This window comes from Camellia sinensis, chromosome 2 (assembly GCF_055761805.1).
Source record: "Camellia sinensis isolate YWXY chromosome 2, ASM5576180v1, whole genome shotgun sequence".
NCBI lineage: Eukaryota > Viridiplantae > Streptophyta > Magnoliopsida > Ericales > Theaceae > Camellia > Camellia sinensis.
The window spans coordinates 136,441,971-136,514,059 of NC_138962.1; positions in this window are offsets into that span (position 1 = coordinate 136,441,971).

The window sequence follows — 72,089 nt, forward strand, 5'->3', positions numbered from 1 at the left end:
GATGTATGTTTTCTGTATATTATTTAGCTAATGTAATGTTTGAGATCTTGGCATAATAGTGGTAGCTCAATGGAATGGAATAAATTTTGTTGTCAGGTGCTTCCGTTCAGGCCCCATATGTTGTATGTGTCGTATTATCAATCTGTTCCTGAAGTAGTCATATCCAACCTTTTAGGGGCGGGTTTGGGGCGTGACACGACCACTGTGCATTTGCTTTTGTAGATATTTTTATGCCAGCTGTGCTAGCTGGCATACACCTTGCACCCCCTCCATACACGTGTATGGAGGGATTTCACTCTTGCTTAGCTTGTTTTGTAAGCTTTGCAAGAGTGATCGTCTATAAGAGGAGGGCTTCTCCTCCCTCCTCAAAGGTTAGAAAAAAAAGCTGGAGAGAGCTCTGAGATTAGGGTTCGAGTCTTGTGTCTATCCTATATCTATTTCTCTCTCTCTTTAGTCTTAAGGTGTTTTGTGCTTAGTTTTGTACATAAACAACTAGAGTTACACTTTCCTTTGGCTACTAAGGTGCTAAGGGGTGATTTTCAGAGTTCTTGAGCTGGTTTTGGTCTAAGCAAAGCAGCTGGAACTCCATCCTTGAAGGGGTCAACAAGGGTAAGAACTTTACCTTTTAATTCCCCATTTTTGCATAGTCTTTTAGCCATCCTTTCTTGCTGTTTTAAGCTTAGTATATAACATATAAAAGTTTGGATTTTGCTTGCTTAAAATAGTTGTTTAAGGTTGCTTTTAAGCTTTGGGGTTGTTTGACCCCTCTTAGGCCTTGTTTGGCTCCCATTTTGTGCATTTTTGGTGAGCTACGGGATCACCTTGTTTAGGCCTCCTCACCACTAAAATCTTGAGGGATTTCAGTGGTGAGGATGGTGTCTTAAGGTCATAAGAATGAGAGGGCCATCCCCTCTCCTTGTTGCCTTCAAAAACTGCCATTTTAGCCTTATGTGTGAGCACAATTTTTAATCTCATGTTGGCTATGTCTTAAGTGTTATTTGTGCTCATTTTGCCATGATATAGCACTATTTTTACTTGGTATAGACACACCATGCATGCCTTGCATACTTGTCTTGTAATACCATATTTTGACTTAACATGCTTTAGGCTTTGACCCTTGTTCTAGCATGATTTTGGCCAAGCTTTGTGAAGCTTTTGTGTACGTTTTGGCGTGCTTTGGCTCTATTTTTTGTTGCTTTGGCCATGCTTGACATGCTTTGTACATCCACCTTGCATTTTGGCTTGTTAGCCTTAGGTGTGTGGACTTTGCTTGCATACTTTGCTTGCTTTAATTAGTTGGTTTGGCACCTCTATTTCATCCAATTTCAGAGTTTGGTATGCTTGCCAAGTGTCCATGATTATCTCCTTTTAAGTGTGCTTAAAAGTTGCCTTTTGATGCTTAGGAATTGGATCATGTATGCATGCATGCTTGTATGTGCCTTTGGCCCCATTTCCATAGCCTTTGGCCACTGTTTGGGCTTAGTCGAGAGCTGTCCATCTTGGTATGAGTCCATTGTTCGTGTGTTGTTGCATGCTCGCCTTGTGTGTTGTTGAATACTTGGCCTACCGCATGTGTTGCATGCTTGAATCATAGTGCATTTGGCATGCATTCTCATCTTTGTTTTGATTGCTTAACATGCCATATGTTTTGCATATTTACATGTTAGCATTGCATCTTGCATGCTCAATTAGCTTGCATACTTGTTATATGCTTTGCATGCTTGCCACATGCTCATGTTGCCTACTTAGTTTCCATGCCTAGGGTGCATTGCATTGGACATGCATGCCTTGCCTCTTGAAATCAAGTGATAGAGGTTGGGCCTTTATGTGCTTATTTGGTTTGCATTTCATTTGACATGAAAATGCACAACTTGGTTTCTTGGGCCATCACGCATTGAAATGCGCGATTGGTGGTCCGAGAATCGGGTACCATCCCCCTTTGAGTCATAAACGTGATAAGGGGTGTATTGGTGCACACATTTGCTTGAAATGCATTGCCATGCCTTGTTTTGCCCTCTACTGCTGTCAAAATAGGTTCTGCAGGAAGCTTTGGCCGGTCGACTACATCAAGTGCCGATCGACCAATTATGGATTGCCGATAGCTCCATAGATGGTCGATGACCACTTCCCTTTGGCCGGTGGCATTCCCTAGTGTTCATAAGGTGTACCTTGGGAATTGTGCCATTTTCAGAGGAGCAGAGCAGGGAAAACAGAGGCAGCTTGTGCATGGCATTGGATTTCTGGGCGAAGCCAATCCGAGCACACGTGCATCCCTCTTCCCGAGGCCTTTTAATGCTTTCCTTAGCTTAATTGATTTGTTAATTAATTAGGTGGTCTGTAAATTATTTAATTAGCTTGTAGGTTAATTAAAGTGTATTATTCTTTTGGTCCTTCCGAGCGAGGGCGAATTTGTAATAAGTGTGGGTGCGTGTGTGCATGTCTTCCAACCCCCACTTCTTTCTCCTTTTTACTTACCAGCTTTGATGGTTAGTATTAGGGCATGTTTAATTTAGCATACCTTATGCTATGCATGCGTGCATCATTCTTCAGTCTTGCATGCACCGGGCTCGGCGCATCATGCTAACCGCATAGTATTTCAATTCCAAATTTGAATACGTGCATCGAGTTGTCGCATTTCACATGTCATCCTTAGATTAGCCGAGCCTATTCTAATGACATTATGTATGCGATGCATTGGCCATTTGTTAACATTGAATTAGGATCACACATGATTACGAACTAGTTCATTGCTTTGGCACGGAGTACGATGTAAGTATTTATGCTTTAGCATCTCGCATGAGTGTGAATGTTAACATGACAGTATGCTTACCATGTGGCTATGTGCTTATGTGATATTATTGCCTAAATGCCTGTGGGTGAAGGTTGGATTGTTTGAGTTGGAACAACTCATTGAAATCTATGTTTTAGCCTACTCGTGAGTAGCAGATTTCAAATCATTTCCAAACAAACGGATATGCGATGCTTTGTTCCAAATTAGGCGATCTAGTCTATACTTTTGTGTTGCGCGCATCACATAGTAAGATTAGTCTAATAATTGGAATAAGAATGCATAACGTTTTCAAAACTAGATATCATGGTTAGTAGAGGCCGATCTTCGGATCGGGCAAGAGGGGGTGCTCATAGCTAACCTTCCCCAATCGTACCCAAGTTCCCGAGCCGAGGCAACTTTGGTGATGACGGACACGTGGCCTTAGGCAACGAGTCAGGGTTTCCTAAATTTTCCAAAATAAAACATTTAGGTGGCGACTCTGTATCTGGCAAAGCAGTCCATGTTTGGCACTTCTTTTCTAAAAATCTATTTTCTCAAAACGATTTGCCGGATTTGGACTCTTTGGTTCAGATTAAGAACCGTGACAAAATCGAGTGTGAACTGTGGCAGCATAGGCCCTCAGGGCGCGTCCACAGTTTCTGGCGACTCTGCTGGGGAGTTTAGACTACTTGACTCAAACGCATGATATCCTGTTTTGATCACATTTATGTGTTTCTTTGCATTGCATGTGCATTGGTGCACCTAAGTCACAGTGTTTGCCGTCTACTATTCCTGAACAGTTTGCCGGAGGCACGCTTCAAGAAGCGTGCCACAAGGCTAACCAGTTACGGGCTCTGCCACGATGGGAACACAAACCCCAGTTGTTACCGGGGCACCCTTTTGACCATTTGACCTAGTACATATCGGAATCCATAGTGACTACTCCAAACTAGGACATGTTGCTTACCCGATTTTAGGTTGTTTGAAACCGCTGTGTGCGTAATGATACCCTAGCTCCTGACAAAATAGGACAGGAAAACTTTACCCCAATATAGAGGTGCTTTGGCTCTACTTTACTTGCTATGTGCTTTTAGAGTGTATCTCTACAGGGAACGCACATATCAGTTTGTAAGTTTGAGTACTAGGCCTGGGGGCATTAGTACCAGTGTTTTGGGAATCAGTTATATCTGCGTGTATCAGATTCAATTTTTTGGGGCAGTAATTTGGGGAACAGTGATCAGTAGTAGAGTTCAGTTATTTAGCTACGCTTGTGTCTGTTCTGATTGGGCTGAAATACTGCGTGTTTTCTCTTTCAGGTTCAGAGATTCAGTACAGAATAGCAAGTATTCTCCTTCGCTGAGGCAAGGCAGATATCTGATCCGTCAGTAACCGTTCAGTTCAGCAGACTTATGATGACCCAAACTTCAGAGGAGATTGTGGTTATGACAGCCGCACTAGACCAAGGAATCACCCTGCAAAGTGAGACCGATGTCGATATATCTGATCCGCCCAGATCGCCTGTTGGGCACCCGATCTAGACACCCCAGTTGTATCAAGCTCGTGAGCCCACCACGTTTGTGTTAATGGGAATGATTGGTGACCTTCAGAGGTCTGTGGCTGATCTCGCCTACGGAATGTCAGTTTCGCCACCAGCCATATCATATGCCAAGAATTTTGTACCACAGGAACCCCCGTTACTGGTCGAATTGTGATCAAGCTCAGCCAACCAAAGGTTGCCTCCAGCTATAGCAATGACGTGTCAATAACAATCAGGTTTCGCTCTGGTATAGCAGCCCAAACCCTCGATCAGGCTGAGGCTAGAGGTAAGCACAAAGTGGGAACAGATGCTGATCCTGTTGAACAACTGCTATGGGCAGTCGAGGCTTTGAAAGCCGGGGGAATGAATAAACAGCAGGTATTCGCAGTTGTGGCCATGACTGTGGAAGATGCTTTCCTCACTCCAACCGAGGAGAGTTCCCGCCAGGCGAAAAATTGGGATAGGCCCCGTCATGCCAGAACAGTTCCTTCCACTCAAAACCCTGCACCTAGAGGAGATCAGAAAGCTAAGGTAGTGCCTGCCGACCCTTTCGCTAGTGTGCCTAGCAAGAATCAACAGACTTCAAAATATCTGCCACGAGGGCGCAGACGCTTTCACGCTCTCTACATGCCTTTGTCTAAGGCCCTTCAAATCCTGGCAAAAAAAGGTCATCTCAAACCCCTTGAGTCTAGGCCTCTCCCTAGTCATCTTCCAGCAGGCCATGATGCTACTCAGTACTGCGCGTACCATCAGCAAACCGGTCACCCCATCGAAAATTGCTTCCGCCTTCGCCATGAAGTACAGGACTTGATCGACAATAAGGTCATCCTCTCACCTACCTCAGCAAAGTCTGTCACCACTGAGCTGTTGGACTTCGAGGATACTACAAGTATGTGATCAGGAGTTGGACCACCTGCGGGCGGCGCTCGGTGTATTTTAGATGTGGCGTCTGGCACGCACTTTTTTTTGAGCATCTACGAATGCTAATTTTTGTAATTTCTAGCTTGGGTGTTGAGTCAAGCCTTTGTTTTTGTTTTGAGTTTGTCTCATTGTCTTGAGTCAATCTTTTTGCTTAAGGGTCTGTCTTGTTGTATCGAGTCAGTCCCATTGTATAGAATGTCAGGTGATTCCGGGGTTGTTGCCTCGAACACCATTTTTTTTTGTAATTATCTTTTTGCTTTCCTTTTGAGTCTGTCTCTGCTGTGGAGCCAGTTACAACCAGGAAATCTAAATGAAACAGCTACGGCTATCGTGTTTCCGTGCTTATTGCTACTTTGAGCCAGTTGTGCCAGAGAATTTGAATCAAACGGCGGAGTATCTCACTTACTCTTCCGCACCCCAAACTCATTGTATTGACCTAAGTTTTTCAAAACTTTTTAAACACTACGGTGACGAAAACAAAGAGGAAGGAATTCCTCGAGATTGGCAAAAGTTTGACCAATTAAGGGAAAGAGGGGCGTGCTAAGCTTTTAATGAATGAAATCAGGTTTGTTAACATGAGTACTGAAAAGGACCCTGGCTTGATCCAGATTGGTTCCACACTATCTTCAGTGCGAGCGATTCGTCGCTTTCTTAAAAACTTTCAAAAACAAAATGTTTTGCGTGGTCTTGTGAAGACCTGTGTGGAATCACTCTTGAGATTGTGCAGCTTAGGATCGCTCTCAGCCTCGAGACTTGAGCCCTTGCTTTCAAACCTTGGACCTTGGGTTCAGACTGTTCAACGATCCACCGCGATGTAAGGCCTGTCTGGCCGGATTCGAAGCAGCCCTCGAACAAGAGGCTCCAAAGTCAGATCAAGAAGATCAGACCTCATCAGAAGAAGCCTGCAAAGCTAAATCAGAAGCGCCCCTTGAACTAGGAGCAAAATATGTCCGGTGTGCTCGAAGAGCCGAAGATGGATCCTTCTGTAAATCAAGATAGTAGCCACTCTCCTGAATACGGATGGCTTCAAAACCCTAAAACCATTTGGCATGGACTTGTTACACTTTTACCCTTTGAGAGGCTCGCTGGGCCAAAAACTCGGAAGGGCGACCCAGGCAAAAGTTAGAGCAAGAGAAAAATACAAAAAAAAAAGAAGAGAAAAATACAAAAAAAAAGAAAAGAGAAAAAATATACAAAAGAAAAGAGAAAGACAAGAAAAGAAATGAAAAGAAAAGAAAAACAAAGCTCGCAAGGTTGAAAACCTAGAAGGGCAGCCTTGGCAAAAGTTAGAGTGTAAAAAAAAAATGAGGGTTAATACACAAGTGTACCTTAACCGGAACTACGTAACGCTTGATTCCCATGTCTGGGATACGTAGGCAACTTCATCCTGAAGTCCAGCCACAAACACTTTCAAATCAAGTGTGTCCATGTAATGGTTTTGATCATCCTTGCCTTCTCTGAATTCGATAGTTCGGTTGTGACAACCTGAACTACGTGAGGCTTGATTCCCATGTTTGGGATACGTAGCCAACTTCATCCTGAAGTCCAGCCACAAGCACTTTCAAAGTGACTGTGTCCATATATTAGTTTTGACCATCTTCGTCTTCTCCGTATCCGAGAGTTCAGTCGTGATCATCACTGATGAGGACTGTTTATGATATGCTGCGGCGCTATCCAGACAAGGGGCAACTTTCTGTTGCCATGAGTCACCATTCAAACCAGGGGCAACTTTCCATTGTCGTGCAGTGCCATCGAGGCAAGGGTCAATTTTCCATTACCTCCGATCCAAGGTTGTGCATCTCGAGAGCAAGTTCCGTGCTCGTTGAGCAGTGACCGTTTGCAAAAATAGTTTTTGAAAATTTTTACTGAGGTTGACTATTTTCTCGAAAACTATTTCATTTTCCAAAACTGGACCATTTCTTAGATCCAAAAAAGGAAAATTTTCAGTGCTCATAGCCTAACTTGCATGATTTCAAATCAAAAATCGAACAAGTATGTTAATCTAACTCTCATATTGGTCAAATTGTTTTAGTAGAAAACCAAAACAAAAAAAGGTCAAAATGATGAACTAGGGGCACATTTGAGTCAGGCGTCCTGTCTTTTCCCCATCGCCAGCATACTTGCCAGAAGGGCACAACTGGAACTGTCTATAAAGGGCTGAAAGTTCTCTCACCCTTTGAGCAACGAGGTATCAAACCAAGTGCAAAGCACGAATTGGAATGGATCGAGATAGCCCATTCCCTCATCCGGGGCACCGACAAGACGTCACCGGAGGAAATAGCTGCGAGATAACAGTGTTGGGCACGAACCCACAGCTTTCTGTTTATCCATCAATCACCCTGGGGAGGGATGAAAAATGAGAGATTGAAGAATAGAGAGATGTGCGATGAGAGAAAAGTGAGCAAAAGCGTTTTTAGAGAAAAACCGAGCCTGAGGGCCGAGTGATGTGAGAATCACAAATAAGAAAGGGTTGGAATCAATACCCGAAGAAACTGGCTCCTCGTGATCTGAGGTCTCTCGTCTTTGTAACACGTTGTAGACACCCCATTTTTGACCGCCTTTAAGACTCGGACGCGACTGATGGTTTTGGAAGATGTGAAGGGCAAAGGTTCAATTTCCTCAGCAAGGAGAGAGTCAAAGCTCAACTTCATACCCCTTTTTGGACCAAAACAATCTTGATCAAAAGATTTTATCCGTAAAACCCTCTCTTTCAAAACGTTTTTGAAATAAAGTTTTTACGATGTTCCGAGGCTCGCATTTTGTCAAATGTTGCGCTTTTCGGTAAACCGAGCAAGGGCAAAGTGGAAAAGAATGAAAGAGAGATGAAATATTTGAAAAAATCTTTCAAAACACCTTGCTTAGGGGTTTGAAGTTGAAGAAAAGAGGAGAAGAGGGAAGAAATCCAGTTAGGGGAGAAAATGGGCATGAACCGTTAAGAAAGAGTCTAGCAGCCCTCGCCAAATCAGGCCTATTCATTTGCACACTTGGAATCAAGCTATGAGGCCACCACCGTTGGAAATAATACTTCCGGGGCTTCATTTTGCACTCAAGAATCTCCTAAATCCAATTCCGGACGAGGGAGATATAGTTGATTGAAGTAGGGCATCACTCCGGTTGGGACCGAATCTGCGCGGCTTCACGGAAACTGGCATAACTTTTTCCACAGGAGAAATTTTAATGTAAGGTTTGTTCCATTGGAAAGATAACTTCCAGGGCTTCAAGTTGGACACTTGAATGGCCACCATTGGACTTCCCAATCACCCACCGGCCACTTTTCTTTCCGGCAGCCCATTTTTTTGTCCTGAAAGTAGCTGGCCGGCCAGAAAATCTAGCAGGCCGGCCACCTAGCTGGTGAAATGAATTTTTTGCCCTTTTTAGCTATCCGGCCATAACCCCCTCCCCATGTGTGTCCTAGAAGTGAAATTTGTTTTCCTCTAGGCCTTATGTCCGAGGGTTTGGCCTTTTGGGGGGAAACTTGATTCATTTCCCTCCATTTCCCCCCCCCCACCCCTTTTTTTCCCTTCTTTTGTCTATATAACAGCAGCTCCAGCTGCTGGTTTGAGGGTTACAAAATTGCCCTAAGAGCTTTGCATACATACACCTTCTTCTCCCTCTCTTCCAAGCTCAAAACCCTTAAGTCCTACACTCATTTCTTGACCAACCCATAGCCCCACCCTTCCATCCTCCATTCTAGCAGCTGGAGGTTGTTCTTCAAGGCCTAGGAGTGCTGCAACTCAAGCCAAGAGTTGCCAAAGGATTGGTCTTCAAGGGTAAGTTCTATTTCCCTCCTTTTGGTCCATATTTTGCATGCTTTCTTAGCCATACTTGCTTGCTATTTTCGGCTCCGACCCTAACTGGAGTTAGGCTTATTTTGAGATCCTTTTCACTTTTGCTTAAGGGCCTCTCACTGTTTGAGGCCTCTTTATTGCACTTGCTTCATTATCTCCCTTGTGTGCCATTTTCTTGTGTAGTATTTTTGGCCTATGTATAAATTGTTTTGAGGCATGTCATAAACTGTAAAGAGGCTTATTTTGAGCCCTTCTTCAATTTTTTTGAAGGGCTCATCACTGTTTGAGGCCTCTATCTTCCACTTGCCTTTATATCCCTTTTTTGGCTCCATTTTTGCATGATTTATTAGCCTCTTGTTCTTCTGTTTTTGGACTCTGGTCCGAACTCAAAAAATCCTTATTTTGACCCCCTATTCATGTTTCATTAAGGGTCATTTATTGTTTGAGACATCCTTTTTGTACTTTGTGTTATATCTCTCTTTTGGCCATATTTTTGCATGATTTATTAGCCTCTTGTGCTTCTGTTTTTGGACTCTGGTCCGAAGTTTAAACAGCCTTATTTTGACCCCCTCTTCATGTTTAATTTGGGGTCTTTCACTGTTTGAGGCATCCTATATATGCTTTGTGTTATATCTCTCTTTTTGGCCTTGTTTTGCATTGTATTTTGAGCATGCTTGTGAACTGTTTTTGGCTCGGTCATAAACTGTAAAAGGTTATATTTTGGGCCCCTCTTCAACATTGTTGAAGGGCCCTCATCTGTTTGAGGCCAGGAACTGTGACTTGCTTCTTTATCTCACATTTAGGGCCATTTTTGCGCATCGATTTAGCCCTATTTGTCTTTGCTTTTTGGCCTTCCTTAAAACTGTAAACATGCTTGTTTTGGGGCTTCCTTGAATCTGTCTTCACATGTCATGTACAAATAATGCATGCTTGATGTAGCTATAAGTCATTTCATGTGCTTAATCTTACATTTCGGGACCATGTCATGCATCGGGTGCCATGCTTTCATGTTTCGGGACTGTTTTGGGTCATATTTTGGCGCTAAAATTTGCATGCTAGTATGCCATGTTCCATGCCTCGCCATGTCTTGTTAGAGTGGCATTTGGTGCCTTAGGTTCGGTCCTCAGTTTGCGTGCACGTTGCACGCATCTCGGGTGTCTCATTTTCATCTGATGGCCTCTTATGTGAGTGTGGCTGAGGTCCACTTGTGTTAGTGTAAGTCCATTTATGCATTGTGTATGCCATTTCATTTCATAGCATTGCGTATGCTAGGTTGTATGTTAGCGCACTGTGTATGCCATGTTATCTCGTGCATCGTGTATGTCATTTCATAGCATTGTGTATGTTAGGTTGTATCTTAGTTGTATTTCATGCATATGATGCATATTGCATCATGCTTGGGATAGGAGTTAGCCCGAGTACGGGAAACGAGGGACGTTTCGTACTTCGAGTGACGGAACGTGTCTCAATTCTCAGTCTCTAACACTCCGGATTATCCATGATGGAGTCTAGGTTTTGTTGTGTTTTCATGTGCATTCATTCCATATTGAGTTGCACAATTCGACTCCTCGGCCATTATGCATCGATATACGTGATTGGTGGCACGAGGATCGAGGCATGCATACATTTGTGAAAATACATTGCTATGCCCCTTTTCCTGCTCTCTGTTGCAGCAAATCAAGAATCAGCAGCCTTTCGGAGCTTGGCGCGCTTTCCAAGAATAATTGCAAAACAGAGGCGAATTGGGGGCATCCCAGTGGATTTCCGCGCAAGGCAGCCCAGACATACATCATTCATCAGAGTCAAGGCAGTCCCTGGCTTGCATGCCAGTTTATAGCTTTCCAAGATTAATTTGTAAATTAATTAAGATTTTTGTATTCATTCGGGACTGTAATTATTTATTTGGGACTATATATTTATTCGGACCCTCTGTGCGAGGGCATAATTGTAATAAGTGTGCGTGTGTGTGATGCATGTCTTCTAACCCCACGTCTTTCTCCCTTTTATTTACCCGCTTATGATGGTTAGATTACGGCATGTTTCAATTAGGATACAGTATGATAGCATGTTTGCATTCATTCATCTGTTTTGCATGCACCGGGCTCGGCGCATCATACTAACTGCATTGTATTTTCAATTCCAAGTTGAATACATGCTAGCTGTAGCATTTCATATGCCATGTTTAGAACAGCTGAGCCTACTATAGTTTCATTTTTGCATGTGTTGCATTAGGCATTTCTGTATAATTAGGATCATGCATGGATTTCTAATTAGCTTTTGTTTTGGCCTGGAGTACTCGGTAAGTTTTATGCTTTAGCATCCCTGCATGCGTGTGAGTGACTGCCATGATAGCATGCTTACCATGAGGCTAATTGCTTATGTGATATAACTGCCTGAATGCCTGTGAGTGGAGGTTGGGTTATTTGAATTGGAACAATTCATCAAATGTGTGTTTTAAGCCCACTAGATAGTGGCAAAATCATGTTTTCTAAGCCCACCCGAGGGTGGCAAATCCACGTCTTAGCCTACTTGCTAGTAGCACCATCAAACCATTTTCAAACAAACAAACATGAAATGTTTTGTTCCAATTCAGGAGATCCAGTCTATACTTGTATGCTGTGCGCATCACATAGTAAATCTAGGCTAATAACCGGAATAAGAACACACAATGTTTTTCAAAACTTGATATCATGGTTAGTAGAGGCCGATCTTTGATCGGGTGAGCGGGGGTGCTCACGAAGTGACCTTCCCCAATCGTACCCAAGTTCCCGTGCCGAGGCAACTTTGGTGATGACGGACACGTGGCCTTATGCAACGAGTCAGGGTTTCCTAAATTCTCCCAAAATAAAATATTTAGGTGGCGACTCTGTATCTGGCAAAGCAGTCCATGTTTGGCACTTCTTTCAAAAAATCTGTTTTCTCAAAACAATTTGTCGGATTTGGACTCTTTGGTTCAGATTTAGAACCGTGACAATTTGAGAGTCCTGAGCTGTAGTGACCCCAAATGAACAGAACGAAATCACCCTCCCGGGGCGTTCGGGGACGTCTACACACGTTTGTGTGTCGTGCCTTTCATTTTGTCTTGATTCTTGTTTGGATTCATTCCGAGCGTGTCTCGTTGTATTTAGGTTGTTTACATTTTTGTTTTTTGTTGTTGAGTCTTTTTTCGATGTGTTCCTTCGTAGGCTCAATACCCGGTTGAAAACCATTTTCTCAAATCGTTTTGTGCTCAGGGTGCTGTGCCATTCTCCATATTTGTGCGAAACATGATTTGGTTCTTTTGTAAAACTGCGGAGGTTCAACCCAGGTCACTTGGAAATAGTGAACATATGGGTTCTGGATTGCATTTGAGTATGTTTCACCTTCAGCAGCTTCCACCTTTGTACTCCGTCTTTTCAGATTTGACTGTTTGTTCAGGATTTGCTGTGTCCAGAATGAGCTAAGAATACTGTGTTATGGGCTATGAGTTCAGAATGAGGAGTGTTCAGAATAAGCAGTGCGTTGTATGAACTGTATGTATGGGCTGTGTGCCGAGTGAACCAAGTGCTGTGTTATGGGCTGTGTGTTTAGAATGAGCAGTGGGTTGTTTGAGTTGTTTTGTCGATAGCTGGTTTGTTACCTGGTTATTGCAGTACAAGTGTTTGATTTTCAGATAGGAGATCAATCTCATTTACATTGAGATGTAATATGATGCAATGCACAATGTACGAAATGTACCAATGTAACACTTTTTCAGACAAAAAATTTGTTTCATTTCATCATTTTTCAAGTACATAGCTTTGGAGAAAATAAAAACCTGCCCACGGCAGTACCAGGTACTCAAGCTACCAACAAAAAGCAAAGCAAAAACAAAAACAAAAAAAGCAACAAAAGTCTGGATCAGCATCGATCATCTCAGGCCTATGGGTTTGTCCTCGTCCTCTTCCTGGACAAAGGTCCAGGAGCATCGTCATCAGCACCGTCATCTGAGCCCGAGCCATCTCCGATCTCCTCCCCGGACGACTCTGCCTCCGTGTCTGCCTCGGCCTCGGACTCAACATCTTCGGGAACTGGTGCCCGTGAGCTACTCCCAACATGAGTGCGCCATGCTTTCATGCGGGGATATACTCTGCCATCTCGGACAGGAATAGAAGGCCCCATTGGAGCAGCGCATGCAGTAGGAATCTGGAATGGAAGCTGAAAAGAACAAATGGTAAACGCATCAGTATGCTACGCAAACCAGGTGTAGACGCACCCGCGTGAGGCCTTCGTGCTATAGTTCGGACTCAATTTGTCACGATCCTTAATCTGAACCAAAGAGTCCAAATTCGGCAAATCGTTTTGAGAAAACAAATTTTGAAAAAGAAGTGCCAAACATGGACTACTTTTCCAGATACAGAGTTGCCACCTAAATATTTTGTATGGGGGAATTTAGGAAACCCTGACTCAGTGCCAAAGGCCACGTGTCTGTCATCACCAAAGTTGCCTCGGCTCGGGAACTTGGGTACGATTGGGGAAGGTCAGCTATGAGCACCCCCTCTCGCCCGATCCGAAGATCGGCCTCTACTAACCGTGATATCCGTTTTTGAAAACGTTATGTGTTCTTATTTCGGTTATTAGCCTAGAATTACTATGTTATGCGCACAACAAACAAGTATAGACCAAATCGCCTAGATTGGAATGAAACATTGCATATCCGTTTGTTCGGAAAACAATTTGAAATTTGCTACTCATAAGTAGGCTAAAAAACACAGATTTCAATGAGTTGTTCCAACTCAAACAATCCAACCTTCACCCACAGGCATTCAAGCAGTAATATCATGTAAACATATAGCCTCATGGCAAGCATATTGTCATGTTAACATTCACACTCATGCGAGATGCTAAAGCATAAATACTTACATCGTACTTCGTGCCAAAACAAAGAACTCGTTAGCAATCAATGCATGATCCAAGTCCATGTTTAAATGCCTAATGTAATGCATACAGGATGTCACTAGAGTAGGCTCGGCTAGTCTATGAATGACACGTGAAAATGCATAGGTAGCATGTATTCAAGTTAGATTTGAAATACTAATACTGTTAGCATGATGCGCCGAGCCCGGTGCATGCAATACTGATGAATGATGCACGCATGCATAGCATAAGGTATGCTAAATTAAACATGACCTATTACTAACCATCAAAACAGGTAAGTAAAAGGGAGAAAGAAGTGGGGGTTGGAAGACATGCACACACTCACCCACACTTATTACAAATTTGCCCTCGGTCGGAGGGACCGAAAGAATAATACAAATTAACTAACTCGCAAGCTATTTAATTATTAAAAATCACCTAATTAATTAACAAATTAACTAAGCTAAGAAAAGCAATAAAAAAAAGGGGCCTCGGGAAGAGGGTCCAATGCATGCATGCTCGGGTCTTGCTCGAAAGTCCAGTGCCATGCACAAGCCGCCTCTGTTTTCCCTGCTCTGCTTCTCTGAAGATTGCCAAAGTCTTAGGATGTGCTCACTGGATGTTGGGGAATGCCACCGACTGAAGGGAATCATCATCGGTTGTGATTTGGTGTCAATCGGCCAAAAATGAATCCATCGGCCACATATGATTGCCGGTCGACACTCTGTGAAGTCGATCGGCAAAAGGTTCCTGCAGAATCTGTTTGACAGCAGGAGAGGACAGAGCTTTGCATGGCAATGCAATTCAAGCAATGTATGCACCAACCATATCCCTTATCATGTTTATGATTCAAAGGGACATGGTCCTTGGTTCTCAGACCATCAATCGCGTATTTCAACACGTGATGGCCCAAGAGACCAAATTATGCAGGTTGATTTCAAATGCAATGCAAACCAACAAACAAAGGCCCAACTCCCATCACTAAATCAAGGAACAAGGCATGCATGCTAGATGGAGTACAACCTAGGCATGTGAACTAGCATGCAACATGGGCATACAATGCATTTATGCAAGTATGCAAGCAAACATGTAAGGTAAGCATGCAAACAAGCAAAGGATGGACTTAAGTTCGTTTGGGCAGCCCTTAAAGAAGCCCAAAACAGTGGCCACCAACCAAGGAAATGAGGCCAAATGCACATGCAAGCATACATGACAACATGGACCAACATTTAAGCACGTAAAGGCAACTTTTAAGCACACTTTAAAAGAGGCATAGCACGGACAATTAACATGCAAATGAAGCTCTGAAAATCATGCTATAGGAGGTGCCAAACCAACTAAACAAAGCAAGCAAAACATGCCGCAATGGCCCAAGTGCTTAAGACAAGCCAAGGAGGCTTAAACCAAGGTCAAGTCCACCAAACCTCACAAGGCTAAGGGGACTTAAAACAAGTCAAATGCTGACTTAAACAAAGCCAAGGGTGCACTTAGATGGCATCTAAGTGGTCTAAAAGTGCAAGCATACTCCGAGGCCTAAACAAGGGGCATAAGGTAACAACCTTTAAACACATTGAAGGAGGATTAAATGCAAGCATATAAGCATGTCATAAGGACTGAGATAACATGTTAAGCGGTTCCAAACCATTGAAATGATACAAACATGGCATGCTACACACTTATATACTTAAGGCCAACAAGCCCAGAATGCAAACGGGGCATGCAATGCAAGCTATGGTCGACCAAAACAGCCAAGGACAGACCTTAAACATGGCAAAATAAACATGAAAGCTTCACAAAGCTAGGCCTAAAGCATGCTTGAACAAGGGTTAAAACCTAGATGCATGTTAAGGCAACGAAATGGCATTACAAGGCATGTATACTAACCAAGCATGGTGTACCAAAACCAACATACAACAATGCTATATTATGATATAATAAGCATAAAAAATAGCCGAGGCATGGTCAACATGAGCCTAAGCTAGGTGTTCCCTCAAGAGGCAAAAAGTGCCCTTTTCAAGGACAACAAGGAGAGGGGGTGGCCCTCTCCTTCTTGGGACCTCAAGGCACCATCCTCACCTCTGAAATCCCTCAAGATTTCAGTGGTGAGGAGGCCCAAACACCAAGGTCTCAGAGCTCACCCAAAATGGCACAAAATAGAGCCTTACAAGGCTTAAGAGCGGTCAAACAACCCCAAAACTTGAAGCAACCTTAAACAACTATTTAGAGGACTTAAAAACGGAACTTTTATGTATTATATGCAAAGCGAAAAAATAGTTGCAAGATAGGTAAAAGTAGTGTGCAAACATGGGGAGATAAAAGGGAAAAGTGATTACCCTTGTAGACCTTCTTCAACAATGGAGCTCCAGCAGCTTCTTGAGGTTGAAATCAACTTCAAAACCCTTAAAACAACCCTCAAGGGCCTCAGCTCCAAGGAAAGGTGTGCTAGTGTGTGTTTGTGTACAAAATTAAGGCTTAAACACACACAATACAAGAGAAGGAGAGATATAGATATAGGATAGATATAAAACCCTAAACCTAGAACCAGAGCTCCTCTAACAATTTTTTCTAACCTAATGCCAAGAGAGGAAGCCTCTTCTTATAGGCAAATCCCTCTTGTAAGGCTTCCAAAAGAAGCCATCCAAGAGGGAAATCGCTCCATACACGTCTATGGAGGGGAACAGAGTGGGTGCCAGCTATCACAGCTGGCACAAAATATCTACTAAAAGTAGATGAACAGTGATCGGCCATCCAAAATTGCCACTTTGACAAAATAAATGGCCGACCGGCAATATATATTGCCGACAGCATAAAATCACTGGCTGGTGGCCTCGAGCCATGGCCGGTATGTGTGAGGATGCCTCACAAGGCATTCCCTGCCCCTTCAAGGCAAAACACAAATGTTTGGTGCAAAACCAGACACAAAACAGTCGAGTCGAGAGGTCCTGAGGCAAGGCGCATAGCCGAGACCTCCGGGAACTCAAGATGAACACGAACATGGATGATCACCGAGTGTTCGAGCGGTGACGTCCAAGTCTTGAGGACGGTCAAAAATGGAGTGTCTACAGCAGGGTATGAATGCCGAATACAGTGTGTGAGTACAGTGTATGACTGCTATGAGCAACGTATCAGTACAGAATGCAGTGTGTGAGTACAGTGTATGAATGCTGTGAACAGTGTGTCGGTACAGAATGTAGTGACTGAGTGCAGTGTATGAATGCCGTGAGTAATGCTGTCAACAGTCTGTGGGCTACAATGTATCAGATGCCGTGAGGGCCGTGTACCGAGTGTTGTGTCGACAGTGCGATGCATCAGATTATGTGAAACAGTTTATGTATGGTCTGAGACTGTGGTCAGAAGAACATACCGAAATACTGTAAATGGCCAGCAGGTCGAGGCTCTGCTGGAGCATCCCCATCACAGAGGCGGTCAGCTCCAGGGACTGACGAGTGTACTCAGAGGGAGCCTGCAAAAGTGTTAGAAGCATCAGTATTTTGCGAAATATCAAATGAAATGGAATGACAATGCAAGATGCAAGTTACAATAGTACATATCGAAGGCAAGTCGTAGAACCCGACTAGCTCGTGATCAGCCAGAGGGGGAGCGAAGGGGATCTGATGGGTCTCCCCACCCTGCCCTCGGCATGTCATCATCGTGGGCAGTGCTGGCCAACTAGCCCCCCGTCCTCTCCGGCCCCACTCCTGCCACAAACCCGAGCCGTCCTCGACGCTCCTGCTCCCGCTCCTGCCCTAGCCGCTGGCGCCGTTGGCCTCTCTTTCTCAACTCGACGGCCACTGCTTAAAGGCCGCATGATGTAGGTCTGGACGTACTCTGTGTAGTCGCCCTCGCCCCTGAAGCCCTCAGCATCCCAGTCGATCGTGTAATCAGCTATCTGCTCGGGAGTGAACCTCTCTTTATCCTTTATGTGGGTAGGAGGTGGATCTGGAACTATCTGCTTTGGTAAACCCAGGGTCCAGCGCAGGAAGCGCTCACCCAGGTACCAAGCCCGACAGACCGGGCCCTCCAGCAAGACCCTGAATCGGGCGGTCTCCTCAGCACCGGCAAATCGCTCCCAAACCGCAGCTGCCAGGGGAGCCTAGGGCTGCCAGGTGATCTGAAAATGATATGCAGTCAGTTATCTACTGTTATTGAAAATACAGTGTAAAGCGAAGCTTGAAATAAACTCTAAAGTTGAACATACCTCTGCGGGGGTAATGGTGTCGAAGTAGCGGCGGAAGAATATGAATGTCTCCCGGGGTCTCCACACGCGTCTCACATCGAAGCGTTAGGAGAATGGAACGCCGAGGGGAGTCTCCTCGTCGGGCACTGGCACAAGCCTTGGGAAGTAGGCGTAGACCCACAACTGCAGAGTAAATACTAGTATGCTTATCAGATAAAGTAGAATGCAGAATAAAGCAGAAATGGCAGAACCGTGTGTTGTGCAGTGTATTGTGCAGAGTGTACAGTGTGTGCAATGTACAGTCAGTGTAAAGCAGATTATGTGTGTGCAGTATACAGTCAACGTGAAGCAAACCACAGTGTGTGTAGTGTACAGAGTACAGATAATGTACAGCAGAAATGTAAGAGAGGAAGAAGATGTACCTACCAAGCTCGCCAGTAGCCCCCGAGCAACTGCCCGCTGCACCGGGATGATGAGCTCATGTATCCATAGAGGGTGGCCAAGGCTGCCCCACCCCAGTCGTAGCGCAGGATCCTGGTCACGTCCACCAGAGCGCTCAGCAAACAGAGGGACACGCTGTTCGCCCGGTCGGTGAAGATGGTCATCCCTAGTAAGAACATGAGGAAGTCGCGTGCATACCGCTCCACCTCCTCCTGAGTCATCAGCGTCTCATCAGTTAAAGCTGGCTGAATCCGAAAGTGGTCCTCGAACCATGAATATCTGACAAACCCTGCCCGAGCGAGACGTGGCAGCTCGCCGAGCAAATATATCTGAGCGGCATCCCACTCATCCATGTCTGTATCAAAGGGGATCGGATCACCCCCTACCCCGATGCTGGTGAGCATCGAGAAGTCGTAGGGAGTCATCGTCATGTCTCCCGTGGCAAAGAAGTGGAAGGAGTCGGTGGTGTCCCACCACCTCTCCACCAGAGCGACGAGAAGATGCCTGCTCGCGGTAAGGCGTGAGAGTCCCCTATAGAAGGCGCCGAAGCCGGCCTGGTCTACGATGTGACGGACCGTGTCCGGTAGCTCCATACACCATCCTCTGGCAGCGACATTCTCATACCCCCGGCAGGTATGGGAATCCCTCTGTATTCAAAAACAACAGTTGCGAAGCAATATTCAATATACAGTTTTGAAGAGCATTCAGAATTGGTAACAATACAACATGTGTGCATGTGTTTAGATTCAAATAGACATCGGGTGCCGGTGTGCTAGCAAAGAACTACAGCATATGATGCGTCAGTGTGTTTGAGTGGTTCAGTATAGATATAGCGTGTGTGCACGTGTTTAGATTCAAATAGACATCGGGTGCCGGTGTGCTAGCAAAGAACTACAGCATATGATGTGTCAGTGTGTTTGAGTGGTTCAGTATAGATATAGTGTGTGTGCACGTGTTCAGATTCAAATAGACATTGGGTGCCGGTGTGCTAGCAAATAACTACAGTGTAATATGTGTCAGGGTGTTTGAGTGGTTCAGGGCAAATACAGTGTGTGTGTGTGCATGTTCCAATTCAAACAGATACCGAATGTAGGTGTGTTCACCGTCAACTACAGCATATAGTATATCGGTGTACCCGAATCAAACAGTTAAAGATAGAATCGAATATGGCAGTTAGGTATTCTACTTTGCAAAAAATGAAACGGGGAAGAATATACCTCGGAAGCGCCGTATGAAAAGTGCGTCTCTGGCTTACGCAGAAGTAGCTCTGATGGCACCCTCCTGTCAAAACTCCTGAAATGGCGAAGACCGTCAGGAGGCAGCTCGTGAATCGCCGGCCTGTAGGTCACCGGATCGAACGGACGGACACTGAGAGGCAAGAGCTCGTCCTCGGGGTCAACATCCATCTTCGGGGGAGCCCCACCACCTGGAATGTCATCCGCCATCTCGAAGAGAGTGTGAAAATGACCGAAAAAGTGAAAACCAGGTGAGAATATGAAGTGTCAACCGAAAAGTCAACCCCCGGAGGGTGAAAAATGGCCGGAAAGGTCGGGGTGCAGAAAAGGCACAGAAATCAAGGTAAACTCGAGGGAAACAAACCCCGAGTGGTGAAAATTGAGAAAGAAACGCCGAAACAAAGTTTTTTTGGGTTCAAAACAAGCGAAACAATGAGGTATTCGCGAATCGAACGTCGAAACGGGCTCTAAAACCAAGGAAAACAGAGGAATGAAGGAAGAAAAATGACCTAGGGAGTGAGGCAAAGAAATTTCGAGCAAGAGGAAGTGAACAAAATAGGGCTAGAGGCCCTATTTTAAAAGACCCGTGCCAAAATGTCCAAACTGCCCCGATTCAAGCAGATTTGGCCGGCCGGCCACACTGTTGGCTGGTCAGCCAAATATTTGGCCGATATACTTTTTTGGTGGCCAATGGATGGCCGGTGACCTCCTCCGATGGCTGGTGAACCTCCTACACCTTTGTTCGGGTCTTTCATGTGATTTGGGTCCTCCATTGTTCAACACAGTGCAAGAGAGTGCATTTCTGAAGCCCAACCGAACTCCGTTTTGACCTCGGACCGTGTTTTCTGTGCGTAGCACTCGAACACGTGCGCGGCGTATCCTTTTTGCATCCTTTTGTCCCCTGAGAGATTCGAAAGTTTCCCCATGTGCATACGTTACAACGCTTTGTCATAAACGCGCGTTGAGTTATATGTCATTCCACTCACATTGTCATGCGCATGCCATACTTGCATTAGTATGCATCTTCTTTATGTCGCATTGTCATGCGCACTTCAAATGCATTGTCATGCATTTCGAGCAACTCGTGTCGTCACACATTCGAGTTCACATGCATTGTCATGCATTTCGAGTGACTCGTGTCGTCACGCATTCAGGTTCACATGCATCATCATGCATTTCAAGAGACGTACGCTGTCGCGCATTCAAGTTCATGCGCATCGTCATGCATATTCAAAACACATGCGTTGTCGCACTCGTTTCATTTGCATTATCATGCACTTTTCATGCATTTCAAAAAAAAAACAAAAGCAAAAAAATACATGCATCATCATGCACATTTCATGCATTTTCAAAAAAAAAAAAAAAAAAAAAACAAAACAAAAAAAAAGCTTTGCATATGTCATGCATCCATTGTATATAGTGCATATGTCATACATTCATTCTAGATAGTGCATATTGCATGCATTCGCTGTAGATAGTGCATATTGCATGCATTCACTGTAAATATTGCATTTACATACATTCCATTGCATATTGTAAATATTGCATTGTAGCTTGCATGCATTCATTGCATCACCTCCATCCATGGCTTGCGCCTTTCCATGTTGAAGCTTGGTTTGGTATGTGCCCATATTTTTCACGTCGAAGCACAGTTATGATATTATGTGTACGCACCTATTCCACTGCTGGTATTGTGGTTTGAGGGTGACGGCACCGTTTCTGTGTTAGACGTGGTTTGTATGTGTCCACGCCTTTCCTAGGCAAGATACGGTTTGGCCGCAGGCCTTTTCCACTGCATCCATTGCATTCTCCCCAGCAGGTTACATTGTAAACAGTGCATATGTCATACATTCATTGTATATAATGCATCGTACACAGTATCCATCCATTGCATATCATATATATTGCATTGTAGCTTGCATGCATTCATTGCATCACCTTCGTTCATAGCTTGCGCCTTTCCATGTTGAGCTTGGACTGGTATGTGCCCGTACTCTTCACGTTGAAACACGGTTATGACATTATGTGTACGCACCTAGTGTTGTAGGTGACGGCACCGTTGCCGTGTTAAACATGGTTTGTACGTGTCCATGCCTTTCCTAGGCAAGACACGGTTGGGCTGCAAGCCTTATCCACTGCATCCATCGCATGCTAGTATGTAGGTCGCATTGTAAATAATACATATATCATGCATTAATTGTATATAGTGCATATTGCATGCATTCACTATAGATATTGCATTTACATGCATTCACTGTAAATATTGCATTTACATACATTCCATTGCATATTGTAAATATTGCATTGTAGCTTGCATGCATTCATTGCATCACCTCCATCCACGGCTTGCGCCTTTCCAGGTTGAAGCTTGGTCTAGTATGTGCCCATATTTTTCATGTCAAAGCACAGTTACGATATTATGTGTACGCGCCTATTCCACTGCTGATATTGTGGTTTGAGGGTGACAGTACCGTTTCTGTGTTAGACGCGGTTTGTATGTGTCCATGCCTTTCTTAGGCAAGATACGGTTTGGCCGTAGGCCTTATCCATTGTATATATTACATTGTAGTGTAATTTGTTGCGTCCAGCATTTAGGATCATCGTCTTTCCTCAGCAGAGCATGCCTCACTTATGTCATTCCACCCAATTACTTGTTCTTGTGTCCGTCGACATTACTCATAGTTCTGCATGTGTACGAGCCTATTCCACTGCTGGTATTGTGGTTTGAGGGTTGCGGCACCTTTTCTTTGGTAGACGGACTTTGTATCTCCATCATCCTTATGACATTTGTGTGGTTTTGAACCGCTTATGGTTTGATTATGTTTCAAATGCATTGCATATCATTTGCATTGTTTTTACATTGTTTTGTAATTTTCCATATCATTTGCATATCATCGCACTGTTTTGTGCACTTTGCTTGTATTTCGCATGCATTTCAATGGTGCTATTTTGCGCATCGCGCTATCTTGCGCACCTCATTCGCACTTGTTAGTGCATTGCGTTGTCACGCAGCTTTCGATTGCATTGTTGTGCATGTTACTAACAATATTGTACCTGTTAAGTTTCTCTCTTTTACAGGCACGATATTGTATGTACGGTTCATTTGAAGCTGGTGCAACCAGACGAACCGGACTGGTATTGTTTTCTCCACGTGAAACGTAGCGAGAATTACATAATTCTCTTACATCCTTTCTGCATTGTAATGTAGTTGGATTTGTGTTTGATTGCTTAAAACTGTCGCATGTATATGCTTCGTTACAGCTTTCTTCGCATGATCATAAGTTATGCTCGGCTTCTTACATTGTCAGTTGCATTTTGCCCCTGCCTTCGGGCGCATATCTTTATTGTCTTGTATGCTTTGTCTATGTCTTCGGCCTTCTCAAAAATGGGTCGTCTCTGGACTTTGACATTCACTCCCGTCATTGTTATGACTTTCGAGTTCTGTCAAAGAGGGGCAACTGTAGACACCCCATTTTTGACCGTCCTCAAGACTTGGACATCACCATTTGAACACTCGGTGATCATCCATGTTTGTGTTCCTCTTGAGTTCCTGGAGGTCTCGGCCACGCGCCTTGCCTCAAGATCTCTCGACTCGACTGTTTTGTGTTTGGTTTTGCACCAAACACATGTGTTTTGATTTTGAGGGGCAGGGAGTGGCTTGTGGGCCACCCCCACACCTTACCGGACATGGCTTGAGGCCACCGGCCATTGTTTTGTTGCCATCGACCATATGTTTGGTCGGTCGGCACCATTTTGTAATTTTTGGTTGGCCGACCACTGTGCATCTGCTTTTGTAGATATTTTTATGCCAGCTGTGCTAGCTGGCATACACCTTGCACCCCCTCCATACACGTATATGGAGGGATTTCACTCTTGCTTAGCTTGTTTTGTAAGCTTTGCAAGAGTGATCCTCTATAAGAGGAGGGCTTCTCCTCCCTCCTCAAAGGTTAGAAAAAAAGCTGGAGAGAGCTCTGAGATTAGGGTTCGAGTCTTGTGTCTATCCTATCTCTATTTCTCCCTCTCTTTAGTGTTAAGGTGTTTTGTGCTTAGTTTTGTACATAAACACTAGAGTTACACTTTCCTTTGGCTACTGAGGTGCTAAGGGGTGATTTTCAGAGTTCTTGAGCTGGTTTTGGTCTAAGGAAAGCAGCTGGAACTCCATCCTTGAAGGGGTCAACAAGGGTAAGAACTTTACCTTTTAATTCCCCATTTTTGCATAGTCTTTTAGCCATCCTTCCTTGTTGTTTTAAGCTTAGTATATAACATATAAAATTTCTGATTTTGCTTGCTTAAAATAGTTGTTTAAGGTTGCTTTAAGCTTTGGGGTTGTTTGACCCCTCTTAGGCCTTGTTTGGCTCCCATTTTGTGCATTTTTGGTGAGCTCCAGGACCACCTTGTTTAGGCCTCCTCACCACTGAAGTCTTGAGGGATTTCAGTGGTGAGGATGGTGTCTTAAGGTCGTAAGAAGGAGAGGGCCATCCCCTCTCCTTGTTGCCTTCAAAAAGTGTCATTTTAGCCTCATGTGTGAGCACCATTTTTAATCTCGTGTTGGCTATGTCTTAAGTGTTATTTGTGCTCATTTTGGCATGATATAGCACTGTTTTAACTTGGTTTAGACACACCATGCATGCCTTGCATACTTGTCTTGCAATGCCATATTTTGCCTTAACATGCTTTAGGCTTTGACCCTTGTTCTAGCATGATTTTGACCAAGCTTTTGTGTATGTTTTAGTGTGCTTTAGCTCTGTTTTTAGTTTCTTTGGCCATGCTTGACATGCTTTGTATAGCCACCTTGCATTTTGGCTTGTTAGCCTTAGGTGTGTGGACTTTGCTTGCATACTTTGCTTGCTTTAATTAGTTGGTTTGACACCACTATTTCATGCAATTTCAGAGTTTGGTATGCTTGCCATGTGTCCATGATTATCTCCCTTTAAGTGTGCTTAAAATTTGCCTTTTGATGCTTAGGAATTGGATCATATATGCATGCATGGTTGTATGTGTATTTGGCCCCATTTCCATAGCCTTTGGCCACTGTTTGGGCTTAGTAGAGAGCTGTCCATCTTGGTATGAGTCCATTGTTCGGGTGTTGTTGCATGCTCGCCTTGTGTGTTGTTGAATACTTGGCCTACCGCATGTGTTGCAGGCTTGAATCATAGTGCATTTGGCATGCATTCTCATCTTTGTTTTGATTGCTTAACATGCCATATGTTTTGCATATTTGCATGTTGGCATTGCATCTTGCATGCTCAATTAGCTTGCATACTTGTTATATGCTTTGCATGCTTGCCACATGTTCATGTTGCCTACTTAGTTTCCATGCCTAGGGTGCATTGCATTGGACATGCATGCCTTGCCTCTTGAAATCAAGTGATAGAGGTTGGGCATTTATGTGCTTACTTGGATTGCATTTCATTTGACATGAAAATGCACAACTTGGTTTCGTGGGCCATCACGCATTGAAATGCGCGATTGGTGGTCCGAGAATCGAGTACCTTCCCCCTTTGAGTCATAAACGTGATAAGGGGTGTATTGGTGCACACATTTGCTTGAAATGCATTGCCATGCCTTGTTTTGCCCTCTGCTGCTGTCAAAATAGGTTATGTAGGAAGCTTTAGCCAGTCAACTACATCAAGTGCCGATCGACCAATTATGGATGGCCGATAGCTCCGCGGATGGTCGATGACCACTTCCCTTTGGCCGGTGACCATTCCTCATGGCCGGTGGCATTCCCTAGTGTTCATAAGGTGTACCTTGGGAATTGTGCCATTTTCAGAAGAGCAGAGCAGGGAAAATAGAGGCAGCTTGTGCATGGCATTGGATTTCCGGACGAAGCCAATCTGAGCACGCATACATCCCTCTTCCCGAGGCCTTTTAATGCTTTCCTTAGCTTAATTGATTTGTTAATTAATTAGGTGGTTTGTAAATTATTTAATTAGCTTGTAGGTTAATTAAAGTGTATTATTCTTTTGGTCCCTCCGAGCGAGGGCGAAAATAAGTGTGGGTGCGTGTGTGCATGTCTTCCAACCCCCACTTCTTTCTCCCTTTTACTTACCTGCTTTGATGGTTAGTATTAGGGCATGTTTAATTTAGCATACCTTATGCTATGCATGCGTGCATCATTCATCAGACTTGCATGCAGCGGGCTCGACACATCATGCTAACCGCATAGTATTTCAATTCCAAACTTGAATACATGCATCGAGTTGTCGCATTTCACATGTCATCCTTAGATTAGCCGAGCCTATTCTAATGACATTTTGTATGCGATGCATTAGCCATTTGTTAACATTGAATTAGGATCATGCATGATTACTAACTAGTTCATTGCTTTGGCACGGAGTACGATGTAAGTATTTATGCTTTAGCATCTCGCATGAGTGTGAATGTTAACATGACAGCATGCTTACCATGTGGCTATGTGCTTGTGTGACATTACTGCCTGAATGCTTGTGGGTGATGGTTGGATTGTTTGAGTTAGAACAACTCATTGAAATCCATGTTTTAGCCTACTCGTCAGTAGCAGATTTCAAATCATTTCCAAACAAACAGATATGCGATGCTTTGTTCCAAATTAGGTGATCTAGTCTATACTTTTGTGTTGTGCGCATCACATAGTAAGATTAGGGTAATAATTGGAATAAGAATGCATAACATTTTCAAAACTAGATATCATGGTTAGTAAAGGCCGATCTTCAGATTGGGCGAGAGGGGGTGCTCATAGCTGACCTTCCCCAATCGTACCCAAGTTCCCGAGCCGAGGTGACTTTGGTGATGATGAACACGTGGCCTTAGGCAATGAGTCAGGGTTTCCTAAATTTCCCAAAATAAAACATTTAGGTGGCGACTCTGTATCTGGAAAAACAGTCCATGTTTGGCACTTCTTTTCTAAAAATCTGTTTTCTTAAAACTATTTGTCGGATTTGGACTCTTTGGTTCAGATTAAGAACCGTGACAAAATCGAGTCCAAACTGTGGCAGCATAGGCCCTTAGGGCGCATCCACACATACCCCTAGCAGACCGTTCCCTTGGGGCATACCACAAATGTCACAGCTTAGGTATATAACTCTGGGTGTGGGCATCCTTGGTAGTTCTTCAATATTTGACCAAGGAGGGTGTAGACACCCCATTTTTGACCGTCCTCAAAACTTGGACGTCACCGTTTGAACACCCGGTGATCATCCATGTTTGTGTTCGTTTGGAGTTCCTGGAGGTCTCGGCTACGCGCCTTGCCTTAGGATCTCCGAACTCGACTCTTTAGTGTCTGGTTTTGCACCAAACACTTGTGTTTTGCCTTGGAGGGGCAGGGAATGCCCTTTGAGGCATCCCCACACATCACCGGCCATGGCCGAATGCCACCGGCTGGTGCTTTGTTGCCGTCGGCAATGTATATTGCCGGTCGGCATTCTTTGTTGCCGGTCGGCAGTCCATTTTGTCAAAATGGCAATTTTGAGCAGCCGACTACTGTTCATCTACTTTTGGTAGATATTTTGTGCCAGCTGTGATAGCTGGCACCCACTCTGTTCCCCTCCATACACGTATATGGAGGGATTTCCCTCTAAGCAAGCTTGTTTGGTAAGCTTTGCAAGGAGGACTTCTATAAGAGGAGAGCTCTCCTCCTTCTTTTAGGTTGGCAATTTTGAAGAGAAAAACCACAGCTTATACATATACATACACACCCTCTCTCTATATTTCCCTCTCTCTCCTCCCCTGTGTGTGTTTTGTGGCCCAAAAGTGCATTTTTAACTTAGTTTTGCACTAACACACACACTACCACACCTTACTTCGACTTTGAGGGACTTTGAGGGTTGTTTGTTGAGGTTTTGGACTAGTTTTGGTCAATAGAGGGTGGCTGGACCAACTGTTCTTCAAAGGTTCTTCAAGGGTAATCACTTTACTTTAGTTTCCCCAATCTTGCATTGGCTTTTGACCTATCTTGCTTTCTGTTTTAGGCTTTGTGTATAACTGAAAAAAGCTTTGTATTTTCATGCTTAAGACATCTCATTGAGGTCGTTTTGGCATTGGGGGTCGAACTCCCCCTCTTAGGCCTCTTTTGGCCTCTTTTGGTGCCTTTTCTTTAAGCCTTGTTGACGTTTGGTGTATTGCTCTCTTCACCACTAAAATCCAGTGGATTTTCAATGGTGAAGAAGATGGTTTGAGGTCTTGCATAGGGGAGGGACACCCCTCTCCCCTTTTGTCTCTGTTTTGTCCTTGTTTTGGCTTAAAGGGCAACATGCATGCTTGATCATTTTTGGTCCCATTTCAGAAGCTTTTTGGGTGTTTTGGGTCATATTATATCTCTGTCCAATGGTGGTTTGTTGGCCCTTAGCATGCATTTTATACTTGCTTTGTAATTCTCCATCTTGCCTAGAAGTGTGCTATGTGTTTAGCCTAGCATATCCTCTTGTTTTGGCTTTGCTTTGTGAGGTTCTTTGCCATATTTTGTCATGCATGAGGTCTGTTGGCCACTGGTTTGGACTTGTTTAGCGTTCTTGGTATAGTTTCTTTGCATTTTGGCTTGTAAGCCTCGAGTGTGTGAGTCTCTAGCATGCTTAGCTTACCTTAATCTCATGACTTGACATCATTGTAGATCATATTTCAGTCCCTAATCCATGCTTGTATGTTTGTCTTCATCATCAATTTCATGCTTTGAGGGGTTGTCCTTTTATGCCTTGGAAATGGCCATTGTGTATGCTACCATGCTTAAGCATTTAGGCTGCCATATCAGTGGGTTTTGAGGCCCCTTTTGCATGCTAGAACTCTGTTTTGCATTGAAAATTCATGCCATGTTTGCTTGGGATACGTATTGAGTGATGCTCCCTTTTGGCGGCCTTGAATGCCCTTGTTTTGGACTCATTCCTTGGCATGTTTTGACCATGATCTACGCATGCTTTAGTCTTGTTTTGGAGTCCCTTGGGACTGTTTTAGGTCATTTTGGTCCTTTAAGGTTTGGTTGACATAGCTTTGGTTTGACCCCCTTTATTGGCTTCAAGTAGTGGTCATTGTTGCATGCCTTACTTGCATGATTTGTTCGATTTGGCATCATCCTTTATTCATTTTTCAGAGCCTAGCATGTTGGTTTAATGCCCTTTTATATTGCCTTTAAGTATGCTTAGAGTTGTCCCCTTTCATGCTTAGGTGATGGACCTTGATGTGTGCATGCTTGCATGCATCATTTGTGCTCTTGTACATCATTTTGGCCACTGTTTATGGCAAGGTTGAGGTCTGCCATTTATGGTTTAAGTCCACCATTGCATGCTTATCATATGCTTGTTGCTTATTTGGTTCATTATATGTTGTCCCATGCTAGCCTTATGGCATATTGGTCCATGTTTGCATCGCATTTGCATCTCATATGACTAGCATTTTGCATACCTAACATGATAGATTGCATCACTTTTGACATGTTTTGCATCTTAGTATCATGTTACATTTTGAGCCATGTTTGCATAACATGCATTACATTGCTTGGTTTGGGGTGTCAAACAAAGTGTGAGGGATGAGGGGCGTTTGTACTTCGAGTGACAAAACACACCTCAACCCTCGGTCACCGAGGCCCTTGACTTTGGCATGATAGGATCTTGGTCCTCATTTGTGTGTTGCATGCATTTTTACATCAAATCGCAACCTTGGCTGCTTAGGCTATCATGCATCAAATGCACTATGGGTAGCCCGAGGGTCAAGGGCCATACTCCCTTGAGTCCGTTACATGTTTGGGAGAGTAGCCATGCATACACTTGCTTGAAATTCCATGCCATACACTGTCTGTCCTTGTTGCTGTCAAACACCAGATTCTGCAAGAACTTTCTGCCGACCGACAGTGTTCAGTGCCGACCGACAACGCTTCCTGGGCCGATATCTTCATTAACAGCCGATGGGTAATTTCAATGGCCGGTGGACATTTCCTTCAACCGATGGTGTTCCACAGTGTTTAGGGGACCTGTCCCAGAACTTTGGCAATTTTCAGAGAAGCAGGGCAGTGTAAACAGAGGCGGCAGTGGTATGGTACGGACTTTCCGAGCGAGACGGGTTCGAGCATGCATCATTCGCGTATCCCGAGGCGGGGGCTGTGGCCACCTTTCTTTTTGCATTCATTCTGTTGATTAATTAGAAATTCTGTAATGATTTATGTGTTTATTATTCGGACTGTAATATTTATTTGGACCCTCCGAGCGAGGGCAATTGTGTAATAAGTGTGCGTGAGTGTGTGTATGTCTTCCAACCCCACGTCTTTCTTCCCTTTTATTTACCCGCTTATGATGGTAAACTAGGGCATATTTAAATTAGCATACTTATGCTATGCATGTGTGCATCCATACATTTGTCTTGCATGCACCGGGCTTAGCGCATCATTCTAACTGCATTTGTATTTCAATTCCAAATTGAGTACGTGATTAGTTATAGCATTTCACATGTCATTATAGATTAGCCGAGCCTATCTTAATTGCATTCTGTATGCGTTGCATTAGCCACTTTAACATGAACTAGGATCACGCATGTTTGCTAACTAGTTTATTGTTTTGGCACGGAGTACATTGTAAGTATTTATGCTTTAGCATACCGCATGCGTGTGAGTGTTGCCATAACAGCATGATTACTATGAGGCTAGCTGCTTACGTGATATAACTGCCTGGATGCCTGTGGATGGAGGTTGAATTACCTAAATTGGAGTAATGCATTAAAACTGTGAGTTTTAAGCCCACTAGATAGTGGCAAAACTTGCGTTTTAGCCTACTTACGAGTAGCAAACCATTTTCAAAACAAACACGCAATGTTTTGTTCCAATTTAGGCGGTTTGGTCTATACTTGTTTGCCGTGCGCATAACATAGTAATGCTAGGCTAATAACTGGAATAAGAACACATAATGCTTTCAAAACGGATATCATGGTTAGTAGAGGCCGATCTTCGGATCGGGCGAGAGGGGGTGCTCATAGCTGACCTTCCCCAATCGTACCCAAGTTCCCGAGCCGAGGCAACTTTGGTGATGACGGACACGTAACCTTTGGCACCGAGTCAGGGTTTCCTAAATTCTCCCATTTTAAAATATTTAGGTGGCGACTCTGTATCTGGCAAAGCAGTCCATGTTTGGTACTTCTTTTCAAAAAATCTGTTTCTCAAAACGATTTGCCAGATTTGGACTCTTTGGTTCAGATTAAGAACCGTGACACAAATCGAGTCCGAACTGTAGCGTGTAGTGAGGGCCCCCCACGCGGGCGCGTCTGCAGAGGGTTTTCAAATTAACTGTTGCCATAGCTTAGTGGTTGGTAGGAAAATCTCTTTGGTGCGATTTTGAGTGTCACCTAAACTATTAGAAATGTTAAAACTATACAGAATGCCCAAATTGGACGACCACATACAGAACGCCCATATAGGACGACTTAATACAAAACATCCTTATTGGATGACTTATACAAAACCCCCACATGGGACAACTTAGTAGAAAACGTCCACATTGGATGAGCTCTTGCAAAACGCTCACTTTGTGCAACTTTATATTCGGAACATTTATAATGGCGGATATCATATAGAACATTTACAATACAATTCATACGAAACCATCAATAAGAATCAACATCATAGAAAATGTTACCATATTCATTGTGTCAAAACGAAGCTCATTCATTCGTAGTCAATTTCGTTTTCGAAAAGCTTATCATAACGTAATCAAATCACATGGTACAACTTAGCATATTGGAAGCACTTATTCAGAGAACTTATTATAGCACGAGCAATCACAAAGTTACTCACCGAGTTTGTCTGGATTGTTCTCTTTGTGCAAGTGACCTACACAATCATCTTCAAGCACATGGTTAGTCAATTCGTACACTTATTCGATTCCGAATTCGTTCGGTTCTCACTTTTCATTCATTCCAATACACTCATGCAATGTATATGCACATTAAAAACAGTTTAAAACCATGCAAACGGAGGCCCGGAAGGGAGAAAAATTTGGCAACATGAAACCGGGGCCTGCCCTAAAACTGCACATGCAGAAGCCCCAAATTGGGGCATTTCATACTCAAAGTTATGAAATGTGCCAAGTTTCCTAGGTCTCCATTGCCGTTGATCATGCACGATAGGGTGATGGTTGTCGAGTCTTATTTGTGCATTAATTAACCTGTACACCTCGGTTCTTTGGCCATCATGCAATGAAATTGTTTGATTGATGGTTTTGGAACCAAGTGTATCACTCCTTTGATATGTTTTGATGAGAAGAAGAGATACACAGTACATACAACCTATGAGAATACTCTCTCTTTGCCCTTTATGCTCTCTGTTGCAGCAACGAAAAGTGGAACATCAGTGGTTGGCCGGCCACTATTACTGGCCAGTAGGCCATCACTGTTGGACGGCAACCCCTCAATGATGGCCGGCCGGCAACCACTTCTGGCCAGCCAGCCACTAATGAATTTTGGTCAGTGTGCTTGGGAAACATGGCTGAGTTGATATGGAGAAGGAAATTGTGCAAGGGTTGTGCAACAGAGACTTTTAGGAACAAACAACGGATGTTCGTTGGGTGAAAACCGAGCATGCATAGGCCTCCCTCACTTCCCGGGACTAGTTGGCTAATTAATTAGTTTCATTAACAATTAATTATTTATCTGTTGTAAGTTAATTAGTTGTAGTTGTGGAGAAGTGGTTTGGAAATACTCTTCCGATCCTGGGAGACGCTAGTGATCCTCAGCCAGTCACCTGAAAAGATACAAACACTCTGGTCGGGGGTGTCGGAATTAGCACTCCGACGGACAAGTCAGTTCAGACACTCAAGATAGCTTGTTTACTAAGTTAAGTGAAGTGATTTTTACATACCTTTCTAAATCTGTGGTTCTTGTATTTATACTTGCTTTTTGGGCCTCGGGGCCTGAGCCTACTTTTATCTCATTCCCCTTTTATTTATTCGGAGCTCTTGATCTCTGGCTATTCGGCCTTCCTAATGTATTCGGCATCCTAGTCACGCAGTATGGAGCTGAATAATACCTAATTTTTGGGGTACGCACCTTCCGACTTTCTATTTATTCAGCTCCCACAATTGCCCCCCAAGCACTTTACCAACGACAGCTGGCTGGAGTGCTTGGTTCCGAATTTCAAAAAGTCAGAGCCAAAATTCGGCGGTTGGCCTCATCCTCATGCAGATATCTAAGCATACCCCTTTCGGTTGTCGTGTCGACTTCCCGCCCCTTCGTACGTGTCTATTTATTGCGATTTAAAATTTTGACGTCCTTTCGAGTATGTATTTTATGGCGCTCGTCGCTGGATTGCCTTTTGAATCATCCTTGCAACTCTCTTCTCCGATATCCTCTTCGTCCTTTGTAAGTTCTCTCCTTCCTTGCTTCGAAGACTCTTTCTGGTTTATTCCTTCCTTGGCATATTCTTATAAATTGTAGGGTATGGCGAAACATTTAAAAGACCTTCTCTCGTCAGATCGAATTGCTAGCTTTAGACACCATTTCCCCATTCCTGATGATGTCCGTCTGTCGTTTGTGGCAGACGACACTCTTGATATGGAGAGGAACGACAAAACCACGATTGTCTTTCCTCTTATGTCAATCGCAGAGGGTGGAGTCCGTTTTTCCCTTCACCCGTTTCATAGGGCTGTGCTTCGCCATTGGGGTTTAATCCCTTCCCAAACCAATGTAAATTTCTTTAGAATTATAATGGCGGTTATAGCGCTCAACCGTCGCCTTACCTTGGCATTCCAGCCATCTGGCGTTGCTATGACTTGGCTAAGTCTTCTGGTCGACACGGGCATTACTTCCTTAGGGCCACGGATATCGACCATCAGCTAATTACTATGCTTTCCAGTTCTAGGAAATGAGTTGATGGTGTCATGGTCGTTGTCCAGGGTAATTGGGAATTTGGCGAAGGGGAGGATCACATCGACCTTATTCCTAGACGGAGGGGCGAGCCAGGTGGCTGATTGCCTTCTCGCTTTTATTATTTGTTCATTTTTTGTTGTAAAGCCTCTTCTTTGAAATGTTACGGCTTGGCTTGTGCAGGGAACGATTTGAAGAAAGTCCTATCCTCAACTGACGACGCCGTTCTTTCGGATATCAAAGTCGCATTCAAGTATTTCAGCCGTCGAAGTCTTCAGAAATAGGAGAGGGTGGCCCACATTCGACTTCGTTACGAGCCGACATATGCGACCTTCTCGGCGGCGGAAAATATCCTGGTTCCGAAGGGTGAAGATTCTCTTATCGCTCTTATTTTGTCCGACTTCAAAAACTTGAGGCAGGTTGGTTTTGAAGGGTCTGATTCGGAGTGGGATGCAGCTAATGTTACCGAATCAGATCAGTCTGAAATCGAGTCTGACGAGGTATTGAATTCGGCCGATCCTCCATCCACTTCGGGCTGAGGGGATCTCTCACTTGACGATGTTTTTTATATCTTAGAGGATCTTCCCGCCGCAGGCCCCGCAAACATAGCCGGGTTAAGCATGACAAAACTTGCCAGGACGGCGAATGCAGAAAGGTTGGCCGCGCGACGAAGAGTGGAGGGCCTTCCGTCCGAAGTACCACCCGCCACCAAATCTTAACTCTCCCTGCCTGTTAACGAATCAGAGTCCTTACGCGTTATTGAGGAGGAGAAGGCAAAAAATCGGAATGCCGAATCTACTTTGATCATGCAGGCCGGCCAAGAAGTTGAGGGAAAGGCAGAGAAACGCCCTGTCGAGTTTGAGGTCGGCTCAGAAGAACAAGGCGGCAAACGTCCTCGATTAGAGGGATCGAATGTGATCATTCCTTTTTTCATTTAGTCGATGATAAAAAACACGCCGATTTTTTCTAATGCTTCGGCGCTTAAAGATCCAGAAGTCGTATTCAGCTTGGCTACGTCCGTGTCGTTGCCATCTGACAGGGAGGCTTTCTGGGTGGAACCAGATCTAAATGCGACAGCACTAGCCACCTGTAACACGTCCGCGAGGGACCCCGCTACAGTTCGGACTCAATTTGTGTCACGGTTCTTAATCTGAACCAAAGAGTCCAAATCTGGCAAATCGTTTTGAGAAACAGATTTTTGAAAAGAAGTGCCAAACATGGACTGCTTTGCCAGATACAGAGTCGCCACCTAAATATTTTATTTTGGGGGAATTTAGGAAACCCTGACTCGGTGCCAAAGGCCACGTGTCCGTTATCACCAAAGTTGCCTCGGCTCGGGAGCTTGGGTACGATTGGGGAAGGTCAGCTATGAGCACCCCCTTTCGCCCAGTCTGAAGACCGGTCTCTACTAACCGTGATATCTGATTTTGAAAACTTTATGTGTTCTTACACCAATTGTTAGCCTAGAATTACTACGTTATGCGCACAGCAAACAAGTATAGACCAAGTCGCCTAAATTGGAATAAAACATAGCATGTTTGTTTTGAAAATGGTTTGCTACTCGTAAGTAGGCTAAAATGCAGGTTTTGCCACCCTCGAGTGGGCTTTTAGAAAAGATGGTTTTGCCACTATCTAGTGGGCTTAAAACTCACAGTTTTAATGTGTTATCCCAATTTAGGTAATTTAACCTCCATCCACGGGCATTCAAGCAGTTATATCACATAAGCCGCTACCCTCATGGTAATCATGCTGTTATGGCAACACTCACACGCATGCGATATGCTAAAGCATAAAAGCTTACCTAGTACTCCGAGCCAAAACAGAAACTAGTTAGTAATCATATGCAAGATCCTAGTTCATGTTAAAAATGGCTAATGCAACACATGCAGAGATGCAATCTAAACAGGCTCGGCTAATCTATAATGACATGTGAAATGCTACAACTAACACGTATTCAATTTAGAATTGAAATACAAATGCAGTTACAATGATGTGCCGAGCCTGGTGCATGTAAGACAAATTTATGGGTGCACACATGCTAAGCATAAAGTATGCTAATTTAAATATGCCCTACTCTACCATCATAAGCAGGTAAATAAAAGGGAGAAAGAAGTGGGGGTTGGAAGACATGCACACACGCACCCACACTTATTACAAGTTTGCCCTCGTTCGGAGGGACCAAAAGAATAATACAGTCCGAATAATAAATTGACTATCCTAGCTAATTAATTATTACAGACCCTTAATTAATTAACAGAATAAATGGAGCAAGAAGATGGCCGCAGCCCTGCCTTGGGATGCGTGAGTGATGCATGCTCGAACCCATCTCGTCCGGAAAGTCCGCACCATAACACTGCCACCTCTGTTTATACTGCCCTGTCTCTCTGAAAATTGCCAAAACTCCAGTACAGGTTCCTTGCATGCTGCAGAGCACCACCGGCTAGGGGAAATTTCCACCGGCAGTTCACACCTTCCATCGGCTGTTTATTGGGTCACCGGCATTTCAAAAAGTGCCGGTCGGCACTAAATTCTGCCGGTCGGCAGAAGCTCCCTACAGAAGACAGTTTTGACAGCAACAGAGAATAGACAGCATATGGCATAGGATTTCAGGCACATGTATGCATGGACACACTCCCTATCATGTAATGGACTCAAGGGAACATGGCCATCGACCCTCGGGCCATCAATTACGCATGATGGCCTAAGGGGCCAAGTTTTGTAATTCAATGTAAAAATGCAATGCACACAAAACATACAAGAGACCCAACCTCAATCATGGTTGGTCAAGAGGCGAGGCAATGCACAACAATGCACATGCGACCTAAGCATGCAAGCAAACATACAAACATGCAATATAACTACATGGCACACACAATGCTAACAACGTAACATGCACAGCGCATTGAAACATGGCATACACAATGCAAGATGGACTTACACCAATGTGAATGGACCTCAGCCGCACTCACATAAGAGGCCATAAGATGAAAATGAGACAACTCGAAGTGCGTTCACGCGTGCACGCAAACCGAGGACCAAACCTACGGCACGGAATGCCACTCTAACAAGACATGGCAAAACATGGAATATGGCATATGATCATGCAATTTTCAGAGGCAAAATGAGATGCAAAACAGCCCCGAATCATGGCAAAATGATACCCGATGCATGGAACGAGTCCCGAAACATGAATTTTGGTGCATGAAATGGCCTATAGCTATGCAATGCATGCATAATTTGAACATGGGATGAAAAGACAGAAGCAAGGCAGCCCCAAAATAAGCATTTTTACAGTTCAAAGCATGGCCAAATAGTAAGCACAAGTGGGACTAAATTATCATACAAAAATGGCTCCGCGAGGGAGGCAATGAAGCAAGTGGTAGGTGCAAAGCCCAAACAGAAAAAGACGCTTCTCCAACACTGAATAAGGACAAAAAATATGACTACTTGCAGTTTATGGAAACCCCCAAAACAATATACAAGTATGCTCAAAATGCCATGCAAGGTAGGGCCCAAAAGAGGTCAAAACACAAAGTGTACAAAACATTCATCACACAGCCAAAGACCCTTAATGAAACATGACAAGGGGGTCAAAATAAGACTTTTTTGAGTTCTGAAAAGAGCCCAAAAATATAAGCATCCGAGGCTAATAAATCATGCAAAAATGAGGCAAAAACATGGATTTCAAAGCAAGTAGCACATGGGGTATCTAAACAGTGTTGAGCCCTTCTTCAATGTTGAAGAAGGGCTTAAAAGAAGCAACTTCACAGTTTATAACATGCCTCAAAACAGATCACACTCAAGCCAAAAATATTATGCAAAATCATGGCATAAAGAGGGCTAATGAAGGAAGTGCTAGCTACTGTCCTCAAATAGCAAGAGGTCCTCAATAAAACATGAAGAGGACCTTAAAATAAGTTGATTTACAGTTTGGGTCGGAGCCCAAAAATGCAAGCAACTATGGCTTAGATATGAAGCAAGAAAAGACTAGAAAAGGGAAGAGGAGGACTCACCCTTGAAGACCAGCAAACCAGCACCTCTTGGACCAAGTTTAGGTGCTCCTAAGCTCTGAGGAACAGCCTCAAGTTGCTGCAATGGAGTAAGGATGCCTTGTGCTATGAGTTGATGAAGAAATGGCCCAAGAACAAGGGTGTTTGATGGTTGAATGGGAGAGATATAGTGAGAGATGAAGGGATATATGTATGTATATATCAGATATATCTATATATCTCTGGTTTTTTGTTCCAAAAATCCAACCAAAACAATGGAGGAGGAGAGGCCCCTTATATAGGCAAGACTAAGCTTCTAAGACATGCTACAAAGGGTCAAAGGAGTCTAAGGGGAGGTCAAGGCTTATTGGAGAAGCTAGGACAGCTGGTAAGCTTCTTAAGGATGCCAAGATAAGAGGTCAAGACTTCCTCAAGAAGCCTTGAGCAAAGGGTGCAAAAAGAGGGGTCAAAGGTGGTCCAAGGTGCAAAATAGCACATATATGCACGGGGAGTAGGGTCTGTGCATCCTAGCTGGCACAGCTGGCATGCACCATGCTTGAGGGATGAAAAAGGGGCATATCGGCCATGAAAGGAGGTCATCGGCAAAATAAATGGCCGCTCAGCACAATATATTGCTGACCTGCAATTTATACTGGCCGATCGGATAAATAGAGTGCCGATGGGTGGCTGATGAGGTCAAAAAGTACCGGTGGATGTCCAGATTGAAGCCCCGAAAGTTAGATTTCCAATGGCACAAACCTTGCATTACAATTCCTCCTGTGGAAAAAGTTATGCCCATTTTGGTGAGGCCGCGCAGATTCGATCCAACCGGGATGATGCCGAACTTTAGCTGCTCATATCTCCCCCTCCCGGATTTGGCTTTAAGAGATTCTTGAGTGCAAAATGAAGCCCCGGAAGTAAGCTTTCCGACGGTGGTGGCCACATAGCTAAAATCCAAGTGTAGAGATAGACAAGCCCGATTCAGCGAGGGCTGCTCGACTCGCTTCTACCCGGATCCTTGCCGAACTTCTTCTCCAACTTGTTTTCTCCCCTCTTCTCCTATTTTCTTCAACTTCAAACCCCTAAGTAAGGTGTTTTGAAATATTTTTCAAAGATTTCATCTCTCTTTCATTAATTTCTACTTTGTCCTTGCTCGGTTTATCGAAAAGCGCATCATTTGACAAAATGTGAGCCTCGGAACATTGTGTGAAACTTTATTTCAAAAATTTTTTGAAAGAGAGGGTTTTAAGGTCTAAAAACCATCCAAAATAACTTTGGTCCAAAATGGAGTGTGAAGTTGAGATTTGTCTCTCTTCTTGCCGAAGAAACTGAACCTTTGCCCTGCACACCTGTCTCCACCAAGTAAACCATCAGTAACGCCCGAGTCTTATGGGCTGTCTAAAATGGGGTGTCTATAGTTTCCCCTCTTTGACAGAACTCGGAAGTCATAAGAATGACGGGAGTGAATGTCAAAGCCCAGATACGACCTATTTTTGACAAGGCCGAAGACTTGGACAAACAAAATACAAATGAATGAATGGTTGTGCCCGCAGGCTGCCTACTTATCCCTTTACAAGGAATCAAACCAGCGTAGTTCAGGGGCAGGATGCAAATGATATGCAGGAAGACTTTGATAATTGGACTTATACGCTGCGCGAAGCCGGTTTGAACATTGGACTTATATGCTACGCAAAGCCGGTTTGTAATTGGACTTATACGCTTTCGCGAAGCCGGTTTGTAATTGGACTTATACGCTTTCGCGAAGCCAGTTTGATAAAACAATGCAAGTGGAATGTGCGTGACAACGCAAGTGAAGAGGTGTGCATGACAATACAACCTAAGATGAATTCCAAACACACTAAAATCGTGTGGGGAAATGGGACAGGGTGAAACATAGGGACATACCCCGGTGTTTCGGAATCGTGTGAGCATTGGAGCGTATTCCGAACGCTTTTAACTGAAGAGGGAGAAACATAGGGACGTATCCCAAGGATTAGGGACGTATCCCAAAAGTTAGGGACGTATCCCAAGGATTAGGGACGTATCCCAAAGATTAGGGACGTATCCCAAGGATTAGGGACGTATCCCAAAGGTTAGGGACGTATCCCAAGGATTAGGGACGTATCCCAAAGGTTAGGGACGTATCCCAAAGGTTAGGGACGTATCCCAAAGGTTAGGACAAAAGAGAAGAAGCATAGGGACGTATCCCGGTGTTTCAGAAAAGGAGAACGAAACGTAGGGACGTATCCCGGTGTTTCGGAAAAGGGAGAGAAACATAAGGACGTATCCCGGTGTTTCGGAGAGAAGGAGAAGCATAGGGACGTATCCCGGTGTTTCAAAAAGAGAGAAACGTAGGGACGTATCCCGGTGTTTTGGAAAGAGAGAGAAACGTAGGGACGTATCCCGGTGTTTCGGAAAGAGAGAGAAACGTAGGGACGTATCCCGGTGTTTCAAAAAGAGAAAGAAACGTAGGGACGTATCCCGGTGTTTCAGAAAGAGAGAGAAACGTAGGGACGTATCCCGGTGTTTCAGAAAGAGAGAGAAACGTAGGGACGTATCCCGGTGTTTCAAAATGAGAGAGAAACATAGGGACATATCTCGGTGTTTCAAAAGAAAGGAGAAACATAGGGACGTATCTCGGTGTTTTGGACTGGTGTGAGCATTGAAACGTATTCCAAATGCTCGTAATCAGAGAAGGTCTAACCCGTCGCACGCGCGAGGAGAAAGAATGATAATTGCAAGTGAAAAGGTGCATAACAATGCAAGTAATGAGCATGACAATGCTAGATAGATGTGCAAAATCAATGCAATGAATGAGCATAACAATGCTAGTGAAGTGGGTGCATAACAATGCAATTGGAACGTGCATCACAATGCAAGTGGAACGGGCGTGACAACGCATATTTGGAACAAATTGCCGAATAAAGGAATACAAGCCTTAACAAGACCAATTCAAACACAACCTCCGATTTACCTCTCAGAAGGGTCACAATATATATTTCAAAAGGATACATCTCGTGCATGCCGACTGACGATGAGCTACGCATCGAAGACATGAATTGAAAATTCCGCAGAAACAATTTGAGCTGAAAGTGGGTTACTCTTGCTTATACTTCCAAAACGCAGTTACTACCTTTCTTTCCTGGCAAGGACTGGTTTTCTGAGGGAGCACTTTGATTGCCATTCTGGCTTGAAGCAGACCTAATCTTGAGCTTGAGGTAGGGGCATACCCATACTTTGGAGTAGTGACAAGGCCTGAAGAGGTACATCCGGAGTACAATCACGGAATTTGCTGAAGGTGAAACACACTCAGATGCTTCGATTTTCCCTCTTTTCTTTTGCTTTACAGTCCGGAACCCATGTGGCTTCAGATAGGTCCTGGTTTTACTGTTCTCACATGACCTGGGTTGAACCCTGCGATTTTATGAAAGAACGAATCTTGTTTTGCACAAACGTGAAGAATGGCACAGCACTCTAAGCACAAAACAATTTTATTTTTGAAATTAAGAAAAGAGTTCTTAACCGGGTATTGAGCCTATGACTGAACACAGTGAAAAAGACTCAACAACGAAAAACAAAAGGTAAACGACCTAAACACATCGAGACACGCTCGGAATGACTCAGGGCAAGAATCGAGACAAAACAAAAGACACGACACACAGACGTGCACAGGGAGCCTGTTTCACTGGGTATTGCTTCCCACCCTCTCTCATTTGTGATCCTCACATCACTCGGCCCTCAAACTCTATTTTTCTGAAAAAGCCCTTTTCTCACTTTTTCTCTCATCACACATCTCTCTATTCTTCAATCTCTCATTTTTCAATCCCTCCCCTGGGTGGTTGATGGATAAACTGGAAATTGTGGGCTCTTGCCGCTGGTATTCCACCAGATTCTCAATCATGTTCACAACAGTGAGCTTCTCCCATAGAGGGGTTGCTCTACAACTGGGCGTGTAGCAAATTTGCAGCTGACATCGGTTGACGATGCTCTGTTGGGGAGTTTGGACGTGATCAGATTTGTCCAGATGAGGAAGTGGAATATCATGATCCATTCCAACTCGTACTTCGCACTTGGCTCGATACCTCGTTGCTTGGAGGATGAGAGAGCTTTTCGGCCCTTTTGCTGTTGACTTCAGTTGTGCCCTTCTTGGCAGGTAGGGTACCCTTTTTAGCGAGTAGTTGATGACGGGGTAAAGACAGAACACCTGACTCAACTGTGCCCCTAGTTTATCATTTGGACCATTTTTTTTTTGGTTTTCTACGAAAACAATTTTGACCAATATGAGAGTTAGATTAACACACTTGTTCGATTTTTGATTTGAAATCATGCAAGTTAGGCTATGAGCACTGAAAATTTTCGTTTTTTGGGTCCAAGAAAAAGGTCCAGTTTTGAAAAAAAAAATGGAATAGTTTTCGAGAGAAGATCAGTCAACCTCAGTAAAAATTCTCAAAAAAAACTATTTTTGCAAACGACCACTGCTCAACTAGTACGGAACCTACTCCTGAGATGAACGACCTCGGATCCATAGCAATGGACAATTACCCCTTGTCTGAAGGACACTGCATGGCAACGGAAAGTTGCCCCTTGTTTGAACGGCACCGCAGCGCATTGAATGGCAACGGAAAGTTGCCCCTTGTTTGAATGACACCGCGGTGCATTGAATGGCAATGGAAAGTTGCCCCTTATCTGAATGGCACCGTAGTGTATTGTAATCAGTGCTCAGAGCGATGATCGCAACCGAACTCCCGGATACAGAAAAGACAAAGATAACTAGAACCATCACATGGACACAGTTGAATTTGGAGTGTTTTATGGCTGGACTTCAGAATGAAGTTGCCTACGTATCTCAAAGATGGGAATCAAGCCTTACGTAGTTCGGGGTTAAGGTACACTCGGGTATTAACCTCTCATTTTTAGGCTCTAACTTTTGCCAAGGCGCCCGTTGCGGGTTTTCGACCTTGCGAGCTTTGTTGTTCTTTTCTTTTCAATTTTTTTCATTTCTTTTTCTTTTTTTTTCCTTTTCTTTTCCATTTTTTTTTTGCTTCTTTTTTTTTGTATTTTTCTCTTGTTCTAACTTTTGCCTGGGTCGCCCTTCCGGGTTTTCGGCCCAACGAGCCTCTCAAAGGGTAAAAGTGTAACAAGTCCATGCCAATTGGTTTTAGGGTTTTGAAGCCATCCGTATCCAGGAGAGTGGCTGTTGTATTGATTTACTGAAGGATCCATCTTCGGCTCTTCGAGCATATCTGACATTTTTTGCCCCTAGTTTGAGGGGGGGCTTCTGATCTAGCTTTATAAGCTTCCTTTGATCTGATCTTCTTGATCTGACTTTGGTGCCTCTTGTTCGAGGGCTGCTTCAAAATGGCCACACAGGCCTCATGTTGTGGTTGACCGTTGAACGTTCTGAACTCAAGTTCAAGGTTTGAAAGTGAGGAGTCGAATCTCGAGGCTGAGAGCGATCCTAAGCTACACAATCTCAAGAGCGATCCCACACAAGTCTTCGCAGGACCGCGCAAAATATTTTTTTGAAATTTTTTAAGAAAGCGACAAATCGCTCGCGCCGAAGACAGTGTAGAACCAATCTGGATCAAGCCAGGGTCCTTCTCAGTACTCACATTAACAAGCATGATCTCAATCATTAAGAGCTTAGCATGCCTCTCTTTCTCTCAATTGATCAAGTTTTGCAAAACCCGAGGAATTCCTTCCTCTTTGTTTTTCTCACAATGTTTCGAAAAAAAGTTTTGGAAAACTTAAGTCGATGCAATGAATTCAAGGCACAGAAAAGACACAGCTTCTAGTCAAATATTGCCATCTCATTTAGAATTTCTGGCACAACTGGCACATGACAGAAGCAAACACAAGAGTGTGAAAATCATTGCTGTTCCATTCAAATCTGTTGGCACAACTGGCTCCCTGGCAGAAACAGACTCAAAGGAAAGCAAAAGGACAAACGTAAAACAAGCAAGTGATATCCTAGGTAACACCCCCGAAATCACCTGACTCTAACAAAACAGGACTGACTCGATACAATAAGACAGACCCGACTGACTCAGTACAATGAGACAGACTCAAAACAACACAACAAGACTGACCTAATACCCAAGTCAGAATGTACAAAACTAGCATTCACAAATGCTCAAAACAGTGCGTGCCATACGCCACATCTGGAGTAAACTGAGTGCCGCCCGTAGGTGGTCCAACCTCTGATCACATCACATTATCCCCCCACAAGTTCACTGATCAAGTGCCGATAGACTTTGGAAGACCTGGTGTGGGGATGGCCCCGTTGTCAATCAAATTTTGTATCTCGTGGCGGAGATGGACGCAACTGTCGGTGTCATAACCGGTTTGTTGATGGAAAGCACAGTACTTAGTCGGGTCATGTTTTGGAGGGAGAGGATCGGGTAGAGGCCGTTGCTTTAACGGTTTCAGATGTCCTTTCCTGAGTAGGACCCCCAGGGCTTTAGACAAAGACATATAGAGTGCGGTGAAAACCCTCTTGCCTCGGGGTAGATAGTCTGAAGTTTGGGGGTTTGAAGTGGGTGCACCAAGAAAGGGGGTGGCTGCTCTTGGTGTGGTGGTGGCGACCATGCCCACCTCGGAAGATCTTGCTGCTGCGTCACCGCTGGTGGTCGCATTCGAACTGCGGGTAAACACCCTCCTGGGCTGCTCCTTCTCCTGGTCAATGAGGCCCTGCTTCATAGCATCCTCGATCGGTACTCCCATCTCATGCAAATCGGAAAAGGTAGGGAAGGGGAGCATGATCATTTTCTGCATTAGTTTGGGCAGGAGGTTGCGCACAACCATCCATATTTGATCCTTATCTGTTGGCCTAATGGTCATCATTGAGGCCTTGGCCCTCCAGCGGGCCACGAATTCTGAGATGCTCTCCTTAGGCTCCTGTCTCGTCGTCTCAAGATCACGGGTCGTAATCTCGATTTGGGTATTGTATGAATATTGTGCGACGAAGGCCTCGGCCATCTCCTCCTAGCTTTGTTTCACTGAATCCTCCAATTTGGCGTACCAGATGGCCGCAATACCCGACAGGGTCCTGCCAAAAAGGGAAAGCTTTTGTAATCTTGTCAAGCCCATCGGGCGCAGAACATCTGAAAACAAACTCAGGTGGACCATGGGATCTCCTGACCCGTCAAAACGGTCGATGTGAGGCATCTTGAACCTGTCCAGCAGTGTCACAGCTGCGTCGGTGTGTCCATCTTCGATGTCAGGGATGGTCTTGACTCCCTGGGATCTCTTGAACAGCTTTTCGAGCTTGCTCAACTTCAAAGCTGTGGGGTCTATCTTGAACTCAAAGGGGGAGTCTGGTAGCTTGATGGGTGTCTTGGATAGCTGGGGTAGAACTGGGGGCGGAGCCGGTCCTGTTGGAATGTCTATATCTGCCTGGAGATTTGGTGTCTCCTCAGGTATCGGAACCCTTGGTGGGGGAGGAGCTTGGTGTGAAGTAGATACTCCAATTTGCTGCTCTAACCTGGCAATTGTCTCTGCTTGTTGGGCTATGACCACGGCCTGTTGCTTGGCGAATTCTGCTTGACGGACAGCATCTAGCTGCATGGCTTTCATACTATCTTGGAGTTAGCGCACCATCTCTTCCAGACTCGACATATTGTCCTGATATAACTGAGCAACCGGTATATCTGTCTCTGTGGCGAAAGCAGATATCTCAACCCAACTGCACACAGGCGAGATGGATAATGACTACTGATCTGAAGACTGTTGAACTGATAATCTGTGCCTGACTAGCCTGCTCTGGCCCTGATTACCCTTGAATTGAGTCTCTGACCTGACAAAGTCTATCAACACAAATTCAATGTACCCGGGGGATAGTGAAGCCTTTTGAAGCTATGGTTCCAAGACTACCTAGCAAAAGAGAAAACAGACAGCACCTCAGCCTGATTTCACCAAAATAGATATGAGCATAGCTGAATGACTGCACTCTTTACTGAATTATGCCCCAAATTCTGCCTGTAAACCGATACCCTCAGGTAAAACTGATTCCCCAAAAACTGATGCTGATGCCCACAGGCCTGATACCCAGACTTGCAAACTGGTATATGCGTTCCTGTAAAGCACATAGCAGATAAGTGAGAGCCAAAACACCCCTATGTTGGGGTAGGGTTTCCCTGTCCTATTTTATCAGGAGCTAGGGTTTCACTACGCACGTAGCGGTTTCAAACAACCTATAATCAGGTAAGCAACCTGTCCTAGCTTGGAATGGTCACTATGGATTCCAAATATGCACTAGGTCGAATGGTCAAAAAGGGTGCCCCGGTGAAATCGCGGTTTGTGTTCCCATACTGTCAGAGCCCGTAACCGGTCAGCCTTATGGTCATGCCTTGACAAGACAAGCGTCCAGCAAACCGTTCAGGAATGGCAGATGGCAAACACGGTGTCCTAGGCGCACCAATGCACATGCAATGCAAAGAAACACATAAGTGTAATCAAAACAGGATATCACGAGTTCGAGTCAAGCTCTCTAACATCCCCAGCAGAGTCGCCAGAAACTGTAACACGTCCGCGAGGGACCCCGCTACAGTTCGGACTCGATTTGTGTCACGGTTCTTAATCTTGAACCAAAGAGTCCAAATCTGGCAAATCGTTTTGAGAAACAGATTTTTGAAAAGAAGTGCCAAACATGGACTGCTTTGCCAGATACAGAGTCGCCACCTAAATATTTTATTTTGGGGGAATTTAGGAAACCCTTACTCGGTGCCAAATGCCACATGTCCATTATCACCAAAGTTGCCTCGGCTCGGGAGCTTAGGTACGATTGGGGAAGGTCAGCTATGAGCACCCCCTTTCGCCCGGTCTGAAGACCGGCCTCTACTAACCGTGATGTCTGATTTTGAAAACTTTATGTGTTCTTACACCAATTGTTAGCCTAGAATTACTACGTTATGCGCACAGCAAACAAGTATAGACCAAGTCGCCTAAATTGGAATAAAACATAGCATGTTTGTTTTGAAAATGGTTTGCTACTCGCAAGTAGGCTAAAATGCAGGTTTTGCCACCCTCGAGTGGGCTTTTAGAAAAGATGGTTTTGCCACTATCTAGTGGGCTTAAAACTCACAGTTTTAATGCGTTATCCCAATTTAGATAATTTAACCTCCATCCACAGGCATTCAAGCAGTTATATCACATAAGCATCTAGCCTCATGGTAATCATGCTGTTATGGCAACACTCACACGCATGCGATATGCTAAAGCATAAAAGCTTACCTAGTACTCCGAGCCAAAACAGAAACTAGTTAGTAATCATATGCATGATCCTAGTTCATGTTAAAAATGGCTAATGCAACACATGCAGAGATGCAATCTAAACAGGCTCGGCTAATCTATAATGACATGTGAAATGCTACAACTAACACGTATTCAATTTAGAATTGAAATACAAATGCAGTTAGAATGATATGCTGAGCCTGGTGCATGTAAGACAAATGTATGGGTGCACGCATGCTAAGCATAAAGTATGCTAATTTAAATATGCCCTAGTCTACCATCATAAGCAGGTAAATAAAAGGGAGAAAGAAGTGGGGGTTGGAAGACATGCACACACGCACCCACACTTATTACAAGTTTGCCCTCGCTCGGAGGGACCAAAAGAATAATACAGTCCGAATAATAAATGGACTATCCTAGCTAATTAATTATTACAGACCCTTAATTAATTAACGGAATAAATGCAGCAAGAAGGTCGCCGCAGCCCTGCCTTGGGATGCGTGAGTGATGCATGCTCGAACCCGTCTCGCCCGGAAAGTCCGCACCATAACACTGCCACCTCTGTTTATACTGCCCTGTCACTCTGAAAATTGCCAAAACTCCAGGACAGGTTCCTTGCATGCTGCAGAGCACCACCGGCTAGGGGAAATTCCCACCGGCAGTTCACAACTTCCATCGGCTGTTTATTGGGTCACCGGCATTTCAAAATGTGCCGGTCGACACTAAATTCTGCCGGTCGGCAGAAGCTCCCTGCAGAAGACAGTTTTGACAGCAACAGAGAATAGACAACATATGGCAGAGGATTTCAGGCACATGTATGCATGGACACACTCCCTATCATGTAATGGACTCAAGGGAACATGGCCCTCGACGCTCGGGCCATCAATTACGCATGATGGTCTAAGAGGCCAAGTTTTGCAATTCAATGTAAAAATGCAATGCACACAAAACATACAAGAGACCCAACCTCAATCATGGTTGGTCAAGAGGCGAGGCAATGCACAACAATGCACATGCGACCTAAGCATGCAAGCAAACATACAAACATGCAATATAACTACATGGCACACACAATGCTAACAACGTAACATGCACAACGCATTGAAAAACGACATACACAATGCAAGATGGACTTACACCAATGTGAATGGACCTCAGCCGCACTCACATAAGAGGCCATAAGATGAAAATGAGACAACTCGAAGTGCGTGCACGCGTGCACGCAAACCGAGGACTGAACCTACGGCACGGAATGCCACTCTAACAAGACATGGCAAAACATGGAATATGGCATATGATCATGCAATTTTCAGAGGCAAAATGAGATGCAAAACAGCCCCGAATCATGGCAAAATGATACCCGATGCATGTAACGAGTCCCGAAACATGAATTTTGGTGCATGAAATGGCCTATAGCTATGCAATGCATGCATAATTTGAACATGGGATGAAAATACAGAAGCAAGACAGCCCCAAAATAAGCATTTTTACAGTTCACAGCATGGCCAAACAGTAAGCACAAGTGGGACTAAATTATCATACAAAAATGGCTCCGCGAGGGAGGCAATGAAGCAAGTGGTAGATGCAAAGCCCAAACAGAAAAAGTCACTTTTACAACACTGAAGAAGGACCAAAAATATGACTACTTTCAGTTGATGGAAACCCCCAAAACAATATACAAGTATGCTCAAAATGCCATGCAAGGCAGGGCCCAAAAGAGGTCAAAACACAAAGTGTACAAAACATTCATCACACAGCCAAAGACCCTTAATGAAACATGACAAGGGGGTCAAAATAAGACTTTTTTCAGTTCTGAAAAGATCCCAGAAATATAAGCATCCGAGGCTAATAAATCATGCAAAAATGAGGCAAAAACATGGATTTCAAAGCAAGTAGCACATGGGGTATCTAAACAGTGTTGAGCCCTTCTTCAATGTTGAAGAAGGACTCAAAATAAGCAACTTCAAAGTTTATAACATGCCTCAAAACAGATCACACGCAAGGCAAAAATATTATGCAAAATCATGGCATAAAGAGGGCTAATGAAGGAAGTGCTAGCTACTGTCCTCAAACAGCAAGAGGTCCTAAATCAAACATGAAGAGGACTTCAAAATAAGATGATTTACAGTTTGGGTCGGAGCCCAAAAATGCAAGCAACTATGGCTTAGATATGAAGCAAGAAAAGACTAGAAAAGGGAAGATGAGGACTCACCCTTGAAGACCAGCAAACCAGCACCTCTTGGACCAAGTTTAGGTGCTCCTAAGCTCTGAAGAACAGCCTCAAGTTGCTGCAATGGAGTAAGGATGCCTTGTGCTATGAGTTGATGAAGAAATGGCCCAAGAACCAGGGTGTTTGATGGTTGAATGGGAGAGATATAGTGAGAGATGAAGGGATATATGTATGTATATGTCAAATATATCTATATTTCTCTCGTTTTTTGTTCCAAAAGCCCAACCACAACAATGGAGGAGGAGAGGCCCCTTATATAGGCAAGACTAAGCTTCTAAGACAAGCTACAAAGGGTCAAAGGAGTCTAAGGGGAGGTCAAGGCTTATTGGAGAAGCTAGGACAGCTGGTAAGCTTCTTAAGGAAGCCAAGATAAGGGGTCAAGGCTTCCTCAAGAAGCCTTGAGCAAAGGGTGCAAAAAGAGGGGTCAAAGGTGGTCTAAGGTGCAAAATAGCCACATATATGCACAGGGAGTAGGGTCTGTGCATCCCAGCTGGCACAGCTGGCATGCACCATGCTTGAGGGATGAAAAAGGGGCATATCGGCCATGAAAGGAGGTCATCGGCAAAATAAATGGCCGGTCCGCACAATATATTGCCGACCTGCAATTTATACTGGCCGGTCTGATAAATAGAGTGCCGATGGGTGGCTGATGAGGTCAAAAAGTGCCAGTGGATGTCCAGATTGAAGCCCCGGAAGTTAGCTTTCCAATGGCGCAAACCTTGCATTAAAATTCCTTCTTTGGAAAAAGTTATGCCCATTTTGGTGAAGGCGCGCAGATTCGATCCAACCGGGATGATGCCGAACTTCAGCTGCTCATATCTCCCCCACCCGGATTTGGCTTTAAGAGATTCTTGAGTGAAAAATGAAGCCCCGGAAGTAAGCTTTCCGACAGTGGTGGCCCCATAGCTAAACTCCAAGTGTACAGATAGACAAGCCCGATTCAGCGAGGGCTGCTCGACTCGCTTCTACCTGGATCCTTACCGAACTTCTTCTCCAACTTGTTTTCTCCCCTCTTCTCCTGTTTTCTTCAACTTCAAACCCATAAGTAAGGTGTTTTGAAAGATTTTTCAAAGATTTCATCTCTCTTTCATTAATTTCTACTTTGTCCTTGCTCGGTTTATCGAAAAGTGCATCATTTGACAAAATGTGAGCCTCGGAACATTGTAGAAACTTTATTTCAAAAATATTTTGAAAGAGAGGGTTTTAAGGTCTAAAAACCATCCAAAATAACTTTGGTCCAAAATGGAGTGTGAAGTTGAGATTTGTCTCTCTTCTTGCCGAAGAAACTGAACCTTTACCTTGCACACCTGTCTCCACCAAGTAAACCATCAGTAACGCCCAAGTCTTATGGGCTGTCAAAAATGGGGTGTCTACACCCCCCAAGCGGCACTTTTGGTACATATTCAGACTTTACTTCACTTAATCCAAACATTGTTGAAGTTATGGTTTTAAATTCTTGTTTTGCAGACCGTCGGAAGGATAGCCGATATGGGTCGTCGCCACTACGACGCCGTCAAACAGATTGATCGTTTAAGAAAGAAAGTTGAGGGCCAGCGGAGAAGGGCCGAGGTCGAAGCTATGAGGGTGAACAAAGAAGCCTCAAGGGCCGAGGCCAAGATGAAGAGGGCTCATAGCGCGGATCAATTGAGATCGGATGCCGAGACGAAGGCGGACGCGAGCGAAGATGCGCTCAAATTAGCCCAGAAGGCGGTCTCCAAACTGGAGGCTGAGTTGGCAGAAATGAAGGCGGCGAAGGAAAAGGCCGACTCGGAGGCTTCTAAAGTATTCGAGGCCGGGAAAAATGCTGGACTCACCGAGTATTTGGACCAAGTCCCTAAGTTTGAAAATCGGGGATTCAAACATGGCTGGCACAAAGCCCTTCCTGCTGCTAAAGTTTCATTGACTATGCCAATACCACATGAGCAAGTGGATGTTGAGCCATTGGAGTCTGATTCTGATGGCTGATCTGGGCGACTGACATAGTTTTTGGGATGTCGAATGTATTTTTACAGTTTTTAATTTGGTATTTTTCATGTGTTGCTACAGTCGTAGTTGTTTGCTAGGCATTTTCATGCGGGCTTGTAGCTTTTGGTTTGTAATTTGCGTATATAAAATTTCATGATTTGTGCTAAACTTGCTAAGGAAAATGTTGTTGATGAATGATATTGCTTTTGGTTATGGTTAGACCGGCTGCTTAGCTTAGGTATTTTGCCGACCAGATTAGTAAATCTGGCCTTGCCTTAGCCAGGGCGCGAGCTTGAGAAGCCGAATGGGTCTAACTCACGCGTTGGCTGAGGCACAGATTGATCAGCACTTGCGCCTGAAAACTTGGCCGACCAGATTAGTAAATATGCCCTTGCCTTGGCCAGGGCGCGAGCTTGAGTAGCCGAATGGGTCTAACTCGTAGGCTGGCTGAGGCACAGATTGATCGGCGCTTGTGCTTGAAAACATGGCCGACCAGATTAGTAAATCTGCCCTTGCCTTGGCCAGGGCGCGAGCTTGAGAAGCCGAATGGGTCTAACTCGTGGGCTGGCTGAGGCATAGATTGATCGGCGCTTGCGCTTGAAAACATGGCTGACCAGATTAGTAAATCTGCCCTTGCCTTAGCCTGGGCGAGAGCTTGAGAAGCCAAATGGGTCTAACTCGTGGGTTGGACAATTGTCATCCGACTTTTGACGTTTGGGATTACTGATGTTGCCTCGGGGGAGCTGCATACATTGAAGGATAAATGGGGCGGGTGCACGCCAGAGGCCCTACTTATTTCCATTCAGGCAACTTGGGAGTGACGAAGATTGGCTGAATTAGACGTCGCAATGAGTCGCAGTAGCGAGCCTATGCATACGGGAAGAAGAATGTCCAAGGATCGGGAAACAGAGCAGTGCCTTAGTCGTCGAAGCAAATCGTCCCAAAAGGACAGGCAACAACGGGGAGATTCTCCGCGCCCGTGACTGAGAATCGAGCCTGATGCGACGCCACGACCGTTGAGTTTTTCCATTCAAGTATTTCGAGACGGCATACATGGGCCTGTGAAAGGACTATATACTACTTACGAAGTCGGCATGCGTCTACGGGAAGCGCGACGTGAGAGTGAGAAAAAGGATGAAAGGAATCACAGTCTGGAGATTCATGTAGAAAAGGCTGAGCGTGGGCTTCGGGAGCTGAAGAATGCTCAAACGAGCGCGTCGGTGGCGGCCGGTCAATCTAAATTGGTCGTTAAGGAGAGAGTGACCAAACGGACCTCGGGTTATGAAAAGGGGTTTCAGGACGGCCTGAAGGTCGGGATAGAGAAGACCAAACGAGACCTTGCCGAGGAGGTCAGCCGATGTGAAAATCATAGATTCAAGCATGGTTGGATCAAAGCCCTTCAAACCGAGAAAGCTCTCGAAGCCATGGGCATTGATTCGGCTTCACCCCTGTATCATCGTCACTACTTACCCTATTCTGATTTCGAAATTGAGCAGAGCGACGATGAGGGTGTCGAATAAATAGAATTTGGAACGTGAGAATAGACTTTGCGCTGAACAAATAGAATTTCTTTTATTTTCAATGTTCGTATTTGGTCTTGAAATGTTATGTGCCTAATTAAACGTATTATTCCAACTTAATGGCAAGTTTTGTGTTGCGTGCTGCAAATGTTTAAACATGCATTGACAGGCTCGAATTAAGAACAATTCTCAGTGAATATTTATTCCGCCAGTCAAGTGGTCCGAATGCATCTCTCACAAAGGCTCCGAATCTGGAGACTTTATTTTTGCCAATTGTGATATCCATGAAGGGCGCTCCGAATTCGAAGTCTTGACCGGCCTTAAGAGCCTTAATCGGCCCTAAGGTGTCATGCGCCAAAAGGGGGGGTCCGAATCCGGAGACTTTATTTTGGCCAGTCGTGATATCCACGGAGGGCGCTCCGAATCCGGAGTCTTAATCGGCCCTAAGGTGTCATGCCCCAAAAGGGGGGTCTCCGAATCCGGAGACTTAATCGGCCCTAAGGTGTCATGCACCAAAAAGGGGTCTCCGAATCCGGAGACTTTATTTTGGCCAGTCGTGATATCCACGAAGGGCGCTCCGAATCCAGAGTCTTAATCGGCCCTAAGGTTTCATGCACCAAAAGGGGGGCTCCGAATACGGAGACTTTATTTTGGCCAGTCGTGATATCCACGAAGGGCGCTCCGAATCCGGAGTCTTAACCGGCCATAAGGTGTCATGCACCAAAAGGGGGGCTCCGAATCGGGAGACTTTATTTTCGCCAATCGTGATATCCACGAAGGGCGCTCCGAATCCGGAGTCTTAATCGGCCCTAAGGTGTCATGCACCAAAAGGGGGGCTCCGAATCCGAAGACTTTATTTTGGCCAGTCGTCATATCCACGAAGGGCGCTCCGAATCCGGAGTCTTAATTGGCCCTCAGGTGTCATGCGCCAAAAGGGGGGCTCTGAATTTGGAGACTTTATTTTTGGCAATTGTGATATCCACGAAGGGCGCTCCGAATCCGGAGACATGATCGGCCCTAAGGTGTCATGCACCAAAAGGGGGTCTCCGAATCCGGAGACTTTATTTTGGCCAGTCGTGATATCCACGAAGGGCGCTCCGAATCCGGAGTCTTAATCGGCCCTAAGGTGTCATGCACCAAAAGGGGGGCTCCAAATCTGGAGACTTTATTTTGGCCAGTCGTCATATCCACGAAGAGCACTCTGAATCTGGAGTCTTAATCGGTCCTAAGGTGTCATGCACCAAAAGGGGGGCTCTGAATCTGGAGACTTTATTTTGGCCAATCGTGATATCCACGTAGGGCGCTCCGAATCCGGAGTCTTAATCGGCCCTAAGGTGTCATGTACCAAAAGGGGGGCTCCGAATCCGGAGACTTTATTTTGGCCAGTCGTGATATCCACGAAGGGCGCTCCGAATTTGGAGTCTTAATCGGCCCTAAGGTGTCATGCACCAAAGTGGGGGCTCCGAATCCGGAGACTTTATTCTGGCCAATCGTGATATCCACGAAGGGCGCTCCGAATTCAGAGTCTTAATCGGCCCTAAGGTGTCATGCACCAAAAGGGGGCCTCTGAATCCGGAGACTTTATTTCGGCCTTAGAAGGCTTAATCGGCCCTTAAAGGCTTGGGAACGAGCTTGAGAAAACGAGGAACTTTGTATTGCAATGGTAGAACATGTACAAGTATCAGGCCCACAAGTCGGGTCAATGATAGAATTTAGGTAAATGTGTTGAATTCCAAGGCCGTGGCAGGCTTCTTCCAGACATGTCTGAGAGCCGATACGCCCCTGTTCCAATTTCGCATACCAGATTGCGGCTATCCCAGACATGGTTCGACCGAATAGTAATAGCTTCTGGGCTGTGGTCAAACCCATTGGACTCAGGATATCAGAAAACAGGTGGAGGTGCACCATTGGGTCTCCAGAGCCATTGAATCGATCGATATGTGGCATCTTGAACCGATCTGGCATTGTCACCACTGAGTCGGTATAACCATCCTCTATGTCCGGAATGGATTGAGCTCCTTGAGACTTCTTGAATAGTTTTTCCAATTTACTCACCTTTAGTGCTGTGGGGTCCACCTCGAGCGCAAAAGGGGAATTCGGTAGGTTGGTTTGTGCTTTAGATAGCTGGGGCAGAACCGGGGGTGGGGCTAGCCTGACTGGAATGTCTGTATCATCCTGGACGTGGGTTGCCTCCCCGAGTATAGGAACTCTTGGTGGGAGAGGAGCCTGGCGTGAAGTAGATACTCCAGTTTGCTACTCTAACCTGGCAATTGTCTCTGCCTGCTGGGCTATAGTCACGGCGTGTTGCTTGGTGAATTCCGCTTGACGGACAGCATCTTGCTGCATGGCTTTCATACTATCCTGGAGTTGGCGCACCATCTCTTCCAGACTCGACATATTGTCCTGATCTAACTGAGCAACCGGTATATCTCCCTGAGGTAAAAACAGATATCTCAACCCAACTGCACACAGGCGAGATGGATAATGACTGCTGATCTGAAGACTGTTGAACTGATGATCTGTGTCTGACTAGCCTTTTTACTCTGTTTCTGGCAAAGGAACACTGATTGCCTTTGAACTGAATTTCTAACCCGGCAAAGTCTATCAGCACAAATCCAATGTACCCGGGGGATAGTGGAGCCTTCTGAAGCTATGGTTCCCAAACATGGACTGCTTTGCCAGATACAGAGTTACCACCTAAATATTTTATTTTGGCGGAATTTAGGAAACCTTGACTCGGTGCCAAAGGCCGCGTGTCCGTCATCACCAAAGTTGCCTCGGCTCAAGAACTTGGGTACGATTGGGGAAGGTCAGCTATGAGCACCCCCTCTCGCCCGATCCGAAGATCGGCCTCTACTAACCATGATATCCAGTTTTGACAACGTTATGTGTTCTTATTCCGGTTATTAGCCTAGAATTACTATGTTATGCGCACAGCAAACAAGTAGAGACCAAATCGCTTAAATTGGAACGAAACATAGCATGTTTGTTTTGAAAATGGTTTGCTACTCGCAAGTAGGCTAAAATGCAAGTTTTGCCACCCTCAAGTGGGCTTTAGAAAAGATGGTTTTTCCACTATCTAGTGGGCTTAAAACTCACAGTTTTAATGCATTATTCCAATTTAGGTAATTTGACCTCCATCCACAGGCATTCAAGCAGTTATATCACATAAGCAGCTAGCCTCATGGTAATCATGCTATCATGGCAACATTCACACGCATGCGATATGCTAAAGCATAAAAGCTTACCTAGTACTCCGAGCCAAAACAGAAACTAGTTAGTAATCATATGCATGATCCTAGTTCATGTTAAAAATGGCTAATGCAACACATGCAAAGATGCAATCTAAACAGGCTCGACTATCCTAAAGATGGCATGTGAAATGCTACAACTAACAAGTAGTCAACTTGGAATTGAAATACAAGTGCAGTTAGCATGATGTGCCGAGCCCGGTGCATGTAAGACAAACGTATGGATGCACGCATGTTATCATACTGTTACGCTAATTTAAATATGCCCTAGTCTACCATCATAAGCGAGTAAATAAAAGGGAGAAAGAAGTGGGGGTTGGAAGACATGCACACACGCACCCACACTTATTACAAGTTTGCCCTCGCTCGGAGGGACCAAAAGAATAATACAGTCCGAATAATAAATCGACTATCCTAGCTAATAAATTATTACAGACCCTTAATTAATTAACAAAATAAATGCAGCAAGAAGGCGGCCGCAGCCTTGCCTTGGGATGCGTGAGTGATGCATGCTTGATCTGCCTTGCCCGGAAACTCGCTGCCATAGCATTGCTGCCTCTGTTTACACTGCTTAGCTCCTCTGAAAACTGCACAAGTCTCAGGATATGTCCTTTGCACACTGTGGAACACCACCGGCTAGGAGGGGTGGCCATCGGCCTCGGAGGATGACCACCGGCCACAGATGAAGTTATCGGTCATTGATAAATTGTCGGTCGGCACTGTATTTAGCTGACCGGCCAAAGCTTCCTGCAGAACCTGCAATTGGCAGCAGCAGAGGGCAAGCAGTGTATGGCATGGAATTTTTAGGCAAATGTATGCATGGACACACTCCCTATCATGTAATGGACTCAAAGGACCATCTCCCTCGACCCTCGGGCCACCAATCACGCACTTCAATGCATGATGGCCAAAGAGTCAAGTATGCATTTCAATGTCAAATGCAATGCACAATAACATACAAGGGACCCAACCTCAGTCATGGTTGGTCAAGAGGCAAGGCAATGCACAACAATGCATATGCGACCTAAGCATGCAAGCAAACATACAAACATGCAATACAACTACATGGCACACACAATGCTAACAACATAACATGCACAATGCATTGAAACATGGCATACACAATGCAAGATGGACTTACACCAATGTGAGTGGACCTTAGCCGCACCCACATCAGTGGCCATAAGATGAAAATGAGGCAACTCGAAGTCCGTGCACGCGTGCACGCAAACCCAGGACCGAACCTACGGCACGAAATGCCACTCTAACAAGACATGGCAAAACATGGAATATGGCATATGATCATGCAATTTTCAGAGGCAAAATGAGATGCAAAACGGCCCCAAATCATGGCAAAATGATACCCGATGCATGGAACGAGTCTCGAAACATGAATTTTGGTGCATGAAATGGCCTATAGCTATGCATTGCATGCATAATTTGAACATGAAGTACAAAGACAGAAGCTAGGAAGCCCCAAAAAAAGCATGTTTACAGTTTAAAGCATGGCCAAACAGGGAACACAAATGAGGCTAGATTAGCATACAAAAATGGGGCCAAGAGGGGGGTAATGAAGCAACTCACAAATGATGGCCCCAAACAGAGAAGGGGCCTTCTACAATATTGAAGAGGGGCCAAAAATATGATGTATTACAGTTTATGACAAACCCCAAAAACAGATACAAGTGTGCTCAAAATGCTATACAAAATAATGGCACCAAGAGAGCTATAACATGAAGTATAAAAAGGATGTCCCAAAAAGCCATAGACCCTTAATGAAACATGAAGAGAGGGTCAAAATAGGGCCATTTTCAGTTCGGACCAAGGTCCAAAAGCAGAAGCTCAATAGGCTAATAAATCATGCAAAAAAATGGGGACCAAAGAGGGGGATAATGACAAGTGGCACATGGACGTCCTAAACAGTGATGAGCCCTTCTTCAATGTTGAAGAAGGGCTCAAAATAAGCCTATCTACAGTTTACATCATGCTCCAAAACAGATTACACATAGGCAAAAAATACTATACTTGAAGACCTTGGCCTTGGGATGCGTGACAGATTACACATAGGCAAAAAACAGATTACGGCATACAAAGGGGTAATGAAGTAAGTGCAAAATGGGGGTCCCAAACAGGGTAAGACCCTTAATGAAAGATGAAATAGAGCTCAAAAAAATGTCACTTTCAGTTTTGGTCGGAGCTCAAAACAGCAAGCAAAAGGGGCTAAGAAAACTTGCAAAAATGAGCTAGAAAGAGGGAGAAATCAACTCACCCTTGAAGACCAATCCTTTGCTGCCTCCTGGACCAAGAAAAGCTGCCTTTTAGCCTCTGAGAAGACCTCCAAGCTGCTGTAATGGAAGTGGTAGTGTGGTGCTAGGTGGTGAAGAAGAAAAGGGTGTAGGACTTGGTGTTTTGAGGCTTAGAGTAGAGAGAGAGGGAGAATTGATGCAAGGCTCTCAAAACAAATTTTGTAACCCTAAAATCTGAAGGGGAGGGGCTGTATATATAAGCAAAAGGGGTGGAAAAGATGGTGGAAAAAAAGGGGGGGAAAACAAATCAAGTTTCCCCCCAAAAGGCAAAATCTCGGACAAAGGGTTTGAATGGAGAATAGCTGGTACAGCTGGCATGCACCATACTTGAGGGGTGCAAAAGGGTCATATCGGCCATGAAAGGAGGTCATCGGCAAAATAAATGGCCGGTCGGCACAATATATTGCCGACCTGCAATTTATACTGGCCGGTCGGATAAATAGAGTGCCAATGGGTTTCTGATGAGGTCAAAAAGTGCCGGTGGATGTCCAGATTGAAGCCCCGGAAGTTAGCTTTCCAATGGCGTAAACCTTGCATTAAAATTCCTCCTATGGAAAAAGTTATGACCATTTTGGTGAAGCCGCGCAGATTCGATCCAACCGGGATGATGCCCAACTTCAGCTGCTCATATCTCCCCCACCCGGACTTGGCTTTAAGAGATTCTTGAGTGCAAAATGAAGCCCCGGAAGTAAGATTTCCAACGGTGGTGGCTCCATAGCTTAACTCCAAGTGTACAGACAGATAAGCTTGATTCAGCGAGGGCTGCTCGACTCGCTTCTACCCGGATTCATGCCGAACTTCTCCTAGACTAGTTTTCTCCTCTCCTTTCCTCTCTTCTTCAACTCCAAACCCCTAAACAAAGTGTTTTGAAGGATTTTCCTTTCTCCTTGCCGAAGAAACTGAACATTTGCCCTGCACACCTTTCTCCACCAAGTAAAACATCAGTGGTGCCCAAGTCTTAAGGGCGGTCAAAAATGGGGTGTCTACAGTTGCCCTCTTTGACAGAACTCGGAAGTCATAGGAATGACGGGAGTGAATGTCAAAGCCCAGAGACGACCCATTTTTGACATGGCCGAAGACTTGGACAAACAAACAAAATACAAATGAATGAATGGTTGTACCCGCAGGCTGCCTACGTATCCCTTTGATATGTAGGAAGATTTTGATAATTGGACTTATATGCCACGTGAAGCCGGCTTGAAAATTGGATTTATACGCTACGCGAAGCCGGTTTGTAATTGGACTTATACGCTTTCGCGAAGCCGGTTTGATAAAACAATGCAAGTGGAAAGTGCATGACAACGGAAGTGAAGAGGTGTGCATGACAATGCAACCTAAGTTGAATTCCAAACACACTGAAATCATGTGGGGAAATGGGACAGGGAGAAACATAGGGACATATCCCGGTGTTTCGGAATGGTGTGAGCATTGGAACGTATTCCGAACGCTTTTAACCGAAGAGGGAGAAACATAGGGGCGTATCCCAAAGGTTAGGGACGTATCCCAAGGATTAGGGACGTATCCCAAAGGTTAGGGACGTATCCCAAGGATTAGGGACGTATCCCAAAGATTAGGGACGTATCCCAAAGGTTAGGGACGTATCCCAATGATTAGGGACGTATCCCAAAGGTTAGGGACGTATCCTAAAGATTAGGGACGTATCCCAAAGGTTAAGAAGAAGGAGGAGAAACATAGGGACGTATCCCGGTGTTTCGGGGAGAAAGAGAAACATAAGGACGTATCCCATTGCTTCAGAAAGGAAAGAGAAACATAGGGACGTATCCCATTGTTTCGGAATGGAAAGAGAAACATGAGGACGTATCCCGGTGTTTCGGAAAGAGAGAAACGTAGGGACGTATCCCGGTGTTTCGGAAAGAGAGAGAAACATAGGGACGTATCCCTGTGTTTCGGAAAGAGAGAGAAACATAGGGATGTATCCCGGTGTTTCAGAAAGAGAGAGAAACGTAGGGACGTATCTCGGTGTTTTGGAAAGAGAGAAACGTAGGGACGTATCCCGGTGTTTCAAAAAGAGAGAGAAACATAGGGACGTATCCCAGTGTTTCGGAAAGAGAAAGAAATGCAGGGACATATCCCGGTGTTTCGGGAAGAGAGAAACGTAGGGACGTATCCCGGTGTTTCAAGATGAGAGAGAAATGTAGGGACGTATCCCGATGTTTCAAAAGAAAGGAGAAACATAGGGACGTATCCCGGTGTTTCGGAAAGAGAGAAACGAAGGGACGCATCCTGGTGTTTCAAAAATGAGAGAGAAATGTAGGGACGTATCCGGGTGTTTCAAAAATGAGAGAGAAATGTAGGGACGTATCCCGGTGTTTCGGAAAGAGAAAGAAACATAGGGACGTATCCTGGTGTTTCAGAAAGAGAGAGAAACGTAGGGACGTATCCCGGTGTTTCGAGAAGAGAGAAACGTAGGGACATATCCCGGTGTTTCAAAATGAGAGAGAAATGTAGGGACGTATCCCGGTGTTTCGGAAAGAGAGAAACGTAGGGACGTATCCCGGTGTTTCAAAAACAGAGTGTGCATAACAATGCGATTGAAACGTGTATCACAATGCTAGTGGAACGTGCGTGACAATGCATATTTGGAACAAAATGCCGAATAAGGGAATACAAGCCTTAACAAGACCAATTCAAACACAACCTTCGATTTACCTCTCGGAGGGGTCACAATATATATTTCAAAAGGATACACCTCGTGCATGTCAACTGACGATGAGCTACGCATCGAAGACATGAATTGAAAGTTCCGCAGAAACAATTTGAGCTGAAAGTGGGTTGCTCTTGCTTATACTTCCAAAACGCAGTTACTACCTTTCTTTCCTGGCAAGGACTGGTTTTCTGAGGGAGCACTTTGATTGCCATTCTGGCTTGAAGCAGACCTGGTCTTGAGCTTGAGGTAGAGGCACACTCATACTTCGGAGTAGTGATAAAGCCTGAAGAGGTACATCCGGAGTACAATCGCCGAATTTGCTGAAGGTGAAACACACTCAGATGCTTCGATTTTCCCTCTGTTCTTTTGCTTTGCAGTCCGGAACCTATATAGCTTCAGATAGATCCTAATTTTACTGTTCTCACATGACCTGGGTTGAACCCTGCGATTTTATGAAAGAATGAATCTTGTTTTGTACAAACGTGAAGAATGACACAACACTCTGAGCACAAAAGCGATTTTATTTTTGAAGTTAAGAAATGAGTTCTTAACCGGGTATTGAGCCTACGACTGAACACAGCGCACTACGACTCAACAATGGAAAACACAAGGTAAACAACCTAAACACATCGAGACACGCTCGGAACGACTCAAAGCAAGAATCGAGACAAACAAAACAAAAGACACGACACACAGACGTGCACAGGGAGCCTGTTTCACCGGGTATTGTTTCCCACCCTTTCTCATTTGTGATCCTCACATCACTCGGCCCTCAAGCTCTATTTTTCTGAAAAAGCTGTTTTCTCACTTTTTCTCTCATCGTACATCTCTCTATTCTTCAATCTCTCGTTTTTTTCAATCCCTCCCCTGGGTGGTTGATGGATAAACAGAAAGTTGTGGGCTCTTGCCCCTAGCATTCCGCTAGATTCTTCTTCTTGTTCACAACAGTGAGTTTCTCCCAGAGAAGGGCTATGCTACAACTGGACGGGTAGCAGATCTGCAGCTGACATCGGTTGACAATGCTCTGCTGGGGAGTTTGGACGTGATCAGATCTGTCCAGATAAAGGAGTGGAATATCCTAATCCATTCCAATTTGTGCTTCGCACTTGGTTTGATACCTCGTTGCTTGGAGGATGTGAGAGTTTTCTGCCCTTTGGCGGTTAGCTTCAATGGTGCCTTTTTCCGGCAGGTATGGTGCCTTTCTTGGCGAGCATGTTAATAACGGAGAAAAGACAGAACAACTGACTCAACTGTGCCCCTAGTTCATTATTTTGACCATTTTTTGTTTTGGTTTTCTACTAAAACAATTTTGACCAATATAAGAGTTAGATTAACATACTTGTTCGATTTTTGATTTGAAAATCATGCAAGTCAGGCTATGAGCATTGAAAATTTTCCTTTTTTGGGTCCAAGAAATGGTCCAATTTTTGGAAAAGATGGAACAATTTTCGAGAAAATTAGTCAACCTCAGTAAAAATTCTCAAAAACTATTTTTGCAAACGGCCGATGCTTAACAAGCGCGGAACTTACTCTTGAGACATACAACCTCAGATCTGGACGAAAATTGCCCCTTGCTTGAAGAGAGCTACATGGCAACGGAAAGTTGCCCCTTGTTTGAACGGCACCGCAGTGCATTGAATGGAAACGGAAAGTTGCCCCTTGTGTGAATGGCACCGCAACGCATTATAATCAGTCCTCGAAGCGATGATTGCAACCGAACTCTCGGATACAGAGAAGGCAAAGATTATCAGAACCATTACATGGACATGATCGAATTTGAAGTGTTTTAGGGCTGGACTTCAGAATGGAGTTGCCTACGTATCCCAAGGATGGGAATCAAGCCTCACGTAGTTCGGGGTTAAGGTACACTCGGGTATTAACCTCTCCTTTTTAGGCTCTAACTTTTGCCAAGGCGCCCGTTGCGGGTCTTCGACCTTGCGAGCTTTGTTCTTCTTTTCTTTTCAAATTTTTTTCATTTCCTTTTCTCTCTTTTTTTTCTTTTTTTTCTTTCCTTTTGCATTTTTTTTTTTTTGTATTTTTCTCTTGCTTTAACTTTTCCCTGGGTCACCCTTCCGGGTTTTCGGCCCAGCGAGCCTCTCAAAGGGTAAAAGTGTAACAAGTCCATGCCAAATGGTTTTAGGGTTTTGAAGCCATCCGTATCCAGGAGAGTGGTTGTTGTATTGATTTACTGAAGGATCCATATTCGGCTCTTCAAGCATATCTGACACTTTTGCCCCTAGTTTGAGGGGGGGCTTCTGATCTAGCTTTACAAGCTTCCTTTGATCTGATCTTCTTGATCTGACTTTGGTGCCTCTTGTTCGAGGGCTGCTTCAAAATGGCCACACAAGCCTCACGTTATGGTTGACCGTTGAACGTTCTGAACTTAGGTTCAAGGTTTGAAAGTGAGGGGTCAAATCTCGAGGCTGAGAGTGATCCTAAGCTACACAATCTCAAGAGTGATTCCACATAGGTCTTCGCAAGATCGCGCAAAACAGTTTTTGAAATCTTTTAAGAAATTGACAAATCGCTCGCGCTGAAGACAGTGTAGGACCAATCTGGATCAAGCCAGGATCCTTCTCAGTACTCATACTAACAAGCATGATCTCGATTATTAAGGGCTTAACATGCCTCTCTTTCTCTCAATCGATCAAGTTTTGCAAAACCTGAGGAATTCCTTCCTCTTCGTTTTTGTCACAATGTTTCAAAAAGAGTTTTGAAAAACTTAGGTCATTGCAATGACTTCAAAGGCACAGAAAAGGTAGGCGAAGAGCACTGTCATTTCATTCAAACTTCTGGCACACGGCAGAAGCAAACACAAGAGTGTGAAAATCACTACTGTTCCATTCAAATCTGTTGGCACAACTGGCTCCGTAGCAGAAACAGACTCAAGACAAAACAAAAAGACAAACACAAAACAAGATAGTGATGTCCGAGGTAACACCCCCGGAATCACCCAGCCCCTACACAACAGGATTGACTCGATACGACAAGACAGACCTCGAAACAAAAGGACTGACTCAAAACAGACTCAAAACAACACAACAAGATTGACCCAATACCCAAGTCAAAATGTACAAAACTAGCATTCACAAATGCTCAAAATAGTGCGTGCCATACACCACATCTGGAGTAAACTGAGTGCCACCCGCAGGTGGTCCAACCTTTGATCACATCACATTATCCCCCACAAGTTCACTGATCAAGTGCCGATAGACTTTGCAGGACCTGGTGCGGGGATGACCCCGTTGTCAATCAAATTTTGTATCTCGTGGCGGAGACGGACGCAACTGTCGGTGTCATGACCGGTTTGTTGATGGAAAGCACAGTACTTAGTCGGGTCATGTTTTGAAGGGAGAGGATCAGGTAGAGGCCGTTGCTCTAACGGTTTCAGATGTCCTTTCCTGAGTAGGACCCCCAGGGCTTTAGACAAAGACATATAGAGTGGGGTGAAAACCCTCTTGGCTCGAGGTAGATAGTCTGAAGTTCGGGGGTTTGAAGTGGATGCACCAACAAAGGGGGTTGCTGCTCTTGGTGTGGTGGTGGCGACCATGCGCACTTCAGAAGATCTTGCAGCTGCGTCACCGCTGGTGGTCGCATTCGAACTGCGGGTAAATGCCCTCCTGGGCTGCTCCTTCTCCTGATCAATAAGGCCTTGCTTCATAGCATCCTCGATCTGTACCCCCATCTCATGCAGATCTGAAAAGGTAGGGAAGGGGAGCACGATCATTTTCTGCATCAGTTTGGGTTGGAGGTTGCGCACAACCATCCTTATCTGGTCTTTGTCGGAAGGCCTTGTAGCCATCATCGAGGCCTTTGCTCTCCACCTCGTCACGAACTCTGAAAAACCCTCCTTTGGCTCTTGGCGGGTGACTTCAAGATCACGAGTTGTGACCTCAATCTGTGTGTTGTAGGAGTATTGATCACTGAAGGCCTCAGCCATTTCTTCCCAGTTCTGTTTCACAGAGTTCTCCAATTTCACATACCAAATTGCGGCTATCCCAGACATGGTTCGACCAAATAGTGATAGCATCTGGGCTGTGGTCAAACCCATTGGTCTCAGGATATCAGAAAACATGTGGAGGTGCACCATTGGGTCTCCAGAGCCATCGAATCGATCAATATGTAGCATCTTGAACCGATCTGGCAATGTCACCACTAAGTCGGTATAACCATCCTCTATGTCCGGAATGGATTGAGCTCCTTGAGACTTCTTGAATAGTTTTTCTAGTTTACTCACCTTTAGTGCTGTGGGGTCCACCTCGAGCACAAAAGGGGAATTCGGTAGGTTGGTTTGTGCTTTAGATAGCTGGGGCAGAACCGGTGGTGGGGCTAGCCTGACTGGAATGTCCGTATCATCCTGGACGTGGGTTGCCTCCCCGAGTATAGGAACTCTTGGTGGGAGAGGAGCCCGGCGTGAAGTAGATACTCCAGTTTGCTGCTCTAACCTGGCAATTGTCTCTGCCTGCTGGGCTATAGTCACGGCTTGTTGCTTGGCGAATTCTGCTTGACGGACAGTATCTTGCTGCATGGCTTTCATACTATCCTGGAGTTGGCGCACCATCTCTTCCAGACTCGACATATTGTCCTGATCTAACTGAGCAACCGGTATATCTCCCTGAGGTAAAAACAGATATCTCAGCCCAACTGCACACAGGCGAGATGGATAATGACTGCTGATCTGAAGACTGTTGAACTGATGATCTGTGTCTGACTGGCCTTTTTACTCTGCCTCTGGCAAAGGAACACTGATTGCCTTTGAACTGAATTTCTGACCCGACAAAGTTTATCAGCACAAATCCAATGTACCCGGGGGATAGTGGAGCCTTCTGAAGCTATGGTTCCCAGACTACCTAGCAAAAGAGAAAACAAACAGCACCTCAGCCTGATTTCGCCAAAACAGATATGAGCATAGTAGGATGGCTGTGCCCTTCTACTGAATTCTGCCCCAAAATTCTGCCTATAAACCGATACCCTCAGGTAAACTGAATCCCAAAATACTGAACTAGTGCCCGCAGGCTTGATTCCCAAACTTGCAAACTGATACACGCATTCCCTGTAGAGACGCACTCTAAAGCACATAGCAGATAAGTGAGAGCCAAAACACCCCTATGTTGGGGTAGGGTTTCCCTGTCCTATTTTGTCAAGAGCTAGGGTTTCACTACGCACGCAGCGGTTTCAAACAACCTATAATCGGGTAAGCAACCTGTCCTAGCTTGGAATGGTCACTATGGATCCAAATATGCACTAGGTCGAATGGTCGAAAAGTGTGCCCCGGTAAAAACCGGGGTTTGTGTTCCCATACTGTCAGAGCCCATAACCGGTCAGCCTTATGGTCATGCCTTGACAAGACAAGCCTCCGGCAAACCGTTCAGGAATGGCAGATGGCAAACATGGTGTCCTAGGCGCACCAATGCACATGCAATGCAAAGGGACACATAAATGAAATCAAAACAGGATATCATGAGTTCAAGTCAAGCTCTCTAAAATCCCTAGCGGAGTCGCCAGAAACTGTAGACGCGCCCGTGGGCCTCATGCTACAGTTCGGACTCAATTTGTATCACGGTTCTTAATCTGAACCAAAGAGTCCAAATCCGGCAAATCGTTTTGAGAAACAGATTTTTGAAAAGAAGTGCCAAACATGGACTGCTTTGCCAGATACAGAGTCGCCACCTAAATATTTTATTTTGTGGGAATTTAGGAAACCCTGACTCGGTGCCAAAGGCCGCGTGTCCGTCATCACCAAAGTTGCCTCGGCTCGGGAACTTGGGTACGATTGGGGAAGGTCAGCTATGAGCACCGCCTCTCGCCTGATCCGAAGACCGGCCTCTATTAACCATGATATCCAGTTTTGACAACGTTATGTGTTCTTATTCCGGTTATTAGCCTAGAATTACTATGTTATGCGCACAGCAAACAAGTATAGACCAAATCGCTTAAATTGGAACGAAACATAGCATGTTTGTTTTGAAAATGGTTTGCTACTCGCAAGTAGGCTAAAATGCAGGTTTTGCCACCCTCAAGTGGGCTTTAGAAAAGATGGTTTTTCCACTATCTAGTGGGCTTAAAACTCACAGTTTTAATGCATTATTCCAATTTAGGTAATTTGACCTCCATCCACAGGCATTCAAGCAGTTATATCACATAAGCAGCTAGCCTCATGGTAATCATGCTATCATGGCAACATTCACACGCATGCGATATGCTAAAGCATAAAAGCTTACCTAGTACTCCGAGCCAAAACAGAAACTAGTTAGTAATCATATGCACGATCCTAGTTCATGTTAAAAATGGCTAATGCAACACATGCAAAGATGCAATCTAAACAGGCTCGACTATCCTAAAGATGGCATGTGAAATGCTGCAACTAACAAGTAGTCAACTTGGAATTCAAATACAAGTGCAGTTAGCATGATGTGCCGAGCCCGGTGCATGTAAGACAAATGTATGGATGCACGCATGCTATCATACTGTTATGCTAAGTTAAATATGCCCTAGTCTACCATCATAAGCGGGTAAATAAAAGGGGGAAAGAAGTGGGGTTTGGAAGACATGCACACACGCACCCACACTTATTACAAGTTTGCCCTCGCTCGGAAGGACCAAAAGAATAATACAGTCCGAATAATAAATCGACTATCCTAGCTAATAAATTATTACAGACCCTTAATTAATTAACAAAATAAATGCAGCAAGAAGGCGGCGGCAGCCTTGCCTTGGAATGCATGAGTGATGCATGCTTGATCCGCCTTGCCCGGAAACTCGCTGCCATAGCATTGCTGCCTCTTTTTACACTGCTTAGCTCCTCTGAAAACTGCACAAGTCTCAGGATATGTTCTTTGCACACTGTGGAACACCACCGGCTAGGAGGGGTGGCCATCGGCCTCGGAGGATGACCACCGGCCACAGATGAAGTTATCGGTCATTGATAAATTGTCGGTCGGCACTGTATTTAGCCGACCGGCCAAAGCTTCCTGCAGAACCTGCAATTGGCAGCAACAGAGGGCAAGCAGTGTATGGCATGGAATTTTTAGGCAAATGTATGCATGGACACACTCCCTATCATGTAATGGACTCAAGGGAGCATGGCCCTCGACCCTCGGGCCACCAATCACGCACTTCAATGCATGATGGCCAAAGAGTCAAGTATGCATTTCAATGTCAAATGCAATGCACACAAAACATACAAGGGACCCAACCTCAATCATGGTTGGTCAAGAAGCAAGGCAATGCACAACAATGCACATGCGACCTAAGCATGCAAGCAAACATACAAACATGCAATACAACTACATGGCACACACAATGCTAATAACATAACGTGCACAACGCATTGAAACATGGCATACACAATGCAAGATGGACTTACACCAATGTGAGTGGATCTCAGCCGCACCCACATCAGTGGCCATAAGATGAAAATGAGACAACTCGAAGTGCGTGCACGCGTGCACGCAAACCCAGGACCGAACCTACGGCACAGAATGCCACTCTAACAAGACATGGCAAAACATGGAATATGGAATATGATCATGCAATTTTTAGAGGCAAAATGAGATGCAAAACAGCCCCGAATCATGGCAAAATGATACCCGATGCATGGAGCGGGTCCCGAAACATGAATTTTGGTGCATGAAATGGCCTATAGCTATGCAATGAATGCATAATTTGAACATGAAGTATGAAGAAAGAAGCTATTCAGCCCCAAAAAAAGCATGTTTACAGTTTAAAGCATGGCCAAACAGGGAACACAAATGAGGCTAGATTAGCATACAAAAATGGGGACAAGAGAGGGGTAATGAAGCAACTCACAAATTATGGCCCCAAACAGAGAAGGGGCCTTCTACAATATTGAAGAGGGGCCAAAAATATGATGTATTACAGTTTATGACAAACCCCAAAAATAGATACAAGTATGCTCAAAATGCTATGCAAAATAATGGCACCAAGAGAGCTATAACATGAAGTATAAAAAGGATGTCCCAAACAGCCATAGACCCTTAATGAAACATGAAGAGAGGGCCAAAATAGGGCCATTTTCAGTTCGGACCAAGGTCCAAAAGCAAAAGCTCAATTGGCTAATAAATCATGCAAAAAAATAGGGACCAAAGAGGGGGATACTGACAAGTGGCACATGGAGGTCCCAAACAGTGATGAGCCCTGCTTCAATGTTGAAGAAAGGCTCAAAATAAGCCTATCTACAGTTTACATCATGCTCCAAAACAGATTACACATGGGCCAAAAATACTATGCAAGATTATGGCATACAAAGGGGTAATGAAGCAAGTGCAAAATGGGGGTCCCAAATAGGGTAAGACCCTTAATAAAAGATGAAAGAGAGCTCAAAAAAATTCCACTTTCAGTTTTGGTCGGAGCTCAAAACAGCAAGCAAAAGGGGCTAAGAAAACTTGCAAAAATGAGCTAGAAAGAGGGAGAAATCAACTCACCCTTGAAGACCAATCCTTTGCTGCCTCCTGGACCAAGAAAAGTTGCCTCCTAGCCTCTGAGAAGACCTCCAAGCTACAGGAATGGAAGTGGTAGTGTGGTGCTAGGTGGTGATGAAGAAAAGGGTGTAGGACTTGGTGTTTTGAGGCTTAGAGTAGAGAGAGAGGGAGAATTGATGCAAGGCTCTCAAAACAAATTTTGTAACCCTAAAATCTGAAGGGGAGGGGCTGTATATATAAGCAAAAGGGGTGGAAAAGATGGTGGAAAAAAAGGGGGGGAAAACAAATCAAGTTTCCCCCAAAAGGCAAAATCTCGGACAGAGGGTTTGAATGGAGAATAGCTGGCACAACTGGCATGCACCATGCTTGAGGGGTGCAAAAGGGTCATATCGGCCATGAAAGGAGGTCATCGGCAAAATAAATGGCTGGTCGGCACAATATATTGCCGACCTGCAATTTATACTGGCTGGTCGGATAAATAGAGTGCCGATGGGTTTCTGATGAGGTCAAAAAGTGCCGGTGGATGTCCAGATTGAAGCCCCGGAAGTTAGCTTTCCAATGGCGTAAACCTTGCATTAAAATTCCTCCTTTGGGAAAAGTTATGCCCATTTTGGTGAAGCCGCGCAGATTCGATCCAAAAGGGATGATGCCCAACTTCAGCTGCCCATATCTCCCCCACCCGGACTTGGCTTTAAGAGATTCTTGAGTGCAAAATGAAGCCCCGGAAGTAAGATTTCCAACGGTGGTGGCCCCATAGCTTAACTCCAAGTGTACAGACAGGTAAACCCGATTCAGCGAGTGCTGCTCGACTCGCTTCTACCCGGATTCATGCCGAACTTCTCCCAGACTAGTTTTCTCCTCTCCTTTCCTCTCTTCTTCAACTCCAAACCCCTAAACAAAGTGTTTTGAAGGATTTTCCTCTCTCCTTGCCGAAGAAACTGAACATTTGCCCTGCACACCTTTCTCCACCAAGTAAAACATCAGTGGTGCCCAAGTCTTAAGGGCGGTCAAAAATGGGGTGTCTACCGGGTCGTCCCAGTTTGGACCCAATTTTCAATCAGCCAGTCTCCGGTCGGCTGGAAGTACCTTCTTCAGAGCCAACTCTCTTGGCGTGTATCAGCGCAACTGAACTCGCTGATCATATGACTTGGCGAGCTGCTTCTGATACCGTGTCATGGAGGCCAGGGCGCGGTCTCTTCGTTCTTCGATTAGAATCAGATCCGGGGCAAGCATCATGTCATTTTGGCCCGTATCAAAAACTTGCGATTTTAGAGTTGGGAGGCCGATTTCCAAGGGTAAGATTGCCTGGGCTCCAAAGCATAGAGCAAACGGAGTTTCTCCAGTGGATCTGCTCGGCGTAGTACGATTAGCCCACAATACACTCGGCAATTTTTCGACCCATTTGCCTTTAGCTTTTTCTGGCCTTTTTTTTTTATGTCGTCCAAGATGGATTTGTTAGAGGCTTCGGCTTGACCATTGCTTTGGGGGTAGGCCGGTGTAGAGAAGTAAGGCCGGATGCCATATTTGCTGCATAACTCTCGATATACGCCACAATCGAACTGGGTGCCATTGTCTGAGATGAGCGCTCTTGGAATGTCGAATCATGTTATGATGTTTCTCCATACAAAGCGTTTAATGTCGGCATCTCGTATATGTGTTAAAGCCTTCACTTCGACCCATTTTGTGAAGTAATTTGTCGTGACGATTAAGAATCGCTTGTTCCCTGGGGCCCTCGGCAATGGTCCTATGATATCAAGTCCCCACTGAGCAAACGGCCAGGGGCTGGTGATAGAGTGCGACCCTTCGGCATGCAGATGGGTTAATGGGGAGAACTTTTGGCACTGTTCGCATTTTTTTACATAACTCTCCGCGTCAGCTCTCATTGTCGGCCAATAATACCCTTGTGTTATAGCTCGATGGGCCAGGGAGGGTCCGCCAGAATGGGCACCACAACTGCCCTCATGTATCTCCGTCAGAAGCTCCTCCACTTTGTCGGGGTGCACGCATTCCAAATATGGACTAGAGAGGGACTTTTTATAAAGCCCTCCTTGCGAATCCAGATAGTATCGCAGGGCTTTATTTCGCATCTTGTGTGCTTCTTTTTTGTCTCTGGGAGTTGTTCAAAAGAGAGGAATGCAGCAATGGGGTCCATCCAGCTTGGTGCAGATTCTATAACGTTGACATGGATTTCCTCCGAAGGGCCAATACTCGGCTCCAGGGTGAAACCTACTTCGATGGTCCATTTGATCTCAGAATTGATGGTGGAGGCTGGGCACGCCAAGGCATTCGTGTGTGTGTTCTAGTCGTGTGTTATTTGGTTCATTTCGTGATGGTCAAATTTTGCCAGCAAGGAATTGGCCATTTTCATGTAGGCCTCCATACGGTCGATTCTTGCCGCATACTCCCCCTTTAGCTCACTGAATACCAACTTTGAATCACAAAACACAAGCAAACGCCGAGCACCGAGAAGGTGCGCATTCCACAGATCCGCTAGAAGGGCTTCGTATTTGGCTTCGTTATTTGATGCTTCAAAGCCAAGCTTGACGGCCTGCTCAATTGCTATGCCGTCTGGAGACATGATTACAACTCCGGCACCGCTGCCCCTTTGGTTAGACGATTCATCACAGTATAATTGCCAAATATCCCCGACATAAATTCTCCAGTTCGGCTTTGATCGAACTTCAGCCTTTGGTCGAACTTCGTCAGGTTTGAGGTTGGCAAGCCCGCCGGTAAATTCGGAAACAAAGTCAGCTAGCACCTGTCCCTTGATTGTGGTTTTAGGTAAAAACTGAATGTCGTATTGGCCGAGTTTAAGAGCCCATTTTGAAACACGTCCTGATGCTTCTGCACTCCGTAGTACTGATTGGAGGGGATAATCTGTTAGCACCCCAGTGCTATGTCCCTGGAAGTAATGCATCAGTTTTTTTGCCTC